Consider the following 72,089-nt stretch of genomic DNA (forward strand, 5'->3'; position numbering starts at 1 on the left):
GGACAGCAAATTGACACTGTTATACAAGCTGTACAGTCACTACTTTACATTGTAGCAAAGTGTCATTCATTTCTTCAGTGTTGTCACATGAAAAGATATAATAAAATATTTACAAAAAGTTGAGGGGTGTACTCACTTTTGTGAGATGCTGTATAAGGTGGAAGAGCTTACAATCTATTAAGCCTCGTACACACAACCGGGATTCCCGACTGTATAAAGTCCGTCGGGAAAACTACGGGGAGAGCTTTGGCCGGGAATCCCGGTCGTGTGTATGCTCCCCCACAGTGTTTCCCCATAGGAAAACTACCGGCTTTAAAACTGCCAGGAATCCCAGGTGTAAGATAGAGAGCAGGTTCTCTATTTTCCCGCGGGGATTCCCGGCAGTTTTCCTGTTGGGAATACTGCGAAGAAGCATACACATGGCCTGTTTTCCTGGCCAGAATCTCTCCTGGCAGTTTTCCTGGCAGGAAAACCAGACGTGTGTATATAGGGCGGGATTCAGAAAGGACTTACGACGACGTATCTCCAGCTACGCCGTCGTAAGTCCAAATGTGCGCCGTCGTATCTATACGCTTATTCAGGAAATCAGATACGCCTGAATTTTGGCAAGATACGACCGACGTAAGTCTCCTACGCCGTCGTATCTTGGGTGCATATTTACACTGGCCGCTAGGGGCGCTTTTGTTGATTTACGTGTCGAATATGTAAATGAGCTAGATACGCCGATTCACGAACGTACTTACGCCCGTCGCAGTAAGCTACACCGTTTACGTAAGCCGTACGTCCGGCGTAAGTTTTTCCCTCATAAACCAGGCGTAAGTCATGTTAAGGTATAGGCGCGGGAACAGCGTCGTATTTTACATTGTTTATGTAAGTCGTACGTGAATAGGGCTGGGCGTAGGTTTCGTTCACGTCATATGAATGGAGCCAGCGTATCTTAAGGAGTAAATTTGCGTGCCAATACGCGCCGTTCGTTCGGCCATGCATTTACATGGGGTCACGCTTCATTATAATACAACACGCCCACTGCCTTGCTACTTTGAATTAGGCGGGCTTACGCCGGCCCATTTACGTTACGCCGGCGTAAATATGGGAGCAAGTGCTTTGTGAATACTCAGCTTGCCTCTCAATGTTACGTCGGCGTATCGCATATGAGATGCGCTACGCCTATCTAAAGATGCGCCGATCTCTCTGAATCTGGCCCGTAGAGTATATAGAAATTATATGAAAGGTGGGATCATTTATATTTTATTGAGATATAAGGAAGGATAAACAAGAGAAAGAGATGACAGTATAAAGTAGTAATGTAGAAGATTACTTCGATGTTAAATCACTTGTGGGGTACGTTTCCTATATTATTGTAATATGCAAACAGGGTACTTATATGGAACATTGGCTTGAGCTGAGAGGCCCAAAGCTAATCTCTTTTGTCTTAATCCAGCTCCAACAATGACTATCGGTACACTGGTCTGCAGCAGGCATAGACATATGAATGCAATGGCCCAATACACTATTAGTAGTGCAAGTACCATTGTACATCTCCACTGTAAAGCTTGCTGGCAGAGTAGTTTTAAACTTTCCAGCACAACTTTCCAGCATAACTTTAGGACAATGTGTCAGTAATGTGTTGGATTTCTGTTCCTGGGAAGCTCTGCTCCTCTCCCTTCCTACATTGCTTGTGATGCAGACAGCTTTATCTCCATCTCACCCATTGGGAGGAAGCATATGAATTGTTCGACGGCGTGCAGTGACGTCACCGCGTTTACGCTAGGAGGAAGGGCTCCTCTTTATGCCGGCCGACATTTGTTTTAAACTGCCTGATTTGCACATCCTTGTGTAAGTAGTTTTAATTTTTTTTTTCTAAATTGTTTCATACGGTATTATACTATGGTGCGGTCTCCTGGGGTGCTGTCTGTCCTGAACATTTCATCGTATTCACTGGACTTTATTCATTGTTTATGTTTTTCACAAATGGACTTGATTGATTTCTCTTAGTTGGCGCAGTTTTTTATTTTTTATTTCTACTTGTGTTAGATCACGTGATTGCTGCCTCCTCTGATTTTAATTTATCACGTATTATTTTTGGGTTAACGCAAATTTTTCTTTTTTATTATATGAATTGTTCATGCCCAGAGCAAGGTAGAATGGCAGCATATATGTGACCCAGATAGTGTTTTTACCTAGTTTAGAAGTAATGATTATATATACTTTAAATGCCAATTCATAGTTCACTGGCTTCAAAGACGTGCCTTTTGTCTCCTGTAACCACTGTAATCTCATAACATTTTATAGCATTTTCACAGCTCTATGTGCTTCATTGTTAATACTTTTTTTGTATACGATATATTGATTTAAAATTCCTTTTTGTGACAAAGAATTCTTGATTCTTGATTTTAAAGAAGTAAAGTTTAAAGTTTAATGTGAATGAATAACTGTTCTCTATTATACAATGGGTACGGAAAGTATTCAGACCCCCTTAAATTTTTCACTCTTTGTTATATTGCAGTTATTTGCTAAAAGTTCTTTTTTTTCCTCATTAATGTACACACAGCACTCCATATTGACAGAAAAACACAGAATTGTTGAAATTTTTGCAGATTTATTAAAAAAGAAAAACTGAGATATCACATGGTCCTAAGGGTCCTTTCACACATGCGGACCGTTTTTTAGATCAGTTTTTTTATCATCAGTTGATCCGTTTTTTCATCCGTTTTCATCCGTTTTACATCCGTTTTTCATCAGTTGTCATCCGTTTTTCATCCGTTTTCATCCGTTTTTCATCCGTTTTTTTTTTTTTGTTAGAACTTTATTTTTATTACATATTTCCATGAAAAACGGATGTTAGCGGATCGGATGTTAAACGGATCGTCCGCTAACATCCGTTTTTCGTCCGTTCCGTTTTTTTGACGGAAGAAAAATGGGGTTTTCTTCCGTTCAAAAAAACGGAGCTTAACGGAGACGGATGTTAACGGACGTTAGCGGATGCTCATCCGCTAACGTACGCTATCCCTATGGAAAGCATTGCAGTCCGTAAACGGATGTATGAAAAACGGACGAACGGTCCGCACGTGTGAAAGGACCCTAAGTATTCAGAACCTTTGCTGTGACACTCATATATTTAACTCAGGTGCTGTCCATTTCTTCTGACCATCCTTGAGAGGGTTCTACACCTTCATTTGAGTCCAGTTGTGTTTGATTATACTGATTGGACTTGATTAGGAAAGCCACACACATGTCTATATAAGACTTTACAGCTCACCGTGCATGTCAGAGCAAATGAGAATCATGAGGTCAAAGGAACTGCCTGAAGAGCTCAGAGACAGAATTTTGGCTAGGCACACATCTGGCCAAGGTTACAAAAAAAATTCTGCTGCACTTAGGGTTCCTAAGAGCACAGTGGCCTCCATAATCCTTAAATTGAAGACGTTTGGGATGACCAGAACCCTTCCTAGAGCTGGCCATCCGGACAAACTGAGCTATCGGGGGGAGAAGAGCCTTGGTGAGCGAGGTAAAGAAGAACCCAAAGATCACTGTTCCAGAGATGCAGTTGGGAGATGGGAGAAAGTTGTAGAAAGTCAACCATCACTGCAGCCCTCCACCAGTTGGGGCTTTATGGCAGAGTGGCCCGACGAAACCCTTTTACTCAGTGCAAGACACAAATGAAAGCCTGCATGGAATTTGCTAAAAAACACCCGAAGGACTCCAAGATGGTGAGAAATAAGATTCTCTGATCTGATGAGACCAAGATAGAACTTTTTGGCGTTAATTCTAAGCGGTATGTGTGGAGAAAACCAGGCACTGCTCATCACCTGTCCAATACAGTCCTAACAGTGAAGCATGGTGGTGGCAGCATCATGCTGTGGGGGTGTTTTTCAGCTGCAGGGACAGGACAACTGGTTGCAATTGAGGGAATGATGAATGCGGCCAAGTACAGGGATATTCTGGACGAAAACCTTCTCCAGAGTGCTCAGAACCTCAGACTTGGCCGAAGGTTTACCTTCCAACAAGACAATGATCCTAAGCACACAGCTAAAATAATGAAAGAAGTGGCTTCACAACAACTCAGTGACTGTTCTTGAATGGCCCAGCCAGAGCCCTGACTTAAACCCAATTGAGCATCTCTGGAGAGACCTAAAAATGACTTTACCATCGCACCTGACAGAACTTGAGAGGATCTGCAAGGAGGAATGGCATAGGATCCCCAAATCCAGGTGTGAAAAACTTGTTGCATCTTTCCCAAAAAGACTCATGGCTGTATTAGATAAAAAGGGTGCTTCTACTAATTACTGAGCAAAGGGTCTGAATACTTAGAACCATGTGATATTTCAGTTTTTCTTTTTTAACCTCCCTGGCAGTATGATTATTTCAGAAAAAGGGTGCTGAAAGCGGTACCATTATTTGCAAGGAAATTTGGCGTTTTATATTGTAGGCCTGTAATTCTTAGGAATAACTCATTTAAATCTGACTAAACAAGAGTCTCGTAGGCATCCCGGGTATACATTTAAAAAAAAAAAAAATTATAAATTATAATATAATAAATAATTATAAATAATTATAACAAATAATAATATAATTATAATAAAAATTATTCAATAATGTAATCAACTCAAAATCACTGAAATTTGCTCAGTTGCAGAATTGTCGCTGTCATCACTTTTATTTTTTTATGACGAATTTCCCCACAAATCGATATCGCTCAATTCTGCAAGTGATTATAATTTATTATCGCTGTTTTCTAGCTGCTCAAAAACCATTTTTGACATAAAGGGACACTTTTGGTTGCTATGGACAATCTATAGTTTGCAGGCAGAAAGAACAGTTTTTATTATATAAAAGTGCATGTAGGGCACTGGGCAGACCACTAGGGACAAGGGGGGTGTGTATTTTTTACATACAGTACTGTAATCTATAAGATTACAGTATACTGTATGTATTGTGTTTGTTTACCTTTTTGAATTTGGCGCCATTCTCCGCTCCCATGCGTCGTAGCGTCGCAGGGAACGGAGATCGGTGGCACAGGAGGACACTGTGTGAATCGAGCGAGGTCCCGCTCGCTCACACAGCGCGGTGGCATCGCTGGATCCAGGGAAAAGGTAAGTAAACCAAGCCTGTGGATTCAGCGAGGCGAGCCCGAGTCTGACTCGGGGTTACCGATCGTAGCCAAAAAATCTCACCCCGAGTCAGACTCGGGAATACCGCCAGGGGGGTTAATAAATCTGCAAAAATGTCAACAATTCTGTGTTTTTCTGTCATTATGGGGTGTTGTGTGTACATTAATGAGGAAAAAAATGAACTTTAATGGTTTAATGATTTTAGCAAATGACTGCAATATAACAAAGAGTGAACAATTTAAGGGGGTCTGAATACTTTCCATACCTATTGTATACCCTGTAATATCCAGAGGTCTAGGTAAATACAGGGGGATAAGACATCCCAGCTTCTGGAATGTACCCGATCTAGATTTGTGAAAGGTGGCTATTTTTATTATTCTGTCACTGATCATTTACACCTTATGTAGATCATATCAGCTAGAAGTTAGGTTTTGTATTATTCCTTTATGATGTGTAGTATATAGGCCACTATGATTACACGTTTCAGTCCGAGGCACTTATGTCATTTATGATAACTATTCACTTAGTGATTATTTTATTATATTGTTGCTAAACCCACAACAGTAAAATCATTCTGTATATGCAGAAAAGCATGCTTGCTATACTCACTGTGAAACCTAAGAGGCTATTCCCGCACATTGTGTAAAAAGGCTGTTTGATCCTGGCTTCTCTGATCTTTCCCTCCTTCAACTGTCCCATGATCATTTCCTGATAATGTAGAGCCTATGGAGTCAGGCTGCACATGCTCAGTTTGGTGTGTATTGCTAGAGAGGTTTTTTTTTGTTCTTGGGAAGGTGCATGTGATCAGCACAGGGCCAATCAGCACTGTCCAGACAGAGGGTCGGGGATCTTGCAGTCTCATGGGACAGTGAGAAAACTCCTACAAGCTTTAACCAGTGCTTGGCTGAACACTGCTAGACGTCACAAGACTGCTCTAATTGCTGATGAGAAAAGGTATTTAGCAGTTTATATTTACTAAAATAATTGCATTTCCATGTTCTGTTTACAATGGGAGACCAGATATAGTGAATGCAGAGTCCTGGGTTTAGTAATACTTTAACCACTTGAGGAACAGCCGTTGCAGTTATACTGCGGCAGATTGACTCCCCTGGGCAAATCGCCTTAGCTGTACGTCGACCAATAGGGGGTGCGTGTGCCTGTGGCACGACAACAGAGCCGATACGTGTGCCCAGCCATCCGGGATGTCCCCTGGGGCACACACGATTGCTCCTGAGAGAGACAGAACAGAGATCTGTCAATTTTAATAGACAGATATACGTTCTATCAGGAGAGAGGGGACAGATCTGCTGTTCATACTAAGTATGAACAGCGATCGGTCTCCTCCTCCAGGCAGTCTTATCCCCCACAGTTAGAATCACTCCCTAGGACACACATTTAACCCCTTGATCACCCCCTAGTGTAAACGCATTCCTTGCCAATGACATTTATTCAGTTATCAGTGGCTATTTTTAGCTCTGACCGCAGTATAAGTTTCAATGGTCCCAAAAAGTGTCTGATCTGTCTTTTTTTACCAAAAATATGTAATACATATCGGCCTAAACTGAAGAAGAAATTCTTTTTTTTTATTTTATTGGGTAATATTTATTATAGCAAAAAGTAAAAAATATTGGGGTAGATTCAGGTAGCCTTGCGCATTTTTTGCGTAGGCGCAGGGCACCGTTTTTGCCCTGTGCCCACGCAAATTTACTGCGCTACCCGCGATTCACGGAGCAGTAGCTCTGTAAATTGCGTGTGCGCTCTTTAAAATTGCCCGGCATAAGCGCACGCAATTTAAATAATCCTGTAGGGGGCGGGAATCATTTAAATTAGGCGCGTTCCCGCGGCGATCGTAGAGCGCATGCTCCGTCGGGAAACTTTCCCGACGTGCATTGCGGCAAATGACGTCGCAAGGACGTCATTTGCTTGAAAATGAACGTGAATTGCGTCCAGCGCCATTCACGAATCACTTACGCAAACTACGTAAAATTCTAATTTCGCGACGCGGGAACGACGGGTATACGTAACATTGGCTGCCCCTGCTAATAGCAGGGGCAGCTTACGCAAAAAACGCCGTACGCAAACAACGTAAATTGCGTACGCAGGGCTCGCGTAACGTTGTGAATCGCCGTTAGTATGCAATTTGCATACTATACGCTGAGCACAACAGGAACGCCACCTAGCGGCCATCGCAAGAATGCAGCCTAAGATATGCGGGCATAAGAGCCTTATGCCGCGCATATTTTAGGCTGCAGTCAGCGTAACAAGGTTCCTGAATCAGGAGCATTTGTTACGCCGGGGCAAGTAAGCAATTGCGCTGTGTAACTATGGTTACACAGGCGCAATTGCTTCTTGAATCCAGGCCATTGTTTTTTTTTTTAAACGGCAGAAGTGATCAAATACCACCAAAAGAAAGCTCTATTTGTGGGAAAAAGGACATCGATTTTGTTTGGATACAGCGTCGCACAACCACGCAATTGTCAGTTAAACCGACACAGTGCTGTATCGCAAAAAATGGCCTGGTCATTAAGGGGGCAAATCCTTCCAGGGCTTAATTGTTAAAGATATTTCAGTTTTTAGTCTATCCTGTTATATTTCTGTTGGAGAGATTTAAACAACAGAGTTCCAAGGTTTGCACATTTATCATGGCCATTGCAAAAGAGTTACAACCTTACTGTTGTTTTTTTCATTTATTTTTAAGTTGAAAAGAAGGAAAATAAAATGAGTGGGGGCACTGGAATGTAGATGGAAACACCTGAGACCTCAACATGGACAGGAAATTAACCCATAACTTTGGCAGGCAGATCTCATCATTGGAATTCAACAAACATATAGCTTAAATAACAAATCGCCTTACAGTTTTTCCACATTGGTGGCCAAGGGGCAGTAAAAACAGGTGCCTGGCCCCCTATTGAATGTCTAACATTACAGCCTGACAGGGTGATACTTTGCTTCGTAGTCATGACAATTTTAACTTAAATAGTCATTTTTGTAGTGTTGCCAACCCATTCAAATGAATAGAATGACATCGCAATGCATATTAACATTTAAGCATAAAATGGATTAACTGGAATGCTTTAGCACACTGCACCAAGGCAAACCAGTGTGATTGGACCCTAAAGATCTCAGAGGCAAGTCTTCTGTTACACTAGTCGTTCTCAACCTTTCTAGTGACCTCTTAATAACATTTCCCAAGTTGTGGGGACCCCTAACAGTAAAATTATTTTCGTAGCGTGGGTTGTCAGCACCCAAGGCAAGACAAGTAGTTTGCGCCCCTAACCCACAGACATTTAGCACTCCCTGGGTCCCTTCCACTCGTACAATATTAAAACCCCTTATGGTACATTTTAGAATGTACAGCTCTTTCTCTTTGTTCTCCTTTCTTTCCCTTTTATCCCTCTCTATCCTTATTTCTTGTCCCCCCCCTCTCTAGCTGTCCTCCTTGTTCTTTCTCTTATTCTTTCTCTTGCTTTTTCTTTGTTCCTCCCCCTCTTTTCCTCTCCCTTCCATGTATTCTCAATTTTTTTTCCTTCGCTTACTCCTTGGTGGGGGGAATTGGATGAGTGCCAATTCTGGTTGGAGTTCTGTACCAGACAGCTTAAGTGCTCTTGATCAAAGTCATCTGCTGATCTGAAAACTGTAGTGGGGACTTTTAATGGCAACTATAATCATAGGTAGTGTTACTCACTGTATCTCCGACATTGTGGTGTCTCGTAGGAGTGACACATATGCTGAAATCAACAGATAGGGTCTCCTCCAGCCCCTCCCACTTCACATTCCTCACCAGTCAGCTGACCTCTAGCCTCTGTCCCCCAGCCATGACGTGAACTGAATGGACGGCTGCAAAAAGGCTGAGTGGGTGGCCGTGGGCCCTAGGAACAGCCCAGCTGGGTAGCCACAGGCTCCAGGGACAGCCCTGCTGGACGGCCGCAAAAAGGCTGGGAGAGCGGTGCGGGCTTCTGGAACAGCCCAGGATTTGGTGACCCCTGGAAAATCATCATTCGACCCCCGAGGGGGTCCCGACCCCCAAGTTGAGAACCAATGTGTTATACCAATGATAGGCAACAGTAAACCTTCAGCTTTCATGAAGATACAAGTTTGAGCATTACTTTTCAACAAAGAGGGCATATGGGAGTTGTCAAGATATGCTAGGACCTGGTATTTATATCGCAGGTTGCTTATCTTTGTAGTTTGGCCACTACATTCAATGAGTAATAAAGAGGAAACTAAAAATTCCATGCAGCTTCATGAGTGGCACACATTCTTGCTAAATTATAAATGACAGACATTAACTGACCAGTAAGTTATAAATGGCAAACATCAACTGACCGGTCTAACCAAGGATATGCCCACTAATCCTTTATTTTTATGTTTTCCATGTTCACTAGTAAAAAAATTAAATTCCCTTAATATCCTACACAAATTTTACATGTGTGACTTAAGGCACCTGTCTATCATGTCAAATAGGACATTCAATACAACAAGTACAAATTGATAAACAATTTGTAGAAATTTTAGTAGAAATCTTGGTATCTGTTTGCAATTAGGTTATATTTTACATTTAACATTCCTTAGCCAATCTGGCAGGCAAACTTCACATTATCAAACTAATTAAAAATATATGTGATTGTCTTCAATTTCACTAATGGCTTAAGGCTTGGACTGTAACCTAGACACAATATTCAGCAATTAATTATTTATTGTATAAGACATACATTTGTCCTTTCTATCTTTTTCAAGATGATAAACTGACTCAATCATTGTGACAAAAGATAAAGTAATCAACTTCAAAAATACATTTTGACATAGAGAATGCGCACAACTTGAGAGACACAGGATAAGAACCCCCACCCCAAAAAAATGGCATTCAAACAGGTCTGTGATGAGTGAAAACATTTTTACATTCCTAATGTGTGCAGTAAATGAACCCAAGCAAGATGAGTCTGCAGAAGGTGATTGTTTTCAATTAACACAAGTACACAGACAATTAAAACAAACTGTGCAAATGGTAAGCTACAAGAGTTTACCCTAATTAATACATGTCATAGGGTTTTTGTAGCAGAGCTTGGTACATTCTTATCAGTATTCTCCTTAAAATGTCAACTTGTTTCAATAAAAAGAAAATTGGAGTCAATTTTGTAAATAAATCCGGTATGATTAGCTGCCTGAGGATACAGGGACAAGGTGAAGTAATGGCTGTCCGCTTCCTGAAGGGGGGTCGGTGCCAAATTTCATCCTGATCCTGCCTTGTGGGTGATCCTCTGCTGGTCGAACTGAGACAATGAACCTACGCCTAAATGTTTCACATAAAATAATGTAGATAAAAGGGTTGATACAACTGTTTGCATAGCCCATGCTGATTGCCACGCAGTAAGCATAGTGGAAGGCTAATGTAGGTTGGTCCATCACCAACTGGATTATCTGAAGTACATAGAATGGAGCCCAACAAATGAAAAACACCAAGCAAATTGCTATAGCAGTTCTAGTCACTTTCTTTGTACGTATCCTGGAACTCCTTTGGGCTGTGAGGGCTTCGGATGATGCCATTTTCAGCAGAATTCTCCGATATGCTAAAGAGATGACTGCAAAAGGAATGGCAAAGGCAAGAAAGAACTGATACAAGGTATACCAATAAATATCACTTTCTGGATTGGGGAGTGTGATTCCACATCCCAACACTCCCCCAGGAAGTGAAATAAGTCTAGCATACATCCATACTGGTGTGATGCTTAAGAGAGACAATACCCAAAGGATACAGATGACCATGATGGCTATAGGAGGCTTACGGTACTTTGCTGATGTGAAAGGATAAACTGTTGCAAGGTAGCGATCAATAGACATGGCAGTGAGTATATAAGTGCTAGTAAACTGGCTGTTAGTATCCAGCGCTGTAATAAGAGTGCACATAGTTTCACCAAAGTGCCACACTCCATTACCAAGTAGCTGGTGGATTAGGAAGGGCATTCCAAGAAGAAAAAGTAGGTCTACCACAGACAGATTAATAATAAAGATATCAGGAACACTGCTGCTACACCGGAATTTGGACTTTTTGAAGACTGTGTAGATGACGACACTGTTGCCAATTATCCCCAACAAACAAATGATTCCAAATACAGTTGGCATTATCACATTAGCATAAGTGACATTGCTGCTGGGGTCTGGAAAGACAAAAATAGCATGTAAGTATAAAAGACAATTGCAACACAATAGAACTAAAACAGTTTAAACTCAGTATTCCTGTTTATTTACAGAGTTAAATATCTTGAATTATGTCCAGTTTGGCAATATAAGAAAGGCTACGTATTTCCATTTTGACTAGAAACTCAAGAACTTGACAGATGCTGTTTAATAGTAACCATTTGCACGTTTGGCTGATGACCACAATTTAATTATGTTTTGCTTCAGTCTTTAGAAAATCCGAAAATATACTATACTTCATCTCAAATTGAGGCTTTTTGCACCATTGAAAATTAGGTGTAAAATTAATGCATGCAAAAGCACCTATATATATATATTTTATGTGCCAATTTTAATTTCACATATTTTTATGAAAATATTTCCAAGGCATATCACTCTTTATCAAAAGAATCTAATGCCGCGTACACACAATCATTTTTCGGCATGAAAAAAACATTGTTTTTAAAAAATTTAAAATGATCGTGTGTGGGCTTCACATCATTTTTCGGCAACTGAAAAACAACAAAAAAAAAAATTCGAACATGCTGCATTTTTTAACATTTTTCGGGGTTGTAAAAAATGATCGTGTGTGGGCTAAAACGACGTTAAAAACCAGCGCATGCTGAGAAGCAAGTCATGAGACGGGAGCGCTCGTTCTGGTAAAACTACAATTCGTAATGGAGTAAGCACATTGATCACGCTGTAACAGACAGAAAATCGCGAATCGTCTTTTACTAACACGGAATCAGCTAAAGCAGCTGCATGGAACTTCCCCTTTAGAGTGCCGTCGTACGTGTTGTACGTCACCACGCTTTGATAGAGCATTTTTTTAAACCATTGGTGTGTGGGCAACGTAGTTTTGATGATGCCGTTTGACGTCAAACGGCATAAGTGACGTACACAAACTTTTTAAACTTCCTATAGTAAAGCTGGTGTATAATGTCACATTATTTATAGCGAAGGCATTTTCATTAGGAAATTTGTGGCACTCCTGTATAAATAACATACAATACAAGAGGCTGCGCTTTCCCCAAATTATTTACCTTAAAAAACATCCAGCATAACGCCACCCGCCTGACCCGATTTCTTTTCTATGATTGAGCACCTATTGCAGTGATATGCATTAGATTAGTAGGAGCAAGGTCTGGCAGGAGGCATTATGCTAGATCTACTATACATAGATAAATAAAGTTCATTAAAACAGAAAAAAGGATTTCACAAGTGCTGGTTTTGTGTTCTAAGATTGGAATTTAAGGGGAGGATAGACCCTTTGCTGCCATTGTGATATATTCTGGGTGTCTAGTGTGCCCCTGTGCCTTTAAGAAGGGGTGGGCTCCCTCCAGGCTCACCTGCCCTCTGCCTAACCATTATAATGCATGTGCTTCTACTATGGAGGCTTTTAAAATTTTGAGTTAGGACTTCAAATAATACTGGGGTGTCATAATGGGGCTCTGCAGCTTACACATGTATTTGCAAATGTGTACAAACGAAACCCCAGACTTTAACGCATACTGTTTGACAGAATAATTTGGTTAGTTACAGGCTGGTCAGAAAATTGAGCTGAGAATTGTCTTTGGTTTTGTTTGACATGCGTTGCCGTTCCATGTGCTCCTTGCTGCAGTGGCTAGTTATAGGTGGGGGCAGTTGCTATTGTTTGTACTGGAGGACAGACCCTGTTTAACAATAAGTAGTAAGTAGTAAGCCAAAAGGCCCCTTGAGCAGTACCATTTTCAGCCTCTCTTATTACCATGAATTTTTCTATTTATTGCCTGCGTTGATGCCAAAGTTAGTTACAGTAAATTACTTTGGACTGTAATATCAGCACAGTTCAAGGTACCTACATATATCTTCAACTATCTTCGAGAGAGCCTAGGATCTCTGACAAATAAGGCACTCAGGGCAGCCATCAGAAATTGTATGGCCCTTTAGACAGCTTTAGGCCTGGGCCCCTCCCGGGCCTGACCACCAACATTCCCTAGGGCCGTCCTACCGAATCCGCCCACTAGCTATCCCACCAAGTCCTTCAGTGCACACACTTTTATTTTAACACTCATACAACGTCATATATAAAAAAAATGCACAGTGTATTATAAGTCATCAGTGCTTTCAAGGTTTAACAGTAGGAAATTACACCTGTACGCTCCCAGTCCCCCTCACAGCCGTATGTTTTCAGCCCCCCTCAAACCTGTATGTTCTCAGCCCCCCTCACACCTGTATGCTCTCAGCCCCCCCCACACCTGGATGCTCTCAGCCCCCCTCACACCTGGATGCTCTAAGCCCTCCTCACACCTGGATGCTCTCAGCCCCCCCGCACACCTGGATGCTCTCAGCACCCCCTCATACCTGTATGTTCACAGCCCCCCTCAAACCTGTATGCTTGCAGGCCCCCTTACACCTGTACGCTCGCAGCCCCCCATCACACCTGGATGCTCTCAGCCCCCCCGCACACCTGGATGCTCTTAGCACCCCCTCATACCTGTATGTTCACAGCCCCCCTCAAACCTGTATGCTTGCAGCCCCCCTTACACCTGTACGCTTGCAGGCCCCCCTCACACCTGTATGGTCTCAGCCCCCTCACATGTGTAAATATGACACATACAGACATGTACACACATATACACACACAGACAGTGTACACAGACACAAAAAGATACTTGGTGGGCACACCCTAAAAATGCTATACATCTAAGCTGGTGCTGCTATAAGACCAAATACAGTACAAAACAGATTATAGCGCACACATGCAAAAATGACATTTATCCTGCAAGGCTAGTTAAAAACACCTGAACATATTCAAAAAAAGACCCTGACCAGGTCTCATGGCTGGAGCACCCCTCCCCCTCTTCATTACCTCACATTAGTGGCCACCAGTGTATAGGAAGAAACCCTTCAGTTCTCCCACATAGAGGAGTATATCTCCCATGGTTGAGACCCAGGTTCTTTCATTCTATTACTAGGGTAGGACCCACTAATTCGTGGTACTTTGTCGCAGTAAGTGGGCTTAGCACTATATGACTATATAGTGTGACCAAACCCCCGTATTTTTGAATATGTTCAGGTGTTTTTAACTAGCCTTGCAGGATAAATGTCATTTTTGCATGTGTGCGCTATAATCTGTTTTGTAGTGTACACAGACAGACACACACATTCATGTACACAGTCACACACAACACACTCACGTACAAAGACACAAGTTTTTTTGTTTATAGCGCAAAAACTAAAAACCGCAGAGGTGATCAAATACCACCAAAAGAAAGCTCTATTTGTGGAAAAAAAAGGACGCCAATTTTGTTTGGGAGCCACGTCGTACGACCGCGCAATTGTCAGTTAAAGCGACGCAGTGCCAAATCGCAAAAAGTGCTCTGGTTTTTGACCAGCAATATGGTCCGGGGCTTAAGTGGTTAAACAGTGTGTGTAGTATCACTTTAAACCATACAAAACTCCCTGTCTTTTGGACCTCTACAGACCACCTTCAAAGCCCACTCTAAATCTTCCTTAGGTCGCGTACACACGGTCGGTCCAAACCGGTTAAAACGGCCTTAAGTCCAGTTTCATCGGTCAAATCCGACCGTGTGTACGGCCCATCGGTCCGTTGTCCTTCTGTCCAGAGTTTTAAAACATGCTTTAAAATCGAACCGATGGACCGCTGCCCGATAGGTCCAAACCGATGGTTAGTACAGAAAGCATCGGTTCAAAACCCACGCATGCTCAGAATCAAGTCGACGCATGCTTGGAAGCATTGAACTATGTTTTATTCAGCACGCCGTGTGTTTGACGTCACCGCATTCTGACCCGATCGGTTTTTGGAACGATGGTGTGTACGCACATCAGACCATCAGGCCACTTCAGCGGTGAACCGATGGAAATGGCCCGTCGGACCATTCTCATCGGTTTGGAACGACCGTGTGTAAGCGGCCTTAGAGGAGCACATTCTACCCATTTATGACGAGCAACAGAACATAATTAAAATATGTCAACATATACAGTATGTGTAATAATATAATACCTTACCTCCCAATATACAGTATATATGTATATTTCACAGACCAAGAGGTAGTAATTGCTCCAAGACCCAAAGCAAACATTTACAAAATGACGGACGCACTACATTAACTAACTTTGTGATACACATTCCTTGTTGGTATAAGGTGGTGGGCTCATCCACAAGGGTCCTATATATAGACAAATGTCCCCCACATAGCCCTGCTTTTAAGGAGAGAAGAGAGCAAGAACTTGACCTTGGCACATTTTCGACAGAAAGTGAGTAAAGTGTGGGGAGAGACACAGAGGACCATGCAGTGGGGACTTCCATAAAGCAAAAAACAGAAAAAATATTGCGCATACCAAAGTAAATGTGTAACAGCTGCGTCTCAAATGTTATATAACATCAAACCAACATAAAACAAAAAAGGAGTCGCGCTAAGTGATTGAAAATTGCATATGAATAATACCAATGTGCACATGTGAGGACCCGGATATCCTGGGCACACGCTTTATACACAGACCGGCCGGCTGTGTTTTTATATGCCTATTGTTATTGGACTAATGTAAGTGCAATACTTTGTTTTTTAAAATAAATTTTAATGCAGTATTATGCTATGAGTCCCTTTTGATCCCTCTTCACATATGCTGGAGTATTAATTTGGGCTGCCAATTGAGAGAACCACCAGTGGATGGATGAGTGAGTCTGTTTCCCCAGTGGAGAGTGGATATCGTTGTTGCTGTTTTTTATTTGCTCTGTGGTAAGAGTCAGGCCCCATACACACGATAGAATTTATCCGCAGATACGGTTCAGCGGACCGTATCCGCGGATAAATCCTCTCTAAGATTTCAGAGGATTTCAATGCGATGGCGTGTACACACCATCGCATTGAAATCCGCGCTGAAATCCTCTGCCGATGACGTGTCGCGCCGTCGCCGCTATTATGACGCGGCGACGGGCGCGACGCTGTCATATAAGGAATTCCACGCATGCGTCTATTCATTACGGCGCGTGCGGGGAATCCCTTTGGACGGATGGATCCGGTAAGTCTGTACAGACGAGCGGATCCATCCGTTGGAATGGATTCCAGCAGATAGATATTCTGTGCATGTCGACAAATATTTATCTGCTGGAAATCCATTCCAGGGGAGATTTATCTGCGGATAGATATCCGACGGAGTGTACACACCATAGGATCTATCCGCAGAAACCCATTTGATGGGATTTATCTGCGGATAGATTCTATGGTGTGTATGGGGCCTCAGTGTTACCCGTTGGTGGAGGTCTCCTGTCTGTCAGTCATCACGACGCTGTGGATTTATTCAACACTTTGGGACTTTCTTTATCACTACATTTGGGACTGTGTCTATATACCTATTCAGTTTATCTGATTGGGTTTATTTCCCTCTTTTTCACTAACCATTTTGTGGACCACTTTTTGAGGCTTGATCTGTTATGATTATTTTGGTTCATGTTTTTTAGATTTGTACATAATTATTCACTTGGTATTATTCATATGCAATTTTCAATCACTTAGCGTGACTCCTTTTTTGTTTTATGTAACTTCCATAAAGCGACTGAGCCACTTAAAAGCCATTTATCTGCAGCTTCAACATGTAAGAGTTCATAAGACATATCAAGACTAGTCTAAACTGGTAAATACTTATAAATATAACATTTTGCACTATCACACTTATAAAAAAAAAATGCATCTTAGTAAAAATGTGCACAAACTTGTCACAGGGAAGAGTCTACAGTATTCATGCTGTCTGTAAGTCTATCTGAGTATATCGCTGTTTACCCCCACTGGGACTGTGAGTTGTAGTGACTCCTGTAGCAGCCTGTTAGCCATATTGGATGTGTGTACACACATGTCAGAGAGTGTAACGGGGAATGAGGATAAAGAAGACATCAGCTAAGAGCAATTTTGACGTGTGTGGATATTGATTCATGCTGCTTTTTATGATTAAAATGTGAGTGCAATTTGGTTGTGTCAACCTTTTAATAAATATTTTAAATGGCATCACACTGCTTGGAGTTTTCTTCTATCTTTTCTCGATCTGGAGAATATTGGCCGTTGAGGAGTAATATGTGAAGTGACATATTTGGAAGGTTATCTTGGAAAAGGACAAGTCATTCGAGACTTAATTATGCTTACAGTTATACATTCCTGGTGAGTTATTTTGGCATACACCGGGTGGAAAGTGATTGTTACACAGTGGTGTCTTGTTTGATCTTGGAGAGTAGAGGAGACTGGAAGTGTTTTCACAGCGGTGGATTATAAAGAAGAAAAGTTACATTTACTGCTTTTCCTTTTGTTAATTTTTCATTTTACCAAGGATTCTTTATATGGACACCTTTTTTAGCATTGGACTTCATTCACTAATCACTTTTATGTTACAGATTTACACCATTTGTGCTATAAGTGTAATTTATAGTATTGTTTTAAAGACTGTAGACTGCGGGCCAGATTCAGAAAGATCAGCGGATCTTTCTGTTGGCGTAACGTATCTCCGATACATTACGCCGCTGTAACTTTGGGCGCAAGTTCTGTATTCAGAAAGAACTTGCGCCCTTAGTTACGGCGGCGTAACGTATGTGTGGCGGCGTAAGCCCGCCTAATTCAAATGGGGATGTTGGGGGCGTGTTTTATTAAAATTTTACTTGACCCATCGTTTTTGACGTTTTTTTTTAACGGCGCATGCGCCGTCCTTAAAATATCCCAGTGTGCATTGCTCTAGAGTACGCCACTAGGACGTATTGGATTTGACGTGTACGTAAATGATGTACAGCCCTATTCGCGAACGACTTACGTAAACTACGTAAAATTTCAAAACTCGGCACGGGAACGACGGCCATACTTAACATTAGCTACGCCTCATATAGCAGGGGTAACTATACGCCGAAAAAAGCCAAACGTAAACGACGTAAAAAAATGCGCCGGCGGGACGTACGTTTCTGAATCACCGTATCTACCTAATTAGCATATTCCTTGCGTAAACATACGGAAGCGCCACCTAGCGGCCAGCCTGAAAATGCAGCCTAAGATACGACGGTGTAAGACACTTACACCTGTCGGATCTTAGGGAAATCTATGCGTAACTGATTCTCTGAATCAGGCGCATAGATACGACCTCCCGCACTCAGAGATAGGACGGCGTATCAGGAGATACGCCGTCGTATCTTGTATCTGAATCTGGCCCTGTGCCTTTACTCCAACGATCCACATATCAGTAAATGCATAAATCCCTTTTTACATATACAACTACAGCTTTTAGTCTGTGCAGTCTATTTAAAGTGTGGCAATATAGCAAATTTATCACAGAATATAGCGATAAACACCAATTGCACTGCAAACACATTTGCCATAAAATGTAGAAAACATACATTGATTTTGAATGCAGGGGTCAGGAGTATAATATACAACATAGGGTATACAGTGTACAACATAGTGAATGCAGTGCAGGGATTAGGAGTATAATGTACAACATAGTGTATGCAGTGCAGAGGTAAGAATTTATGGCCGGATTCACAAAGCTCTTGCGACGACGTATCTCAAGATACACCGACGTAAGTACAAATGTGCGCCGTCGTATCTATGCGCCAACCCACATACTAAGATACGCCTAAAAATAGGCTTCCTATGACCGACGTAACATGCCTACGCCGTCGTATCGTGGGCGCATATTTACGCTGGGCGCATTTGCCGCTCCCTTTGTTTTTCTATGCACATATGCAAATGAGGGAGATACGCCGATTCACGAACTTACTTGCGCCCGGCGCATAATTTACGCTGTTTGCGTAAGTCGTACGTCCGTGAAGTTATTCCCCATATATGAGGCGCAACCCATGCAAAGGTATGGACCAGGGAACACAAGCCATCATATCTTTTGTCATTTACGTTGTACGTGAATATGACTAGGCGTAGGTTACGTTCACGTCGTAGGCAGTGATCCATCGTATATTAGGGAGTAGTTCCGACATGATTCTGAGCATGTGCACTGGATGCGTCCACGGGACGGCGAATGCGCCGTTCATTATTCGTATCTTTATGGCGCTCGGCCCATCATTTGCATTGGGTCATGCCTCATTTGCATGGCTCACGCCCACTTCCACTTACGATGACTTGCGCCTAAGATTTGGTGGCAAGTGCTTTGTGAATTCGGTGCTTGCCTCTCTGTGCTGCGTCGGCGTAGCGTAAAGAAGATACGCTACGGCGGCATAAATATGCGCCGATGTATGTGAATCTGGGCCAAAATGTATAACATAGTGAGTACAGTGAATAATCATATGTATAAAGCACAACATAGCATATACCGTATTTGCCGGTGTATAAGGCGACCGGGTGCATAAGACGACCCCCTAATTTTACATTTTTTTATGATTTTTTGCCTGTACTCACCGTATAAGACAACCCTCCTTCCGACGCTTTATATTTCTTCCTTCTGGAGCCATATTCTTCTTCATTCTTGCCGGAGCTGGAGCCATATTCTTCTTCCTTCTTGCTGGAGTTGGAGCCAAACTCCGGGCGAGCGATGTATTCTATTAATGAATACAAAGCCTGCTTGGATTGGCAGAGGCTTTAACATCATCAGCCCACGCCTCCCTGACTCTCAAAGCCAATCCGAGCAGGCTATTGTATGTAGCCTGCTCGGATTGTCAGAGGTTTTTACTCCAATCCGAGCAGGCTCTGTATTGATTTGAATACATCGTTCACCGGGATTGGCTCAGCAGTATATACTATATGTAGCGGAAGCTACATACAGTATTACTGCACATCCAGCAGGCATCTGGGCAGCTGACCCAGCGTATAAGACGACATCTGCTTTTTGGCAATTTTTTTTAAGTGTAAAAGGTAGTCTTATACGCCAGCAAATACAATACATATACAAATATCCCCAAAGTTGTGTAGTAATAGACCTGCATCCTAAAATGACTGGTACCACTTTGTTTTCCCCACAGAGGACCCTCAATGGGTGTATGCATTAGTGCACAGGGTGGGGGGAGCAGCACCTTGAAGCTCTCTTCCTCTCACCAGCTTTTTCACTGCTTCCCCTACTCAGCACCAAACAAGGACCTAGCTTAAAGGTACTGTTTTGTCCCACCACACAAGCACAGGCAGAACAATTTGCTGAATTGCTTTGAAGTGGAAAAAAGATTTGCATAAGTATGAGCTGATATGGGATTTGCATATGATTGAGCTATGGGCACAATATAATAGGGGCAGGGCAGATAGGTAGAGGTAAAGACAGATTCGGCAAGCTTTGCGCTATGTGGAACTTTCCTACCAAATCCAGGATAGTTTGTAAATTTGCACATAGCTTGGTGGGAGCAGCACCTTAATGAGATAAATTGGCAGCAAAAGGCACATCCTCCTTGTTCCTCAAAGGTGTATAGCAACACTTTCTTTTAACATCCTATTTACATAAAACTGGGCAGGTTTATAATTACAAAATAAAAAGAACCAGCTGAATTTCATTCAGTGTATTACAAGCTTAAAGGGTCACTAAAGGAAAAAAAAATTGCCTAAAATTAATGTCTGCAAGGTAGACAGATAGAATAGTGTAATGATTCTGTTAAAAAACGAGTAAATACCTATTAAATTCCTTCATCTATAGCACCTCCGGCATTCTAGTTTCTGTTCTCTCATTCACTTCCTGGTTTGCATCGTTTGTTCATGTAAGAACTACATTTCCCAGTATGCATTGCGGCACGCCCAGTAATTCACACCTCCTTGAAGTCTCTAACACGTAGAGAGCGTCCTGCCACACAGATGTAGTTCCCAGGAGGGGGTGAGCACGTTACTGACCACCGCAGTAAAGCCTCCCATCACGGTGGTCAGTAAAATCAGACAAGCAGGAAGTGACCAGAACAGAGAAGAAATAGAGTAGCTTCTGAGCAAAAACAAACAATGAGAAAGTGAAAAGAGGAATGTCTGCAGGTAAAGGATGCTTATTATGGAAAAAAATGTTTTTCCTTTACAACCCCTTTAAGTGCATGGTCTAAAAACACGTTGGCTAAGCTACTTTGTCAATATGACCCACACCCATGAACTTTTATTGAAAAAAACTGAAAAAGCACTGAAAAAAAGCACCCAAAATATTCTAGAGTATGTACACAATCTTTGCTGTCAGAGCCATTTTTGCATTTATTACATACAATAAAATTAATATTTTAGGGCTGAGGATTGGTACTAAAATAAAATGTAAACAATATAGAAACAAAATGCTATGTAACACTAAATATAGAAGTGAAAATTATTTTTTTAATAAAATTATATATTTTTAATTCAGTAGTCAATAGTTAAGTCCCGCACATTTGTCCAACCAAAATCACATCGGAGTAAAATAGAACATCTACATCTAAACTCCGATGGAATTCATCAGAATTTCCCATGGAATTACTCCAATGGGGCATACATACGGTCGGAATTCCCGATGGAAAAAGTCAGATGGACTTTTTCCATTGGAAATTCCGATCGTGTGTAGGGGGCTTTAGACAAATGTTCACGATTTTGAATTTTAAAGATAGCTCAGGCCTGCAGACCTAAATAAGCATCTACATACCAACATGTTTCTGACAGGACTTGTTGGTTTGTTGTGTAGATAAAGTTGATCAAACTATCATCACACAAAAAAAAACTTTTGTGCAACTACAACTCAGCAGGGAAATAGAGGTCTGTTCAAACTGGGAACCAACACTAATTTTCTCAGTTGCAAAGGGAACATTTTAATTTCTAATATATTTTCCAAAATATTAGTCATAGAAAGATGAATATTATGACCTGACCTTATAGAACATCCTAGATGCTGACAAAATGGTTATATTAACCCCAAATCATGGCAGACATGTTGTGTTTGGACTTACTGCTATCGGGATGATGGTGTTGGAAATCCCATTTTGGATCCAACCATGAGAACCATCTGGTCCATATGACTAATGACCACTTCAAAAGGCAAGTCCCCGCCTCGCATTTTGAGCATCATGTGGATTCAAAACATATAGAACATCCTAGGGACTGACAAAATAGGTAAAGTGGAAGAAAAAAAGACCAATATGTTTTAAAATGTTTCCTCCACCTTCTTCTGCCTATGCTGCATACCATTTGTAAACTAGAGCAGTGTAAATAACAATAGTGCTGAACTCACAGAGTGTTGAGGTCACCCACTGGCTTCCATTGCCCTTCCATTGTTGGTGCTCCCACCCATCTGCAGCAGCAACCACTCACTAACACAGGGGAGCTGCTGCTTCTAGATCAAGTGATGGCACCTAAACTGACCATTAAAAATCAGGTAGCAACTGGGTAGTAATTTAAAGTGTGCTCCCACCAGCAAAAGAGACCGTTATGCCCAAAACAGAAGTTTATTTCTATTTTTCCCCTTTTTAGATTTTCTGCAGATTTTTGTCTCCAGATTTACCAAAACCATATAATATGAGGTAAAATCTTAAGAGTTTCAATTTGTATGGAATCAGGCAGGCCCTTGCACTACGTGCTTTTAAAAAAATCTGTACACAAAAATCTGAAGAGAATCTAATAGAGTGTATGGGGCTTAACGCTATAATAAATAGTCAAATTTCTTAATTTAATTTTCTTTTTCAACTTTGCAGTGGTAACCCTATAAGAAACTGCAAACTATTACTGGGATCTCCTAGCCTGTCTAGGGGTAACAGTAACTTCCACATATGCCCCACAGCACTCACCCTCCATCCAGCAGAAATTGAATAAATAAACTCCACACCATCAATCTTTACTTGATACAACGTTTATTAAGAGATCTCTGACGAAGAGAGGGTTAGGGTGTACTAGAGGAGTTGCATCAGCCAATCACCTCCAGGATCGAATCAGACCCAGCCAAGATAACTGCCTCTTGCACTGGAGACACTCTACAGATGAGCATTGCAAAGTGGTCTCCCGAAAGATGGCTGCTCCACTTCGGCATTAATGGATATTCAGTTTAACCCTGTCCACACTGCAGAAGGATAATACAGCAGCAGCAAAGCAAGAAGTTCCAAAGCAGTTATCAGCTACAGTTCAGGTTACAACAGTTTTTTTTGAGCAGTACATGGTGTTAGTAAACAACATAATTCACAGACAGCCACGTGACACTGTACTTGGCAGCATATTTTTGGCTGTGGATTTTTTTTCATCAGCACTTCTGTACTTGGTTTGGCTGGATTTATGTGAATAAATCTGTGAACACAGAGGGTCACACAAGACAATGTGGCCCACCACTGCAAGCCATAACATAGAATACATTTTACTACAGCCGTCCTTATACAGATTGTCAGCTCTGCCTATGCTCTCCCTAAACATGTCAACATACATTGACAATGTGGCTATAGTGTGCAGTCATATTGGTGAGGAAGTTGGCTTATTGGTCCCTCTTACCCTGCTTTAAAGGGCTCAAAGGCCATGCAGTGCATCATATATTTAAAAAAGTTCAAACTGGCAAATCACACATACATTTGCAGTCACATGCACAGCCAAGAGTAGTTAAGAGTGGCAGAGTCTAGTAGCAAATGGAGAGATGGAGAGGTGCACCCTACCTTAGCTGGGTCTTGCTGTGGGCTATTATGCTCTGGACTGGCTGCCTGCATACTGAGCCTATCACCTGGCTGCAGAACACTTGGATGGCTACTTCTACTTTATCCAGTGTCACCTATCTGTGCTTCCGAACTAAGAAAACAAAGTAATGTTTCTTCCCTGGGTGTGTCTGGGAACCCAGGGAGTTGTGGGGAAAAGTTTGCAGTGCCTGCATCTACGTATGGCAAGTGGGCACTCAGCTCTATTTCTACCAAATATAAATCAGACTGTTATCCCATACATAAGAGGGCAGAAGTCTTGAATTTTTTTTAGAAACTAAGTGAAAGAATTTATTCCTTTCCTTCCTCTCCTTCCTTTCCCTTCTTTCCTCCCCTCTTTTCACCTCCCTCCCCTCCCCCTTTCCCCCCCTTGCCCCTCCTCCCTTCCCCCCATTATCCGCCCCTACCCATTCCCCCTCCCCTTCCCTATCCTTTTCCCCCCTTACCTCCTCTCCCTCCCACTCCCTACTTTTCTCTCTTTCTTCCTCTCTCCCCTTCCCCCCCTTCTCCCCCTTACACTTTCACGTGGTGGCCCCAATTACGTTATCCAATTGTCTAGTTTTATTAAATCAATTTCTTTATTTTATCAGATTATATCACAAAATTCCCCCTTGTTCGCCGCTGGGGGTATTTATTTGAGCCGATGCTTGGTCCATGAGCCTTTTCTGGTGAGCAGATAGACATTTATTTTTTTGACAATTGACTGTATTCATGATGTTAAAATGCTGTATTTTTATATTTATTATACTGTTGCTGGTTTATGTAAATTATGTTGTATATCATACAGATCCTCCTGAAGAAGCGGTACTAACCGCAAAACCGGTTGAGGTTTTCGGCCTTCTCCACTTTAATAGACACAATGCTGTTTTCTATTGTGGGGTTTGGCTCAAATGTTTTTAATATTGTATATTTTTATGTTAATAAAACATTTTTTATGTTATTTCTTTGTTGTGTTATCAGTGCCTAGAAAAGTCCAAGTCAATACTCCCATGCCTGGTGACAATTTATGGGTTAGACGGCACTAGCAGCCCTCACCCTGTGTTCATCAGGTTCAATTCTACAGCTGAGAGAATAAGGAGAGATCCTAAAAGTCATTTGGACCATATGATGAAACAAGATAACGAGTTTGCTGGTTTGAACTCTGAATATTACTATAAAGAGGCCCTGAGACAACCCACTGGTCAAAAATTAACTATATTCATTTGAATAGTTACCCTGTCTCCCATTTGAAGAAGAATTAAATACCATTATTGCTTTTGCAGTGTCTATGGGTATACTGGATGAGAAATGGTTTGAAAAATTAGGTACACAAGGGGATCTTTCTTTCTGTTTATAAACCCATTGTCACTAGCTTTGGGTTCATTTGTGAACCTGTGGGGGACTTGTTCTTTAGGTTGCTTAAAGTGATTATCATTTTTTTTCTATTAAAATGACAAACATGTTATACTTACCTGCTCTGTGCAGGGGTTTGCACAGAGCAGCCCATATCCTCACAAGTTCTCTGGTGCCTGGCTGGAGCTTCTGGCCCCTTCCTCCTGTCGAGCAGCTTGCTATGGGGGTACCTGAGCCAAGCTGCAGCTCTGCGTGTCTATTCATACATGGAGCTGTGGTTTGGCCCCCTTCTCTCCTGATTGAAGATGGGGCTCAGGTAAGTATTAGGGGGGCTGGGAGTTGCTGAACACAGAAGGCTTTTTATCTTAATGCATAGAATGCATTAAGATAAAAAAAAATCTGACTTTACAACCACTTTAAGATTACCCTCTCATAAGAGACACAGCGCACATTATACAAAAAAAAAGTGGCAAAAAAACATGGGATGCAAAGTCAAAGTGGTTGGCGAGTGATGTCACAGGTTAGGCTTGAAAGCTTTGAAACAGCACATAGAATATTGTTAATTATATTTTTGCAGATTTGAACCACGTAATACTAAAAGTACTTTTTGAGAACTCACAATTTATTTTTGTTTGAGATCTCCAAAGATGTGTCGCTTCAAAAGGAGTGAAAGTTGTTCCCACTTATGACAACTTATAAATGGGTTGATGAGAGGAGCACCACATCTTTGGAGATGGTAACCCTTATCTCTAATCCTCTTTCTTATCATTAATCCCTTATCTTTATTAATTGAGACATGCCCCTAGTAGATTTTTTAGGTTAATTAAAAAAACAGTGTTAATTAACTTTTGCTTCACCTTTTGAGAAACAAGACAAATCACTTAGTTTTTTTAAAGGCCTTTTTTTCTTGCTTTTGTAGCAAATGTAACTACCAAACACTTGTTCAAGTGTGCTAATGAAGAACACAAACACACACATGTGGTGGATTATTATAAAATCCCTATTTTCAAATTAAGTCTAATTTTAGTTTTTAGAACCACAGCAATGTTTTCCCTTTTTATATATTATAATTTCTTTATATATCTTTTTATGTAGTTATATTGTTTTTTATATTCATTGTATGCATGTGTGAACTATATGTATATAAGTGTTATTTTCCTTGAGGATTTTATATCAGATATTGTTTTAAAGTAACAGGCTAATATGAAGGACATTATGCTCCAAGCCTCCTCCTTGTCTTCCTCCCCCACCAAAAGGAATTTATGTCTCGGGACTGCTTTGTACTTTTGAAAGGAAATCCTTGCCTTTGGATGACATGAGGAACTTTGAATCTTGTAACAAGAGCTGTTTATGCTAAATACGAACTTCTCCTCCTCCTTCTGTCTGCTTCTTGTATTCATCTGTTTGGACTAAACAGCCCTTGCAAAGTTGATCAAGAAACCCCTGTGCTTTAGTATCAAACAAAGGACTTGGACATGTGTTCACAGGAGGGGTGGGTGAGGGGAGGGTGAATGGGTGGGTCCGTGGGTGATTGGGAGGGATCGATGGGTGTGTATATAATGTGAACCAATCAGCATGCATATGTTCTGTGATGTCATTGGGCAATAAAGGCAGTATCGCAACTGCAATTCTCTCTCTCCACTTCTGGGAAACAGCAAGCAGACTGTGTGTCCATTCTTGAGTTTGATTTGAATCAGTAAGCAGTACAGAATTTCCCTGTCTTGAGTCAGGGCCTCATCCTCGTCACACACTCACCCTCTCATTTTGAACAAGAGTAAAAGGAAACCATGATAATGCACATATGAACCCTCGGTAGGTCACATAATAAGGGATAAATCATTCCTATCATCAGTCTACCAAGTTTGATCACTAAGCATATCTTTGACATTGATTCTTTAGATGTAAATTTAATTGGTTCCCATGTTGATCATTAATATTTTTGTTAAATTTTATCGCAAACCAATTGGAAAAATTATTTACTCCACATTGGCAGCTGTCACCCACCTCATCTCATTAGAGCGATTCCTAAGGGGCAGTTCATTAGAGCCTGAGAAAATTGTTCTTCATTACAAGGCGTTGAAAAAGAGGCAGTGGGTATGAAAAACAGATATGACATACTACAAAAGAAGGGTACTAGAACTGCCATACTCGTTTGCAAAAAATAAAAATAGAGAAAACTTATTGAAAGACAAGCCTAAAGCCCATGCTAGAAAAAAATCTTTAGAATCACGGGGCATCATGTTTATCGCACAATACAGTGTGGAATTTGACGAGATAAAACAGATAATATCATCTTTCCAACATCAACTAATATTAGAATATGGTGAGACAGGGAGATAAATTCTCCGTACTTAATTTTTTTTTTTAAACGTCAGCAGCTACAAATTTTGCAGCTGCTGGCTTTTAAAATATGGACACTTACCTATCCAGGGCGCCCACGATGTCGGCATCCGAAGCTGATCTGTCCCTCGGTTCTCGCGTGGAGGCGCCACCATCTTTGGTAAGGGAATCAGGAAGTTCCCCACTGTGAATGCGCGAGTCGCGCTGCACTTCCTTTCTGGTCCCTGCTGTCTTCTGGGACATGTGTGTCTCCCAGAAGACAGTGGGGGGGACAGAGGAGGGGCCGAACATGGCATAGATATTCGTGGCTACCTATGCCCGGAAGTGGGAGCAAATACCTGTCTTAGACAGGTATTTGCTCCCCTATCCCCCCTGAAAGGTGCCAAATGTGACACCAGAGGGGGGGGGATTCTGAAAAGCGGAAGTTCCATTTTTTTCTTCTATTTTTACTATTTTAACTCACCCTTTCTCATTTCTATTTATATTGCTATCTCTTTGCCTTTAACATTTCTTTTTACACTTGCAGCTATAAAGTCAGTATTTTTTTTTCAGCCAACGACTGGCTTCCTCAGCCGAGTGGCCAATTAAGAGCAGCAGGAGGATACAACCTCCCTCCCGCCGATCATCAGTGTTTCTCGGGCTAAAAAAATATAATGTTTGGGGGTTCTAAGTAATTTTTTAGCAAAAGGTACTGACTTAAAATTGTAAACAAAAGTGCCAGAAAAGGCTTGGTCAGCAAGTGGTTGTTAAACTGTATGTATTTCGATAGTTTTGTCTTTTAATAAAAGTTATTTTAGCAGATTACTTGTGCTGCCGCTGGTTTTTACCTGGAGATGGTAAAACAAATATCAGTGAGAGTGATCTTTGATAGATACTATTTTTGACCGTGATAAAAAGAGCATCATGAGACATGTTATCCCCCAGAGACAGGCTGCCCATTGCAAATAATTGAGGATGAACTACAGCCCCCCACTAATCTTTACAGCAGTAAGGAGGGAGACAGATTTTGCATAAAAATGTTGATCCTCAAGTTGGCTACCTGGACAGAGTGTGTGAGGTAATAGTGCTGGGGATGCCATCTGAGAGAGAGAGCCTGTGCCAGCAAAAGCTCACTGTCGGGAAAACTGTCATGACAGCTTTTAGCTGGGAAAACTGGCCGTGTGTATGCTCCATGGCAGTTTTCCCGACAGGAAAACCGCCGACGGCAAAAATTAGAACATGTTCTCTTTTTTCCTGCTGCGATTCACGGCGGTCTTTTTCCTGGCAGTTTTCCTATGGGAAACACTACTGTGGAGTATACACACGGCCGGGCTCTCATGGCAGTTTTCCTGCCAGGAAAACTGGCTGTGTGTAGGGGGATAAAGCTGCCGAGCAGGTTCTCGGCGGTAAAAAGTCCGCTAGGAAACCCGAACGTGTGTATGAGGCATATGACCTGAGTGCAGAGGGACAAAGCTAGGATGTATAAAGTAAGTGAAAAAAACTATTGCGCTACTGCGAGTGTTGGAACGTGAAAAAGAACTAGTGTATAAACTATATATGCAGCTGCTGGATCTATGGGTGCACCAATCCGTGAAATGAAGTGAATAAAAATGTGTGATCAGCGCTTACATAAACCAAAATAAAACCAAATTATATATAATAATCACATATAACAGTGCAAACCTGTCATGGGATGAATGCTGTGCTTAAATATTTGGCTGCAGCAGCTGGTCACCCTAGGGTGATAGACCAATTAGCTGTCAGACCAAATACACCAGGTGGTGATCTCTAATCAAAAGAAAACACAGTGAATAACTAAAAGGAAAAGAAAGGTAATAGTCAGTATAAATAGGTGGCTACAAAGTCACTGAGCTAGTGTGGTAACTCTCATGAGTGAAGATGGGAGATGAGTCCTCTACATCTGGTGTGTGCATCCAACAGCAATCTCACAATGCCCTTACCTTCAATAAGTAATAAAATAGCATGAAGGGCAGATGCTGTCTTCTCCTATGGATTAGCTGTCACCAGTCACCTGTTCATCCAGAGCTCCACTGTATCCTAGCCTGACGGAAGGTCCTCGAATGCGGTGTCCTCCGGTCCGTCCGTGTGTGTGACAGAGGTAGAGCCCGGTGTGGAGGGAGATGTATAAAAGATGGTGAAGCACGTCCAGGTGAAGGGTAAAGCTTTTTATTCTCAATGGTACCGCTACAGTGCAGTTTTAAATACGCCGCCCAGCACAGAGCTCGGCTTCAGATTAGCCTGCTACAGTCTGCTGGCCTCCGGTTGGTTGCCTGTGTCACGTGGTTCCTTATCCTACGTCGTTGCGTCACCGTCTCGTGACTTCATCAGGGACACCGCATTCGAGGACCTTCCGTCAGGCTAGGATACAGTGGAGCTCTGGATGAACAGGTGACTGGTGACAGCTAATCCATAGGAGAAGACAGCATCTGCCCTTCATGCTATTTTACTACTTATTGAAGGTAAGGGCATTGTGAGATTTCTGTTGGATGCACACACCAGATGTAGAGGACTCATCTCCCATCTTCACTCATGAGAGTTACCACACTAGCTCAGTGACTTTGTAGCCACCTATTTATACTGACTATTACCTTTCTTTTCCTTTTAGTTATTCACTGTGTTTTCTTTTGATTAGAGATCACCACCTGGTGTATTTGGTCTGACAGCTAATTGGTCTATCACCCTAGGGTGACCAGCTGCTGCAGCCAAATATTTAAGCACAGCATTCATCCCATGACAGGTTTGCACTGTTATATGTGATTATTATATATAATTTGGTTTTATTTTGGTTTATGTAAGCGCTGATCACACATTTTTATTCACAAAGCTAGGATAACAACCTTCTGTGCTGGCTACCAGAGCTGCCATGTGCAAGCCAGAGTGAACGGACACCTGATCGGAGGGATCACTGCTGCTGGGTGTGGCCACTACTTGTTACCACACTGTAGACTGAGCCATTATGAACTACCTACCATGGGGCGGGAGGGGTGTTTGCAAGTGCAGTGGGAATTGAAAGGATCTTAAGAATTTCATCATTAAAGGTGTTTACTATGCTCTTACCCATAATTACTTTTATAGGAAGTACTAACTCCAAATATTTGTTTGTTCAATAGAAACAAAATTTGCTCCCACCTACCATGGTGGGAGCACCACATCTTCAGAGATGAGAACCTTCAGAGGCCCTCTATTCACTTATTTTATTGATATATTTATGACTTGATATTCTTTGAGGATTGTGACTTGGAAGCTGTTGCATAGGTTAAAAATCTGCACCAGAGCTAATTTGAAATTTGTTTGCAAGGAGAATGAAGAGGCCAATAATTTATGGGTTTAACATTATAAGGTGGAATGAGAAACATATAGCAGCAGTGGAGGAATACAGAAAATCTATCATGCCATTCGATGTGTGTTTGTTTCTCTTTAATAATTTTGTCCCTACCTCACAAATTCAAGAGACCAGGAGGATTATGCTAAAGGATGGATTTTGAATGGAAAAGGAACATTAACACTATACCTTCAACCATTCAAAGCCAGCCCTCGTGGAATATATTCCTTTCTAGTTACATCAATCCTAAAGGAAAGAATCCTGTGCATCTTGACAGGTTTCCTGTGTCAGAAACCTATTGGATTTACAAATTAAACACTCTCGCACCTAATGGCCTTAATGAAGAGCTAGCATTACATACGATGTTATAGGGACCACTTAGCTATTCCCCCCTTTTTTTTCTTCTTCCTCCTTTTGTCTCTAGACAACATCAGGATTTATCAGGACTGTACATCAGGACTGTACAGCAATAAAGGTATTTTCTTTATGTATGATAACTTATTGTTAGTGTTATCTAAGTTTTTTATCCAAGTTTACTTTTTTGTCCCATTAATTGTGGACCTCGGTGGATCTTATTTTAATGATTCTATTGATTTAATCTATTATAATATAATATAGTTCAATGGGTCATGCATGTATTGTGTGTGGCTTCATGGTATCTTTGATATTTTTTATATTGACTTCACTAATGGTTTCACCAGCGGGCCCATTAATATTTCTATTAACCATGAGTTCGTGTAGTTATTGCTTAGGCCGCGTACACACGGTCGTTCGAAACCGATAAGAATGGACCGAAGTTCAGTTTCATTGGTCCAAACCGACCATGTGTATGGCCCATTGGTCTGTTGTCCTTCGGTCAAAAATTGTAAAACATGCTTTAAAATCGAACCGATGGACTGCTGACCGATCGGTCCAAACCGATGGTTAGTACAGAAAAGCATTGGTTCAAAACCCGCGCATGCTCACAATCAAGTCGACGCATGCTTGGAAGCATTGAACTTCATTTTTTTCAGCACGTCGTGTGTTTTACGTCACCGCGTTCTGACCCGATCGGTTTTTGAAACGATGGTGTGTACGCACATCAGACCGTCAGGCCACTTCAGCGGTGAACCGATGGAAAAGGCCCGTTGGACCATTCTCATCGGTTTGGAACGACCGCGTGTACGCGGCCTTATTGATTTTTTTTAACAATTAAAAAAAAAATCAAATCTATTTCTACTATTAATATGTATGATAAATATGTCTAGTAATTATGTAATACAAAAAAAAACATTAATGTTTGTAATGTTTCTGCAATTCATGAACCATATAACTTTTGATATATATCTTTATGTATGGAGTTGATGTGATCCCTTATAGATGGTGGCAATCCAGTCCTCTTTTTAGATTCTTCCATGTGGTCCCATTCCTTGCAGCCTTTTTATAGCCACTCAGCTTTCATACTCATGTGACTTGAAAAGGGGTGGTGCTCTGAAATGCATTGTTGCAATGGAGATTATGCCCTGTTTTTCCATGTGTGTAGTTAGCAGTGGCCAGTTCCTATAAGCAGCATAGCCTGGCAGCATTCTGTGTCTCTGGTGGAGACAGGCAATCCTCCCTTCTGTCAGTGGGCTTCCGGGCTTCTCCCGCTTTCAGTCTCCTGTGCTCAGTGGTGGTTGTGCATTCCAACAGCAACCCAGCAATTGCAGATGGTTTTTCAAGAGGGCACATGATCCTGCCTGTCATGGCGGCTTCCGGGTTATCAGCAGTGGCTACAGGCACCTTTCCTTTTGCTGCTCCTCTGGCTTTTTTTCTGGTTGTTATACCTGCTCCTCTTCTCCCTAGCCAGGAGCCTGGTTGATGAGCCATCCATCCGGTATCCTCTCCTTAAATGATTCAGCATTTACATGTGAGTGGACCATTTTTTTTCATTGGCCCAGCATCTCCCATGTCTGTGTGACATACATTAGCTTGGCATGATGTTCACAGTGGCACATTGGGCTTTCTTTGTGCAGTAACTTTTTAGGAAGTTTGCACCCAAGCTATGTAACAATGATCTTCATTGTAACAGCAAAAAAAGTGTAAAAAATTTATCCCTGTGATCACCCCTTTAAAGTAGTACATTGTTACTACAGTGTTTAACATATGGTCACCAATCAGTGTCCCTGATTACCGGCACATCAGTCATATGATGACTATTTACTGCACAAGTGACAAGTGAAAGAAAAATGAATTTTACTCATCTTCATTTTCAAAAAAGTTGCGATAAAAAAATACATGTTTAAAATTGCCTCAGACTGTCTACTTTCCAAAAAAGGGTCATTTGGGGGGGAATTTGTACTGTCCTAGTATTTTAGGGTCTCAAGTCAGTACATCAGAATTTATACATTTTCAAATATATGTATACCAATCAAATTTTCCACTTGCATTTTGCAAGTGGAAAATTATGTCTGGCGAGAATGGGCTGCCTCAGATGAGGAAGGGGGGGGGGGGGGGACGGACGAGCACTGCCGGCAGGTTCTCCCAACCAGGGGAAGAGAGGAACAGTCGAGCTGGCCGATCATCAGAGAGTGGGAATTGCCCACTGTAACAGCTTTCACTTGAATTGCTGGGTTCCCAGCATCGCTCACGTCACACAGTCCTGCCTCCTTGCCTGGCTCCACTCACGTCACAGGTGAGACTGTACTGACGGGCAGTCTCACTTATGCCCATCGGTACAGTCTCACCTGTGTCCATCAGTACAGTCTCACCTGTGCCTGTCAGTACAGTATCACCTGTGGGCACCGGTGAGACTGTATTGATGGGCGCAGGTGAGAATGTACTAACAAGCACAGGTGAGACTGTATTTATGGGCACAGGTGAGACTGTCTTGATGGGCACAGGTTAAACTGTATTGACGGCACTGATCAAGCTGTATTGACGGCACTGGTCACGCTGTTTTGATGGGCACTGTTGAGGCTGTGATGAGGGGCACTGATAAAGTTGTTGTTAATTTTTTTTGTAACTTAATTCTGCATAAAACATTTAAGTGTCGTTTCATGAGATAATTTATGTGGGCGTCAAATACCACCAAAAGAAATCTCTATTTGTTAAAAAAATATATAAAAATGTAATTTAAGTAAAATATTGCATGACCACGCAATTGCCATTTAAAGTAGCACAGTGCTGAATAGCAAATAAATGCCTCTGAAGGGGCATTAAAAGGGGTTCCTTCCAGAGCTGATGTGGTTAATAAATTAGACCTAGAATCATATACAGAGAGCACTATGGGGTCTTGTTTTTTTTTCATCCTTTATGAGCTGGAGCTGGTTTATGGGAAAAGAAAACTTACAACAGGCACGTATTGTCTTAAGCTGGTCCCAGCTGATTAAAGATGAACACATGCATTAAAGAGGAAGCAAACCCGGATGGATTTTACTTCCTCTTTTTTCCCCTGCAAAGTAAAAGCATAATGGGCTAGTATGCCTTGCATATTAACCCATTATGTTGCACTTACCTGCAAACGATACCCGCAATGTCCCCGCTGGTGGCCACATCCATCTTCATCCCTCTTCCTTTCAGGGCCACGGACTCCAGCTCTGTGACTGGCCGGAGTCACGTGACATCACTCCTGTACATGCATGGGGGAGCCGCCGGTCATGGCACACGACCTTTAGAAACGGTAGGATCGTGCCCTTTCTTCAGTACGCATGTGCCAATTACAGTCTTAGTCCGTAGGATTTAATATTGAGTTGGCCCACCCTTTGCAGCTATAACAGCTTCAACTCTTCTGGGAAGTCTGTCTACAGGGTTCAGAAGTGTGTCTATGGGGATGTTTGACCATTATTCCAGAAGCGCATTTGTGAGGTCAAGCACTGAAGTTAGACAAGAAGGTCTGGCTTGCAGTCGCCGCTTTAATTCATCCAAAGGTATTCTATTGGGTTGATGTCAGAACTCTGTGCAGGCTAGTCAGTTTTCTCCATCCCAAACTTGCTCATTCATGTCTTTATGGACCTTGCTCTGTGCACTGGTGCGCAGTCATGTTGGAACAGGAAGAGGCCATCCCAAACTGTTCACACAAAGTTGGGAGCATGAAATTGTCCAAAATGTCCTGTTATGCTGATGTCTTAACTGTGTTCCCTTCACTGGAACTTTGGGACCAAGCCCAACCCCTGAAAAACAACCCCACACCATAAACCCCCCCCCCCTCCACCAAATACATTTTTAAGTCTTTTTCTGAGTAAATACAACTGGATAAAACCAAAACCGTGTCTGTCTTAACTTAAATTCAAGCTGCAAAACCACAAGATTTGATTATTTTAAAGGGAGGTGATTCTTTTCTAAACCCACTATATATATACACTGTATATATATATATATCTATATATATATATCTATATCTATATATATATATATCTATATCTATATATATATACAATATCTCACAAAACTGAGTACACCCCTGACATTTTTGTAAATATTTTATCATATCTTTTCATGTGACAACACTGAAGAAATTAAATTTTGCTACAATATAAAGTAATGAGTGTACAGTGTGTGTAACAGTGTAAATTTTCTGTCCCCTCAAAATAACTCAACATACAGCCATTAATGTCTAAACCGCTGGCAACAAAAGTAAGCACACCCCTAAGTGAAAAAGTCTAAATTGGGCCCAATTAGAAAGTCATGTGACTCATTAGTGGTACAAGGTCTCAGGTGTGAATAGGGAGCAGGTGTGTTAAATTTGGTGTTATCGCTCTCACTCTCTCATACTGGTCCCTGGAAGTTCAACATGCCACCTGATGGCAAAGAACTCTCTCAGGATCTGAAAAAAATAATTGTTGCTCTACATAAAGATGGCCTAGGCTATAAAAAGATTGCCAAGACCGTGAAACTGAGCTGCAGCACGGTGGCCAAGACCATACAGCGGTTTAACAGGACATGTTCCACTCATAACAGGCCTCGCCATGGTCGACCAAAGAAGTTGAGTGCACATGCTCAGCATCATATCCAGAGGTTGTCTTTGGGAAATAGATGTATGAGTGCTGCCAGCATTGCTGCAGAGGTTGAAGGGATGGGGGTCAGCCTGTCAGTGCTCAGATCATATGCCGCACACTGCATCAAATTGGTCTGCATGGGTGTCGTCCCAGAAGGAAGCCTCTTCTAAAGTTGATGCACAAGAAAGCCTGCAAATAGTTTGCTAAAGACAAGCAGACTAAGGATATGGATTACTGAACCATGTCCTGTGGTCTGATGAGTTAGAAAAAGTCTATGATATGGGTAACAGTCAATTACTGATGCCAAGCAATAAAGAACAAAGGGAAAACAATATGTATGAGTGGGCTTTCATTACCACCTTTTCCTCACAATATTGGTGGATTAACAAAATAATTAAAAAACATTGACAAATATAAAAAAATTATAAAATGTTTGGTCCCAAACTCCAAGAAAAACCCAATATTATTTTTAGGAAAAATAATATGCTCAAAGATACCCTGGCACCAAGTGCTGTTATGCCCCCCCCCCCCCTCCGCCCCTAAGGAGGGTATGTTTGGAAACTTGAAAGGTTTCTTTCCATGTAAGAGATATAACATCTAGAACCCTCAGAACTTCAACTCCACGCATAGGCATGCGCACATGATGTGCCAGGGTCCCCCAGCACACCCTAATCACCCTTTACAGCACAGATCCCCCCTACTTCCCTGGCTCCCTCCTTCCCCCTGCAGTGCTAACAGCTTCTCTCCTCTCCCGCCAGCTGTTGCTGCAAGGATGTTTTAGGATGAGTGGAGGAAGGGGCCAGTAAATATGTAATTGACCATCCCCTTCCCTTTTTGAATAAACATCGTGAGTGATCAGTAGTGTGGTGTGTTTAAGCTTTGGGGTGCACACCCTAATGCAATAGAATGTGCACACCTATGACTCCACATCCAAGGTGTACAGAATTGAGGATTTTATGACTTGTGGGACAGTAGGAGTTATTTATTTATTAATCTGCTCATGTGGGATTCAATGCGTGGGTTGAACCACACAGGCTTTAAAAGTCAGATTTTGCAAACATTTTGCCAATATCCGTAAAGAATTTATTGGCCACAGTGTATCCAGACACTTTCGTGAGTGCCATAGAAGGGATCCCTCTGGCTTGAAAGTTAAAGCCATAGAAAAATATTCCCCCGAATTGGAGGGGTAGCAACCTGAAGAGACAGATCTCATGTAGGGAAACTCGATGGATATTTGACCTCCGTTCTTATAATCCCATGGGTCTCAATTTTGAATGGGATATTAATTGTTATATCAATAACAGTTAATTGTGCCCCCTGGCTTATATATATATATATATATATATATATATATATATATATATATATATATATATATATATATATATATATATATATATATATATTGTTTTATATATATATAACTTTGAATTTGTATATTTTTATCCATCAAATACAGTTTTGTGTGGCTTTTATATGGATTATCAATGTATATGACTCTGTTGTATAGGGGGTGTCAGTCGTGGGAAGTCATATTAATGCCCCACATTAATTTAACTAACGGTAATTGTTTTTAATTGTTTTTCTTGTTTTTACTGTATTCCTCCAATATCAATTTAATTTTTGATTGCAGGAATTCTTGAGGGTAGTGCATGTTAAGTGGCTAGAATGTTTAGTGCATTTTGAAGCATTAATTTTATAACATCTATTGTTGGTTCTTAGAAAGTAACTTCTATTAAGTGACATTGTGGTAATTTTTGTGATTTAATGATTTAAATCATGCTAATGCACTAAATGTAGAGACTAAATGATAATTGACATTTAATAGCCATATTTATGTTAATTTTGTGTATATAGATTTATTGAAAATGTATTAACTAAGTTAGAAACCTCTTACTGGAGGAGATTGTATTGTGATATGCCTTAGTGCATCTGTGTATGTAAACCTTTTTTAAATATTTTATTTAAATTAACTGATGCTGTAGTGATTGTGTGACAACTGGAAGGGATAAGTAATTCCGAACTTCCGGTGTCTCCCCTGCTTAGCAGGGCTGTGGAGTCGGAGTCGAGGAGTCGGAGTCGGGGGAAATTTTGGGTACCTGGAGTCGGAGTCGGAAAACAATGCACCGACTCCGACTCCGACTCCTACTAAATTTAGATTGGAATAAAAAAAAAAAAAAAGCAAGTTTAAATGTCCCAATTCACAAAAAGTTATAATTAATGACTTCTCTACTGTAAGAATAAAGACCAATGCATGCAGTGCCTCACGTAACCGCAAAACAAACACGTTAAGTGACCGTGAAGAAGCATGCTTTTCATGTGCTTCACTATATGGCACGCAACACACAATTAGGAGCTGCAATACTTATACTTTCCATAGTGTTGTGTTCTGCTTTTACAGGGAACGCAGCGTCCATGTGTAACCTAGCCTCTCACTGATAAGGGATTAAATAAATATGTTTTTTGCAGGACTAGAGAGTGAAACACTTGTATAAGTGAAGGAAATGGAGGGCCAATAGTTCAAGACTGAAGCTGTAAACCATTGGAAAAACTGCTGTCATTTAGCTAAGGCTATAAAAACTTGTAAACTCCGATTGTTAGCTTAAACTTTAAACATGACTATGGGATTCTCCTAGGAAAATCATGTTTTGGAATAAAAAACGTTGTTTTGATTGTGTTTGTCTTTTGCTTAAACTGTGCAATACAGTAGACTGTTGGCTTCCCAGCCAGTAGTCCTGTGGTAGGTTGCGTTTCTTTCCCTCAAGGAATGTATAAAATACATTTGCATATTAATACAGAGGAGTCGGAGTCGGAGTCGTAAGTACATAAAACTGAGGAGTCGGAGTCGGAACATTTATCTACCGACTCCACAGCCCTGCTGCTTAGTATAAAGAATGTGGTGAGTGATGTCCCAAAGTTATCTCTGTTCCAAGTCGATGCTTGTTACAGGGAAACGCGTCGGTTGGGGAGACTTTTAGCTTGCACCTGTGTCTATATCGATTTCTTTGCTGTTTTTGTGCAAAACGTGGAATAAAGCATCTATTTCTACTGCACTATGAAGTTTCCTGTTTTTAAAATCTTCCACCTACATTGGAGAAATACAAGACAAATCGATTGGAAGCTTTGAATCACCCTTTCTGTCTGCGGTGGAGGAGAGTGTCTAATGTTTGGCGCAGACCAAGTGGAATACTATAGGTGAACACTGTGTATATAAGGAGTGCCCAACCCTTATAATTTGGGGTCCATCTTGTCTGGAAGGAGGCCATCTGGCTTTAAATTTCTCTGCTGGGATAATAAAAACATCCACCAGCTGATAATGCAGATATCAAGGCGCTGCATCAAAAGTTTATATGAACATATATCATATTTGATTTACAGCTTTGTTTTTCAGACTTTTAAACAACACAGCATAATCACATGTTTATTTTATTTATTTTAGTAATTGATTTTTTACTGAGTGTTGGACTAATACTATAAGGTTCATATTAATTACACTGTATGATGATTAGGTTTGCGCTATCCCCTATATACAGGGCTTTTTTCAGGGGAAACTTGGTGAAACTCAGTTCCACCACCCCTGGCTCAGACCCTTGGGTGGGGGGCTGCTCAACACAATCACTTGTAAACACAGAAGTCTGTTTTCTGTGTTTACAAGCGACAGCTCTGCATTCTGTGTGTAACCCCCCTGAACTCTGCACTCTGTATGTAATGCAATTCTGGAATTTAATGCCCCTTTAAGATCCTCCTACTGTTTGTGAAATTTGACTGACCACACCCACTATTTAAATGTCATTTGGAGGGTGTGTGTGGGGGAGGGGTTTTGGGGGGTCGTGGTTGAATTCCAGCACCTATTGTTTGAGAAAAAAAAGCCCTGTATATATATATATATATATATATATATATATATATATATATATATATATATATATAATTGGATGTTTTCAAACCCTAGATTACACTTAAAAATATTTTGATTGAGGAGAGGACAGATGAGGACAGGAGAGCTGCAGATAACGGAGGCACGTAAACTGTGTCAGGACTCAGCAGCCATGATGAACTGTGGTCAGTTTACAGGGGGAGGGTAGAACCAGGCAGGATCAGCCAGGCATTTCAGGTGAAAGAAAGAGACAAATTACAGGCATACCCCACTTTTAAGTACACAATGGGGTTTATTTACTAAAGCTGCAAAGTGCAAAATCAGGCTCACTTCTGCATAGAAACCAATGAGCTTCTAACCCAAGCTTGTTTAATTAAGGAAGCTCATTGGTTTCTATGCAGACGTGAGCCTGATTTTGTGCTTTCCAGCTTTAGTAAATAAACCCTATTGTGTACTTAAAAGTGGGGTATGCCTGTACACAGCACGAGCACTGTGCTGTATAACATGCTTTTCAGGGTAACAAGCACTTTACCTCTACCTCTGCTAACCAGACTTTCCTGGGCTTTTTCTGAGAAGCATCGCCCTCTGCTGGACAAAGCATATAAAAAGGGGAAGGTAAAATATCTGTGGACAGTGGACACCTTACAGGGGTCTAACCTGCAGCAGAAGGAGAGGAGGCTATGTTTCTGTTGTTAGGGTCAACCAGAGGCAGCGGGGTCTTAGTGTAAGGTGACCAGATTTTTAAAATGAAATCCAGGGACATATTTTTTCTTTACTAGTAATGGCAACAATCAGCGATACTCTGCCCGTCACCCCCCGCCTCACAGCCTCTCAAGACTTACTCTTCGGGCCCCGGCTACTACTGGATGGGGAGCGGAGGAAGATCACTCCGACAGGGAAGGCAAGGAGATAGGCAGGTGGCTGGCCAGGATTTGAGCCAAAGCAGATAAACATGCAAGCGAAGCTGAATCGGCATGCGCCCGAAACTGAAGAAATATTCCCTCCACTCCGACCAGCACATGATCATCAGAAAGGGGCACAGATAATGGGAAAAATACAACACCCTATGCTAGTAGGCACGGCAGAGCGGGGGGTGTATTTCTAATTTTTTTATTTTAATTCTGCACTGATTGTCTTTGAAATTGCCCCTGCCCCCTATTAAATCCAATCTGGGGACAAAACCAGGGACAGACTTGGTCCGGGGACAGTGTCCTCAATCAGGGGACTGTCCCCTGAAACTGGGGATGTCTGGTCACCCTATCTTAGTGACAAGAAATGGGTGATGGAGGGCTTTGTTAGAGAGGGGGTTTGAAAACTTAGCCCCCTCCCTAGTGATCAGTGTCACACATACAGGGACCAATAATATGGTATAGGGTATCCCATGTACCTAGCTGGAGGTGTCACGGAAGAGAAGTATTGAGTAAGAGGCCTTGGGAATGTTAAAGCTTGGAAACATGTGAAGAGATGATCTCTTGTGTCAGGGAAGTATCATAGTGTTGGTAGAAGGGAGGAACACGTTGGGTTGTGCTGATGGAAGTGAAACACACACAAAGGGTCAACTGCACAAGACGAACCTGCTTGCTTCTTTGTTAGAGTGCTGCCTTAACTCTGATTTCACCTTGTCGCAGCCTCAGCCCATAAATACAGGTATTAGTGAGTGTTGTACTGTGACTGTACCGGGGTCTGGAGAGTTAAACATGCAGAGTGGATTATACTTGCTTCTAAGTCAGAGGGCTGTTTTTAACCATAATTATTATGTGTTTTGTGAGCTGCTGTGGATTATCTTAATTAATATCTGCCAGCACACTACTGCATTCATATAAATGTGTTACAGTACTTAACCAAAAAACAGTGCAGTGCTAATTCAAATGCGATAAACCCTAAATGTGAAAAAAGTCCTCAAGTTTTCATATACTTCAACAATAAATGTCTCTTATGCCCTGTACACACGGTCGCAATGTCCGATGGAAAAAGTCAGATGGGAGCTTTTCATATGATATAGTATGCCTCCTCTGACTTTTTCAGTCGGAATTTCCGACGGACTTAGAGAGCAGGTTCTCAATTTTTCAGACGAAAAAAAATTCCTATCGGAAAACCACGCATGCTAGGAAACAATTCGATGCATGCTCGGAAGCATTGAACTTTTTTTTCTTGCCTCATCGTAGTGTTGTACGTCAGCGCGTTCTTAATGCTCGAAAGTCCAGAGAACTTTTGTTTGACTGTGTGTATGCAAGCCAAGCTTGAGCGGAATTCCGTTGGGAAAACCATCCAAATTCTTTCAGACAGAAATTCCACTTGTGTGTACAGGACATTAGAAAGTTCTGTTTGCTTGTGTGACTTCCTCTTATAGGTTTCCTCAAAAGTCAGGATGTGCTCTCACCCGGATCGATTGACCTTACAATTATGTGTAGCGATATCCCCGAAGGAGCCGCTGGTTGATTTTGGGATCGACCTACTAAGTTACCCTGGCAGTGTCTAGGGGTGTAGTTGTGAGAACAGCGATAGAGAGCGAAGGTCCAGACAGCCAATAAAAGGGTTTTCAATGCTTTATTGTCCAGGCCAAACACGGCCAACATCAACATGAATCGGGAAGGTCAAGGTTGATGAAGGAAAGAGAAGAGAACATTGCGGTATCAGGCCTGGATATTAAATGGAGCAGTCAATACTGCTCTGTATAGTACCAATTTTGTAACTCGTCGCCACTCTACTTGGAGTGGGTAAAGTGCCCCCGGACAGACCCCTATAATAGGCCCGGCAGCCGAAGTGTCACTCTGAACTAGCTGGGAGGAACAGGTCTCTCTCACAGACCCGGCTCTAGGGCCTCTGCCACAGGCCAACTTCAATAAAGGACTTAGGTGAATAAAGAGAGCGAATCCTCCCAGTTGACTTTTCCTATATAGGCCCCCTGGATGACAGCAAGCATACCTGTCAGTGGTCCGGACGCCGGATCCCAGACTGGGATTCTCTCAACAGGTCATGGAACCCAGCGAAACACTGGGGTCCCTTTTCTCCTCAGGATGAGGTTCGATGCAGTTTTTAGCTTTGGCCAGGTGGGCCGCGCTGGCGGGGTCCATGGATGCGCGTACCCTGAAGGTGGGTACCGCACCTGGAACGGGGACCCCGCAAAGATTTCTCAACACATGACCCCTGTCACAGATATACTCTCCCCCAGCATGCCCCGCGAGGGAAAACTCCTCTAATTGGCTGCTGGGGAAAACTTGCTCTGCCAGAACCCCTCTGGCGCCAACTGCCGCCAAGGGGTGGTATTGCACCCCTTGACCACAGACTGACCCAGTGGACATTCCTGGAATGACAGAAGTCCCAAATTTAGACAAACTACCAATGGGAGCAAAGTAACTCTCCCATTCCCACTAACTTTAGCGTAGTGCCCATGCTGAAAGCAAGGGGGCGCTACATATGTATGGACCAATAGCGCTTTTTATTGATAATTTTTACATATCCTCCATTTTAAAACTGCAAAAAACAATCAAACAATAATCCATGCTGCAGTGTGTGCTTCAAGCAATTCTTCAATACCTTCCTTTCCACTTAAAGGCATGTAAGATAAAAAGACACATAGGCCCAGATTCTTAAAGGACTTACGACGGCGCAGCGCCATGTACGCCGTCCTAAGTCCTAATCTGACCCGTCATATCTATGCGACTGATTCTTAGAATCAGTTAAGCATAGATATCCATAAACTGCAAAAAAAAATTGCCCGCTAGGTGGTGCTTCCGTCGAATTCCGCATTGAGTATGCAAATTAGCTAGATACGCGAATTCCCGAACGTACGCGCGGCCGACGCAGTAAAGTTACGACGTTTACGTTAGGCTTTTCCCGGCGTAAAGTTGTCCCTGCTATATGAGGCGCAGCCAATGTTAGGTTACGTCGCCGCAGAGATACGCCCAGTGTACAAGAATCTGGGCCATAGTGTATTATTCTTAAAGCAGCCACATTTTCTTTGCTAATTCTACTACTCACATAAAACATTATCGATCATGTCTTTATTTGTGTTTAACAAAAATTAACATGCAGTGTGTGTCACCTTCACAAGGTGTGCCCTTACTGTTTTTTGCTGCTTTTAACAGTGATTTATCAGGTCGGCAGTCTCCACCTGTAGATGCAGGCATTGGCGAGCGCAACTAGCAAGTCCCATATTGGTGCATTATGCCCTGCCCACACACATAATGCACCATATGCCCAACACCTGGACTTAAGCTGAGACATCATAGGCAATGTCTGTCTGGGTAATGTCAGGGGGTCTTCTTTCAAGAATTGTTCTGCCAAATGGTAGCATTACCCGTTTTGAACAGTGCCCACATCACTACCATGACAAACAAAAACTTTGCAGTAAAGGTAAGCAACAGTTCATCACACAATGTGATAACAAGACCCTTAATTTCTGGGATGATAATATCAGCACCACAGTGTACAATGTGACAACTACAGACAATGAACTGGTAGCTGCAATGGGAGACAAGAAGTTCCTAAGAACTATAAGGAGTTTCATCAGGACAGTTCCAACAACTGGGTAGCACCACTACACTTTTGTGCCTCTAAAAGTAAACACAGTGGCTGCGTTTGATGGCATGGCACAGTGGTGCAAATTGATGGCACAGTGGCTGCATTTGATGGCATGGCACAGTGACTGCATTTGATGGCATGGCACAGTGGGGACAATTGATGGCACAGTGGCTGCATTTGATGGGCACAGTGAGGCTACAATTTTTTTTCTTTTTTTCGTTTGCGCCCCCCCGAAAACTTTGAGCACCAGCCGCCACTGATCAAATTAGTTTCAGACCATTCCTGGAGGGTTTTGCCTCGGGAGGGTGTGAAAAGGAATGACTGGGCCATGTCTGTGATTTATTCTCTATCATGTGATTTATTCTCTGTCCTGATGTCTGTTATGACTTTCCTTTTTCTATCTTTCTTCAATTGTAATTATACCTGTTATAACTTGTGTGATGCATTTGCCTATATGTCTCAGTCTAATTCTCCCTGCTTGCCCTGTGTGATTCTGTCCTGGCTAACAGGTTATTGACGTGCTAATGTCCCCTCACTATTTCTAAAGCTTAATTGATCTATTGTGTTGTGTGAAGGAGATCTGTGTTTAAGTGGCTTGTGTTAATTATTCTGATTGCTTCATTGTGGTAATTATCTCTCTATATGCGGGGTCGAGCGGTCTAGTTAATGTATTCAGTACAACTAGTAATCAGCGTCCTTGATGTCATTGTCTAAAGAAAATGTGTTTTCAGCATCGGCTCCGTCGTGTCTGTCTAATCATCTGTATGGAAGCCCCAGTGTGAGGGGGGGGCGGAGATTTGTCATTGTAACAGTTTTGGAAATGACATATAAGCTGTGTGATATAACATTAAAGTCTGTCTTGTTCTAGCAGTAAGCCTGGACTAATGTGTGGCTTAATGGGCGATCTCAGGAATATTCCTCCTCGTGGAATATTGGGGTGATGTTCGTATGGAAGAAGGGAATCTTTGACGGGGATATCATACCGATACCGTCACAACTTGTATCATATGTAATCTGTCATTCTGATATACTATGTGCCTATGTGCCCTGAGCTGACTATGACTGGCTGGCTTGTCATTAGGGCAGTGACATCATGATTGTGGGGTTCGGCTCCTCTCTTTCCTCCTGCCTGGCGCACGTGGGCCGACCCCCCACATGGGGGCGGCCTACTGATGGCCTGGAGGGTCGCCACCAACCCAGGGGGCGACCTACCACACGGCCATATATGCGCTGGCAGGTGGGTATGGAGGGGGGATGGGATATCACCTTGCCCGGGTTCGGACATTTTTCCTTCCTGGGGGTTTATGCCCGTCATCCCCTCCATGCCATACCTGGGCCCACTATGGTGTAATTTTGATGCAATCACTGGGCATAAAAAAAACTCTGCCCATACACACAGCGTTGGTATTACCCTTTATCTCCTATGCGTCTATCTGTGGGATTTCCTTTTTGCAGGCAGTGCATTAATATATATATATATATATGTATACTCTGCATTTAGTGTAGATTAGATATTCAGTGTAGAATCTATATTCAGGCAGTGTAGATGTGGCTGTGGCCCCCCCGCTGTTGATACTGAAGCAGGTAACAGTAATTGGGCTAGAGAGAGAAGACCAACAAACGAGGTTGAAAATTCACCTTATCAGAGAGTGAACACTCCATCTCCACCTAGGAGAATAGGAAACTGGAAGTGCCAGACCAATTCTGAATTTAGCTGAAGGAGATTTGATTAGCTTTGCTGATGGTGATTCACCTGTGGTGGAGTCAAAAAGTTACATGGAGAAGGAAACACCATTGAGGAAGAAGAAGGTGAAAGTAATGTACTAAACTTCAATGCTGTTGATGAGTCTGGTCTTACCATTCTTAAATCGGGTCCATCTACTCCCTACTCCCTGCCCAGATTTATTGTCAGCAACTCATGACTTTACTTCTATGAAAAGTCCTGAGAGAACTTTACTTCCATAAAATGCCCTGAAAGGAACTCTACTCTTGTGGAAAGTCCTGAAAGGAACTCTAATCCCAAGAGAAGTCCTGAAAGGACTCTCACACAACGATTGGAAGCTCATTCTCCTGTTAGACCTAGGAGAAATATACGCCCTCCAAGGAGACTCACCTAAGACACGCTGGGAGAGAACTCTGATAAGTTAATTCCTACTATTCAAAGACCAGTCCCCACATTTGACTCTGCTACCATCATTTGGGTAGAAGGCCTTTATGTGACCTCTGACACCACTAAGAGGGACACGACTATTACCCTGGCCTGTCAGAAAACTGATTATGAGTTAACTGAAAATGTGTTTCAGCAGAATTGAATAATGGTTAGAGTTGATTAACCCTTTTCTTCTAGCAATAGTTTAAATATTCCTGCCCTCTGGGGACCAAATATTTTTATGTGGGGGGAGGATGTAGCCAAGAGCTTGATATCTACAGTCCCTATTCCTGCAATCAGGAGACACTGTGTTGTTGCAGGGGGAGCTATTTCCCTCTACTGATGACTTGATGCTGACCTGTTAACTTCTTAATCAGAGACACGCCAGAGTAAATCATCTTGGGACATGTAATCAGTATGGATAGGATTCACCGTGGCTGAATGATGTGGAACTACAACTACCAGCTGGTTAATGGGGAAGAGCAGACTGCTGGGAAACTATTATAAGAGGGAGGGATTGAGGCCTGGCACGCTCTCTTGGGACCCGGCGTGGATCTGTATGCAGGGAATCTGTTACAGTGCGGGCTTTAGCTGAGTCGCGACCTTTTTTGCAGAATTACCCAGCGGATATCTGGAGGGACATCTGCAGACAGCTCCCTAGCTGTTTGTTGGCAGCCTGGAGGCCTCTCCAGTCCCATCTATCCTGCAGTTATACAGATTCAGGTGAGCCATAGTGCAGTGCGGTGGAGGCCGAAATTCATCCCTTGAGCCACATTCATGAGAGATCATCATCATCTTCATAACTGTCATCATCATCGCTATCTCTTGTTCCAGTGTAGTGAGCGGGCAACAGCCTAATCTTATAGACAGTGGCCCAGATTCAAGAAGCACTTGCGCCCGTGCAACCATAGGTTGCGCGGCGCAAGTGCTTACTTGCTCCGGTGTAACGAGTGCTCCTGATTCAGGAACCTCGTTACACCGACTGCAGCCTAGGATATGACAGACATAAGCCTCCTTATGCCTTCATATCTCAGGCTGCATTCTTGCGTTGGCCGCTAGGGGGCGCGGCCATTGTGATCGGCGTATAGTATGCAAATTGCATACTACCACCGATTCACAAAAGTTGCGCGGGCCCTGCGCACGCAAGGTACGGAGTTTCCGTACGGCGACTTTAGCGCAAGGTTGCTCCTGCCATAGCAGGGGCAACCAATGCTAAAGTATAGCCGCCCTTCCCGCTCGTGAAATTTAAATTTCACGTCGTTTACGTAAGTGATTCGTGAATGGCGCTGGACGCCATTCACGTTCACTTAGAAGCAAATGACGTCCTTGCGACGTCATTTGAAGCAATGCACGTCGGGAAAGTTTCCCGACGGAGCATGCGCTGTTCGCTCGGCGCGGGAGCGCGCCTAATTTAAATGATTCCCGCCCCCGGCGGGATCATTTACATTAGGCAGCCTTACGCCCGGCTATTTAGCATATCGCCCGCGCAATTTACGGAGCTACTGCTCCGTGAATCGCGGGCATTTCAAAATATTTGCGTGGGCGCAGAGCAAAACTCGTTGCCCTTTGCCCACGCAAATATTGCACGGATCTACCTGAATCTGGCCCACTGAATATAGACATCATTGTCTCCTGCACTCCTTGTCAGCTTTAGTATCAAGGATCTAGATTACACATCATAGACACTATATACTGTACAGACATCTTTGCTTTCAATGGTTCTGCTGTTGCTTGTAGCTCTACAAAATGTAACATCTTTAAAGCAGTGATCACTGTGAATCCAGATACAGTTTAATTTACCTAGGAAGATTGTTTGCTTTCTATTATCAACTTATTTACCATCCCAAGTTCTTTGCATGCCATCAAACATTAAAGAGCTAGCTGAAGATTACCAGGATTGCCACACAGCAACACGGAACAACTTTCACCTCCCTCCCCACTTTAGGGATTTATTTAATTAAAGTTAATAGAGTTATAATTTGCCAAGAACTCTCTGAAACAGCAGGTTGAATTGCAACATAGTTCTCTTTGCTAAAAATTGTATTTGTTATTTACTGTTCTGCATTTATTGTTTAAGGAGCAGTAGAGAGGGGTCTGACACTCATAAGAGCCATTCCACTGCTCTACTCTAGCCTGTTCACATAGACATTATATATGCTTAGTTGAGCACAGGGACTAAGGTGTCCATTGCTGAATGTTTAAATCTCATTAGTGATTGTTATTTAGTTATTAACGACATTCCTGTGTGAGACAACATTTTAAGGTGTCAACTTGAGTTGACACCTTGATTTCTTTTTTCCTTCCATCTCAATAAGTAACTTTTGCCAATTTAATAAATTATTGTTGTCATTTGAAGGGGAAAGGGAAAAAATGTATGAACTCAGGGTGTCAGAGGTGGCAGAGGACTCAACCTCAAGAGAGCAGTGCTACACTAGCAACATGGCCTCTAAAATGAATAAGGTTTATTATATTTTTTATTGTTTATTTCCCCCTCTTGACTGTATATATATTGCACATTACACACTGTATACATGTATATTTATGCATTGTTATGTGGATGTGGATGCATGTGGATACATATGTAGATACAAGTTGCTTAGACATTCTGATATATATATATATATATATATATATATATATATATATATATATATATATTTGTTTTGATGCATTTTTATATGTTCTACAGATGAAATATAGCTTGTATAGTTTGCTTTAGGGGTAACCTATAAAATAGTGATCATGGATCAACTTTTTAATAGGCAACGATGTTGTTATAAGGTACGATAGAAAGAAGGATGTACAATAAACCATCTCAATTTTAAAAAGTTAAGGTGCACTCATTAATTTCCACCCTACCACCAACATCTCACCTCTATTATAAAGAGAGAGATTAGGGTTTGTTGATGAGGCATTATACTGAATGTAACATACAGCCCTAAAAAGTTTATTCAAGAAAAAAGGATCCTGGGGATGTGTCACTTTCTTTAATTGTCGAACGATATTTCCTGGGGAAAAAGACAAACCCTGTTAGCCTGCGCCTGTGGCCAACATGGATAGCCAGGAAAGTACTTAGAAGAAGTGGATGTAAGATTTTTAAATCTTTCAATACACATAATAAAGTGGTAGTAAGCCTCTGAAATGAAAGTGAAAAAGAGCATATTAATTTAGAGTGTGTACTAACCACAATTCAAAGCACCAAGTGCGATTTCTATCTCCTCTCTCTTCCCTCTATTATCTGCATTAGTCGCTTCTGACAAGTTATGCTGACACCACAGAATCCTAGGAGACAGCCCCTTCCCCCTACAGCACTCAGAAGGTGACTGACAGCCTCTATGAGACTGTGTAGGGAGGGGAATGCCCTTTGAAACAAGTATTGCACTGCTACAGGTTCCTGTAATATTTGATTTAAAGATACCACGGTCACTGCACCAGCTACACGCTTTTTTTTAGCACCTGCCTCCTGGGCCGGGCCTTTTGGCTAGGACCGGAGGAATTTTTTATTCCTGGCCGGAGGGACTGGTCATTGTATACCACAATGACCACTTCTTTCACTCTACTCTCCACTATCCCTTTCCCCCACTTTATTTTATTTATGCCTATGTTTGTCACTTTTTGTCTTTTTTTGTTTGTGCACGTTTTGTCTCACTGTGTGACTGTAAGGGTGCCGGTCCTCGGGCCAGCCCTGAATGTCTTGGGAGTGGGTGGACATGGCCTTCTGTCTTAGTTCACCTGCTCTCATGGGGTCTCCCTTCGGGGGAGCCCCACTTAGTACTGGGAGGGTTCTGTTTCGGCAGTCCCTCCAAGGAAGTTGGGTCTGTGTTGGCTTCGGTTGCTCGGACCACAGTACCTTAGTCCCTGTTTGGAGCCTAACGCCCCGGGGGATCAGGGTTTTGGGTCCCTTCTTCACAAGAGGACCACTTGATGTTGCACCCGTCTGCACGTTTTTGTGAACACTCTTTATGTGTGTGCACATTTTTTCTGCACCGGGTGGAGTTTTTTGGGTGTGTTTACACGCCATAGGCTTTTAAAAAAAAAAAATTAGTATGACTCTAGAACAGTTTTGGAAGCCTCACAAATACATAGTCCACTGGAAAGGCTGGCAGAATGGTATAAATCAGCAAGGTGTAGGTTTGTTAATTATATGCAGGAAAATACAGCCATTTGGCATGACATGATTAATCGTGTCTTAAATAAGGCCTTAATGGCAGAAACATTGACTTTTACTGGCTCAATTTCCCTACATACAATGAATAAAAATAGACCTTGCTGATTTATACTGTTTTACCAGATCATACTGTTTCGCCTGCCTTTCCAGTGGACTATGTATTGATGGAGAATGTTCTTTCCCTTTACTGAGGTCTCAGATTATACTCGGTTCTCTTCTCTGTGCCGTGCAGTGTGTGATGTCAGATCCCTGCCTCTTGCCTCCTGAAGCCAAGAAAAAGCATTTGAGGTTGGTGTTTTAGTAGGCTGTAGAAAAGAGAGGGCTTCAGATAAACAGATACAACTTAGATATGAGGATTTGTTTTATCTCTGTGTATCACCTGAGGCTAGTTACTGCAGTAGGGATATGTAAGGATTTACAACCACTTTAAGGATTTTATCTTACAGACTTAAAGATGTTTAATTTTTTCTGGCATAGGAGTAGTTATTTGACTTGATTTTATACATTCCCTCTGATTGCTTGCTCTGGTTACATGGATGTTTTGGTGATTCATTTAAGGAATTGAATGTACATATTGAAACATTGCTTGATAAATACTACAGGATATAGCCACAAATTTTCTTCATGCTGTATACCAGGGATATGCAATTAGCAGGCCTCCAGCTGTTGCAGAACTACATGTCCCATGAGGCATAGCAAGACTGACAGCCACAAGCATTAAACCCAGAGGCAGAGGCATACTGGGACTTGTAGTTTTGAAACAGCTGGAGGTTCGCTAAAATCCCTGCTGTTTACTGTATTTTGCTACAATGGAACAGAACGAGCAAATGAAAGTGAGTGTTGTGGTTTTCCTTACTTATATGTCTTGTGCCAACCAGTACTGTGTCAAGTGTCCTGTGCCATAAAACACAAATATACTTATAATTTATAAAAAAAGGTACAATTATAAATCTTATAATATCCTATCAACCTTGTGAATTTGTTTTGTGTATTAAAAGATAAAAGTGTTTTCTCATTGACAGCAATCTTCAGTTTAGTCATTATTAATTGTTAAAATAATCACTTGTATGGGAGTTCCTTATATGATTTTACAACTGACTTTCTACTGGTAAACTTGCTGAAGTCCCCATGTTGGAAATTATTGTTAACATTGGAACCATAGTTTGCACTCAAATATAAAGAAGCCACAAATGATTTGTTAAGAATCTGTAGTTTTGACAAAGTATGAAAGCTTTTAAACTTGCATACAACACTTACAGGAATGATTAAACACGTTTTTAGAATGTGGTACACCTGACAGTTCACAGCTATAAGTTAAATCTTAAACTCCTTGATTTTTTGGTAGCACAACATTCACATGACTATGCAATCATATTGTACACATTAACCTTTAAAGCCCAGTTGTGGTTTTCCCACTTTTTTCTCCTCGTCTTTTTTCGGCATGAAAAAAACAACGTTTTTAAAAACGTCATTTAAAATCATCGTGTGTGGGCTTCACATCATTTTTCGGCTTCTGAAAAATTTTGTTTATCGGGTTGTAAAAAATGATCGTGTGTGGGCTAAAACGACGTTTTAAACCCGCGCATGCCCAGAAGCGAGTTATGAGACGGGAGCGCTCATTCTGGTAAAACTACCATTCAAAATGGAGTAAGCACATTCATCACGCTGTAACAGACAAAAAAGCGTGAATCGTCTTTTACTAACACAAAATCTGCTAAAAGCAGCCCAAAGGCGAATAGAACTTCCCCTTTAGAGTGCCGTCTTACGTGTTGTACGTCACCGCGCTTTGTTCATCATTTTTCAAAAACGATGGTGTGTGGGCAACATCATTTTTAATGATGAAGTCGGAAAAACTTTGTTTTTTGGACATGCTGAAAAACGTCGGTTTTTTTTCATGCCGAAAAACGACCATGTGTACGCGGCATTATAGTTCCCTACATGTTATGATTTGTAACATTTTCCTTGGAAATACCTTAAAAAATTTGCTCTCTGAGTAAAATACCCATTTCTGCCCTCCCACTCCAGTGTTCTACAATAACAGAGCAAAGTAATGCCACGTACACACGATCGGTTCATCCGATGAAACCGGACCGATGGATTTTTTCATCAGATATCCGATAAAGCTCACTTTCATCAGTCTTGCCTACACACCATCAGTTAAAAATCCATTTGTGTCAGAACGCGGTGACGTAAAACACAACGACGTGCAGAGAGAAATTAAGTTCAATGCTTCCGAGCATGCGTCGACTTGATTCTGAGCATGCGTGGATTTTTGACCGATGGATTTCCCCACAGACGATCATTTTTTCCTATCCATCAGAAAATTTTAAAACAGGTTCTACGTTTTTTTCACGGATGGGGAAAAAAACGATGGGGCCCACATCGGACCGTTTTCATCAGACGAACCGATCGTGTGTACAGGGCATAAGGCTACATTTGAATGGTTGACTAGCCCTGGTGTGAATGACAGCAGCACTTTGTGTGTATCTGGCAGCAATCCCCGCAGGAATAGCTATAGATAGCTGTGGCCACCAGTGACCTGTCATTGAAGTGTATAGGGCTTGGCGGCTGCAGCTAGCTGCTCACAGGTGGCAAAAGTTGCTGCAGGAATCACCAGATCCCTGCCAGTGTCATTTGCACCAGGTCTGGTCGTCCATGGGAATTTCGCCGTTACCTCCAGGACAAGTGACTTATGAGGCAGAACAAGATAGAGGGTGCACCTGACCAGTTATTTCACTGAGTATTGAGTACTTTAAGTCTAACTCTGGTGCCAATGAACTGCACAATCATGTTTTGACACTCTGCACAACAACTGTAACAGGAATGTGAAACTAATAATATGAAAATGGAGGTTGATAGTACAATGTCCATCAAACTGCACAAATCTTTTTTCTGTGATTTTAAAGAAGCTTTAAAGAGCTTGGGCTATGTGTATACCATAATATCTACCACTCAATATCTATACAGCCTATTTTTCATTTAATAATAATTAATAACTATTATAAACAAAATGGTTATGCGGTTTTAAAATAGAGTACTTTCCTTTCTGTAACATATAACAATACCACCATATACTTTAATCAGAACAGAGCTGTTCATGAATATGAGGCAGTCTTGAAAAAATCTCTAGGGTACTAGCTACTAATAATGCAGGTATAGCACTATGTTCAGAGACACAAACTTGCTATCAATGGCTGTAGAGAGGGGAGTTTAACACATCAGTTATGCTCAGTAGGGAGACATGTCTAAATTATTGCCTCCCTTTCCAAAACAGGCTGTATAATGAATGAATGAATGAATGAATGAATGAATGAATGACTTGTATAGCGCAACGCATGCGAATTGAATCGCCTCTGGGCACTTTTTCCAGCCAGTATCTGCTTGGTTGGTGCGGTCATTTTTACCCCGTAGGATCATGTGGTAGCCTGGTAATAGCAGTGACGGAAGCACAAGCTGATTTAATATTGACATACATAATTATGGAACAGGACTTTAAGTCCTTTTCAATGAGCTTGTGCATAACAGATTTGGGGATTGCTAAAATCAAAAGTCAAAATTTTGCAAATGTAAAATGTTGTTGATGTTAAAAATATATACATTTACAATATATACAATATATACACTTTCTTTAATTGTCGAACGATATTTCCTGGGGAAAAAGACAAACCCTGTTAGCCTGCGCCTGTGGCCAGCATGGATAGCCAGGAAAGTACTTAGAAGACGTGGATGTAAGATTTTTAAATCTTTCAATACACATAATAAAGTGGTAGTAAGCCTCTGAAATGAAAGTGAAAAAGAGCATATTAATTTAGAGTGTGTACTAACCACAATTCAAAGCACCAAGTGCGATTTCTATCTCCTCTCTCTTCCCTCTATTATCTGCATTAGTCGCTTCTGACAAGTTATGCTGACACCACAGAATCCTAGGAGACAGCCCCTTCCCCCTACAGCACTCAGAAGGTGACTGACAGCCTATATGAGACTGTGTAGGGAGGGGAATGCCCTTTGAAACAAGTATTGCACTGCTACAGGTTCCTGTAATATTTGATTTAAAGATACCACGGTCACTGCACCAGCTACAAGCTTTTTTTTAGCACCTGCCTCCTGGGCCGGGCCTTTTGGCTAGGACCGGAGGAATTTTTTATTCCTGGCCTGAGGGACTGGTCATTGTATACCACAATGACCACTTCTTTCACTCTACTCTCCACTATCCCTTTCCCCCACTTTATTTTATTTATGCCTATGTTTGTCACTTTTTGTCTTTTTTTGTTTGTGCACGTTTTGTCTCACTGTGTGACTGTAAGGGTGCCGGTCCTCGGGCCAGCCCTGAATGTCTTGGGAGTGGGTGGACATGACCTTCTGGCTTAGTTCACCTGCTCTCATGGGGTCTCCCTTCGGGGGAGCCCCACCTAGTACTGGGAGGGTTCTGTTTCGGCAGTCCCTCCAAGGAAGTTGGGTCCGTGTCGGCTTCGGTTGCTCGGACCACAGTACCTTAGTCCCTGTTTGGAGCCTAACGCCCCGGGGGATCAGGGTTTTGGGTCCCTTCTTCACAAGAGGACCACTTGATGTTGCACCCGTCTGCACATTTTTGTGAACACTCTTTATGTGTGTGCACATTTTTTCTGCACCGGGTGGAGTTTTTTGGATGTGTTTACACGCCATAGGCTTTTTAAAAAAAAAAATTTGTATGACTCTAGAACAGTTTTGGAAGCCTCACAAATACATAGTCCACTGGAAAGGCTGGCAGAATGGTATAAATCAGCAATGTGTAGGTTTCTTAATTATATGCAGGAAAATACAGCCATTTGGCATGACATGATTAATCGTGTCTTAAATAAGGCCTTAATGGCAGAAACATTGACTTTTACTGGCTCAATTTCCCTGCATACAATGAATAAAAATCTACCTTGCTGATTTATACTGTTTTACCAGATCTTACTGTTTCGCCTGCCTTTCCAGTGGACTATGTATTGGTGGAGAATGTTCTTTCCCTTTACTGAGGTCTCAAATTATACTCGGTTTTCTTCTCTGTGCCGTGCAGTGTGTGATGTCAGATCCCTGCCTCTTGCCTCCTGAAGCCAAGAAAAAGCATTTGAGGTTGGTGTTTTAGTAGGCTGTAGAGAAGAGAGGCCTTCAGATAAACAGATACAACTTAGATATGAGGATTTGTTTTATCTCTGTGTATCACCTGAGGCTAGTTACTCCAGTAGGGATATGTAAGGATTTACAACCACTTTAAGGATTTTATCTTACAGACTTAAAGATGTTTATTTTTTTCTAGCATAGGATTAGTTATTTGACTTGATTTTAAACATTCCCTCTGATTGCTTGCTTTGGTTACATGGGTGTTTTGGTGATTCATTTAAGGAATTGAATGTACATATTGAAACATTGCTTGATAAATACTACAGGATATAGCCACAAATTTTCTTCATGCTGTATACCAGGGATATGCAATTAGCAGGCCTCCAGCTGTTGCAGAACTACATGTCCCATGAGGCATAGCAAGACTGACAGCCACAAGCATTAAACCCAGAGGCAGAGGCATACTGGGACTTGTAGTTTTGAAACAGCTAGAGGTTCGCTAAAATCCCTGCTGTATACTGTATTTTGCTACAATGGAACAGAACGAGCAAATGAAAAAGTGAGTGTTGTGGTTTTCCTTACTTATATGTCTTGTGCCAACCAGTACTGTGTCAAGTGTCCTGTGCCATAAAACACAAATATACTTATAATTTATAAAAAAGGTACAATTATAAATCTTATAATATCCTATCAACCTTGTGAATTTGTTTTGTGTATTAAAAGATAAAAGTGTTTTCTCATTGACAGCAATCTTCAGTTTAGTTATTATTAATTGTTAAAATAATCACTTGTATGGGAGTTCCTTATATGATTTTACAACTGACTTTCTACTGGTAAACTTGCTGAAGTCCCCATGTTGGAAATTATTGTTAACATTGGAACCATAGTTTGCACTCAAATATAAATAAGCCACAAATGATTTGTTAAGAATCTGTAGTTTTGACAAAGTATGAAAGCTTTTAAACTTGCATACAACACTTACAGGAATGATTACACACGTTTTTAGAATGTGGTACACCTGACAGTTCACAGCTATAAGTTAGATCTTAAACTCCTTGGGCTAGATTCAGGTAGATTTAGAAAGGCGCAGCGTATCAGAGATACGCTACGCCGCCGTATCTTACCTGGCTCTAAGTCAAATCCAGGAAGATTTTGCGCCGTAAGTTGCCGTGGCGTAATGTATCTCTCGGCGCGTAATTCAAATCGGCAGGTAGGGGCGTGATTCATTTAAATGAAGCGCGTCCCCGCGCTGATTGAACTGCACATGCTCCGTTTGGAAATTTCCCGCTGTGCTTTGCGCGAAATGACGTCGCAACGACGTAAATTTTTGAACTTAGACGTGACTTACATCCATCCCTATTCACGGACGACTTACGCAAAAAAAATAAAAATTTGACGCGGGAACGACGGCCATACTTTAACATGGCAAGTCTATCTATACGCCCCAAAATAGCAGCTTTAACTATACGCCGGAAAAAGCCGGCTAGAGACGACGTAAGAGAATGCGACGACCGCGCGTACGTTCATGGATGGTTGGAAAAAGCTCATTTGCATACCCGACGCTGAAAACTACGCGAACTCCACCCAGCGGGCGCCGAAGTATTGCATCTAAGATCCGAAGGCGTACAAAGCCGTACGCCTGTCGGATCTTACCCAAATGCCGTCGTATCTTGGTTTGAGGATTCAAACTAAAGATACGACGCGGGAAATTTGAAAGTACGCCGTTGTATCAGTAGATACGCCGGCGTACTTGCTCTGTGAATCTGGCCCCTTGATTTTTTGGTAGCACAACATTCACATAACTATGCAATCATATTGTACACGTTAACCATAAAGAAGCCACAAATGATTTGTTAAGAATCCGTAGTTTTGACAAAGCCCAGTTGTGGTTTTCCCACCTTTTTTTCTCCTTATAGTTCCCTACATGTTATGATTTGTAACAACATTTTCCTTGGACATACTTTAAAACATTTGCTCTCTGAGTAAAATACCCATTTCTGCCATCCCACTCCAGTGTTCTACACTAACAGAGCAAAGTAATGCCACGTACACACGATCGGTTCATCTGATGAAAACGGACCGATGGATTTTTTCATCAGATATCCGATAAAGCTGACTTTCATCAGTTGTGCCTACACACCATCAGTTAAAAATCTGTTCGTGCCAGAATGTGGTGGCGTAAAACACAACGACGTGCAGAGAAAAATGCAGTTCAATGCTTCCGAGCATGCGTCAACTTGATTCTGAGCATGCGTGGATTTTTGACCGATGGATTTCCCCACAGACGATCGTTTTTTCTAATCGGTTTTTTAACTATCAGAAATTTTTAAAACAGGTTCTAAGTTTTTTCACCAATGGGAAAAAAAACGATGGGGCCCATACACGATCGGTTCGTCCGATGAAAACGGTCCATCGGACCATTTTCATCAGACGAACCGATCGTGTGTACAGGGCATAAGGCTACATTTGAATGGTTGACTAGCCCTGGTGTGAAAGACAGCAGCACTCTGTGTGTATCTGGCAGCAATCCCCGCAGGAATAGCTATAGATAGCTGTGGCCACCAGTGACCTGTCATTGAAGTGTATAGGGCTTGGTGGCTGCAGCTAGCTGCTCACAGGTGGCAAAAGTTGCTGCAGGAATCACCAGATCCCTGCCAGTGTCATTTGCACCAGGTCTGGTCGTCCATGGGAATTTCGCCGTTACCTCCAGGACAAGTGACTTATGAGGCAGAACAAGATAGAGGGTGCGCCTCACCAGTTATTTTACTGAGTATTGAGTACTTTAAGTCTAACTCTGGTGCCAATGAACTGCACAATCATGTTTTGACAATCTGCACAACAACTGTAACAGGAATGTGAAACTAATAATATGAAAATGGAGGTTGATAGTACAATGTCCATCAAACTGCACAAATATTTTTTCTGTGATTTTAAAGAAGCTTTAAAGAGCTTGGGCTATGTTTATACCATCATATCTACCACTAAATATCTATACAGCCTATTTTTCATTTAATAATAATTAATAACTATTATAAACAAAATGGTTATGCGGTTTTAAAATAGAGTACTTTCCTTTCTGGAACATATAACAATACCAGTATATACTTTAATCAGAACAGAGCTGTTCATGAATATGAGGCAGTCTTGAAAAAATCTCTAGGGTACTAGCTACTAATAATGCAGGTATAGCACTATGTTCAGAGACACAAACTTGCTATCAATGGCTGTAGAGAGGGGAGTTTAACACATCAGTTATGCTCAGTAGGGAGACATTTCTAAATTATTGCCTCCCTTTCCAAAACAGGCTGTATAATGATTTGGAAACCCTGTGGTAGCCTGGTAATAGCAGTGACGGAAGCACAAGCTGATTTAATATTGACATACATAATTATGGAACAGGACTTTAAGTCCTTTCAATGAGCTTGTGCATAACAGATTTTGGGATGCTAAAATCAAAAGTCAAAAATGTTGCAAATGTAACATTTTGTTGATGTTAAAAATATATACATTTACAATATATACAATATATACATTTACATACATATATTTATAAATCCACAGTGTGCATAAATCTTAATACAAGCCTTACAAATACATTTATAACATAATCTAAAATATAAATTTACTGAACAATTAGGCAGTTCGTAATTTACGAATGGAAGTACCCTACAGTAACCAATCAAATTTCCCTTTAAACAGTTTAGTGGAGTCAGAACAATAAAAGCTGGTTGCTATAGGTGACATAACTTTGCACAGGTCTATTTGCCTTAATAAATATTAACCCTACTGCTATATTTTTAGTTCAGATTTTGAAATAACCTGTACATACATCTTCAAATAGTATTTTAGAAATCAATCCTTCTAAACAAACTGTCTCCTTTATCACTTTTAGTGCCAAAATGCTATGACAAAAATGTATACAATTAAACAATCCATGAGATGAGGATGTGATGATAGGATACATGGAGACAACTACCCACCAAAAGAAGAAAAGTTGTGATATAGATGGGAATTGTTGTCTTGAAGATTTATGTCTTCTTCCAGATCTGCAAGGAAATCCATCTTTTATGGCTTGGCAGGTCGCCTATATAGTTGATTAGCCTGGTCAACTGACATTTAGCATTGTCCCTGCTAGCTGCAGACTCTTGTAGGCGCAGGCAACGAACATATGGATTCCAGCATCTCTGAATACAGTCTGCTTTTGCCAGCAGAAGCTGCTGTGTAGAATGTAGCACAGAATGAACAGAGAATCTGCCAGCTCCTTGCACCACCCTCTGACTATAGTGACAACACATTCATTTAATAAAGGAAGCTGTCAGCGGAATACTAGAAGCTTGTCCTCAATGTATCAGAAAGGATTGTGATCAATGCAGACAACCATTTGTTGCACCAACCAAATATTTTTATTTTTTTTTTAATTGGAAAAAAAGAAGCATGAATAGAGAGAAAAGCAAATCTTTTCTAAAGGAACCCACTGGAACACAATCAATTTTAAGATTTGAAATCCTCTAGAGCCTGGGTGGAAGAATGCTTTTAAGTATATGCCTTTAGCTGTCAGCGTGAATTATAAGGAGCTGAAGGTTTTTGGGTGAGATTTAATATCGAACAAGCAACATTACCTTTGATTCAATTTTTTTCCCCCTTAAAACTAGGAACTGATTTTTGTTTTTCTTTTGTTGGCTTTTGAAGAAGCCTTTCTAATTAAACGTGGCAGTACCTACAGGCAGAGTGCCTTAGTTCAAAGAAGGATGCGCTGTCGCTTTCAGGTAATTAGAAGCATATTGGAAATAGGGAAGTGTGTTTTTTGCAGGATATATTAATCACACTAGTATTAGCATTAGAAGTAAGAACACAACCTAGGGAGAAAATCTCATTTTTTTTGTGATGGATTGGTTCTAAGTGGACCCTTACTAAAACCAGGGGGGGCATGCCCTGTTCTAATTAGCATGGCATTTAATTTACTGTAATCAATTACTGCCTTGGGACTTAAGCAGAATGATAACTTATTTGGTCACTGTAGGAAAGGTGTTGCATTAACCTCTTTGAGACTGTGTTCTCTAATAGCATACTAATAGTATGCACATTGGAGCAGGAGCCATTTGTTACTGAGCTGATGAAACTTGCAACTTAAAGCGGAGGTTCACCCTCAAAATAAACTTTTTAGTTAACCTATCTCCAGCCTTAATAAAGGCTTGTAGCGTTGTCATTTTTTTTAAATGTGGACACTTACCTGTCTTCAGCCTCACTTCCGGGTCTTCTTCCTTGCGGGGAGTGGGCGTGTCGCTACCTTTCCCCAACGGGGAGCTCTGCGCAATGTCTCCTGGGAGTGAGTGTTGATCCTCCCAGGAGATGATTGACGTGCAGGTAAAGAGCGTCATCGCCTTCCAAAAATATCCGACGGAGACTCTGATCTTTACGGCGCTATACGTCACCTGCGCCTGCCGTGTAGAGCTGACTGCGCAGGCGCCGTAAAGTGCCGAGTCCCCCTCGGATATTTTCGGAAAGCGATGACGCGCTTTACCCGCACGTAAATCATCTATGTGTCGTCTTAGGAACGCCTACTCCCCGGGGGAGCGAGAACCCGGAGGCCGGGTGAATAGAACCAAAAAAAAACGTAAGTACAGCTGAAAAAAAAGATGTAACTGTATATAGATTTTTTAGGGTGAACCCCCGCTTTAAACCAATATTTCTCAATTTTGTTACAGCAGAATGCAATATTAAACTTTTTTTTAACTTTTGGATAGAGTGGGGATAGAACCTCTGCCAGGGACAAATTGCTTTCTCTGTGCCAGCTGGGAAACGTTACCCTTGCTTGCCAATAGGGTGACCACAGAGGACTGTTTTTTTTTACAGGGTACATTTTATTCATGCTTCAAAGAAGTTTTACAGATACAATATCCATCACTTGCTTATACGAAGGATAACATTAACAGCATCCAGTCATAGCCTTGTTACATATGAGCAGAATACCGTGTTTCTCCGAAAATAAGCCCGGGTCTTATATTAATTTTTGCTACAAAAAACACACTAGGGCTTATTTTCAGGGGATGCCTTATTTATTTATGGTATGTACAAAAAAGTTTTCCCCCCTGTCAGCTCTGGAGTCAGTATTGTGAAATTCTGTAATCCCAAAAATAAACCTTTGTTTAAAGACCTTATAAAATGATGTAATCCGTTCTGTAAAAAGACAGCTGACATCAGCCGGGAGGAGAGGAGAAGAGCTCCGGTGGGTCACGTGAGCGCCCAGCAGTGCTGTAAATAAGGTATTTTCCACAATAAAGTTACAAAAGGGAGACACACTGCACATTATATAATCTTTTTACAGAACGGATTACATGTTTTTACAAGGACTTTAACTAGGGCTTATTTTTGGGGTAGGGCTTATATTGCAGCCATCCCAGAAACTCACGCTAGGTCTTATTTTCGGGGAAGGGCTTATTTTCAGAGAAACAGGGTATGTACATCATGTTATACACCTTCAGCATTTTATCAGTAAAACTAAACAACTGAAATAAACATAACATAACCCGTGTGATCAGTTTGTTTTCTACCACACTTTGATTACTCAGTAAAACTCTTTGCTATGTCTTTGTGTTCTTAGCCTTATGACCTGTAAACCTTGGATGGTTTTTCCGACGGAATTCCGCTCAAGCATTGACTTGCATACACACGGTCACACAAAAGTTCTCTGACCTTTCATCTGTCAAGAATGCGGTGACGTACAACACTAAGACGAGCCGAGAAAATGATGCGTCGAATTGTTTCCGAGCATGCATCGAAATTTTGCAAGTCTGAATTGCTACAGACGACCCGATTTTCCAATAGGAATTTTTTCCGTCGGAAAATTTGAGAACCAGCTCTCAATCTTTTGCTGGCGGAAATTCCGATAGCAAAAGTCAGATGGAGCATACACATGGTCGGAATTTCCGTTCAAAAGCTCACATCGGGCTTTTGCTGGCAACATTTTCGATCGTGTGTATGGGACATAAGTCGGTTCAGTACCAGACTGGCATTTCTCCAGATACAGATTTTATCCATCCACCCCCTATTTTCTCAAACTTTTTGGGGTATGCCCTAGCTATGTATGTTGTTTAGTAAATTGGCAATGCTTTATTAATGAGTTACACCCAGCTTTGGAGAGATGGAGGGATCAGGTCCCTCCATCTTAGAGCCCATGCTTTTTAGGCATAGAAAAAGACCAGCCGTAGTAGGGTTTTATGAGAGTTAGTTATCTCCTCCTACTCCATATCCCACAAAAGACATCTGGCTGGAGAGTAGATGTTTGGGAGGGCCCATCAGTCCTCCAAAAATGTCAGGATTGCTGTCCAGAATCACCCACAGGGGGCACTGCCAGAGCACATGGAAATAGTCTCCAACTGCACCACTGCAGCGTGGACAATCCGGTGAGTCCGCCCTTCCCATTTTATGAAGATGTGTAGGGGTAAAATATATTTGATGTAAATAGTTTGACTGTATCAGTTTGTCTCTGGCTGAGATCACCGAAAGCAACAGCGATTCCATGACCTCCGACCATGACCTCCAACTATGACTCCTCCGTTAGGGATGGTATATCTGCCTTCCACCGTGCAGCCACTCTGTCCATCCTAGGAAGAGGTCAACAAGGTGAAATAATATCTGGAAATTTATTTTAAGTAATCCTCTTCGAACAGCAGTTTTTCCATACTAGATGGGGAGAGCCCGACCTCCTTTAAGACAAACTGCGCTGTCATTGCATGCCGCAGTTGGAGGTAGCGGAAAAAGAATGTATTAGGAATCTTATATTCTATTTGTAAGTTGACCACACAGGATCTTAGGGGGAATATCTCCACAATGGAAATAGATAGCTATACAAATCTGGCAGAGGCTCTAACCCTCACTACCTCACTTAATGTAAACCTGCCATGAGAGAAATATGGAAGCTGCCGCCATTTTTGTCTATTACTTAATTTTGAAATGGCACAGAGACAGAGACTGTCTGTTCCAGCACCGTTTTAAAAACTGCCACCTCAGTGGCACCTGTGGGCTTCTAAATCGTGTTTACACTGGAAGGGGGTGTGGAATCAAGTGTGATGTCAGAGCATTTCCTTCTAATACAGAAGCTGTCACTGCTATATTCAGTAGTAAACAGCTGGATCAAGTGGCACCTTTCAATTGATAACTTTATGCTAATCTGTGTGTATTCATTTTTTCAAATTCCAGATTGTTATACATAATTTATTTTAAAATGCAGAAACCACCATTGAGCCTGTCAGAAGTAGCCCGTGGGGTACCCATATTTCCTGTTAGGAACCTGTCATTCTAGAACATTTTGGAATGTTGTCAAAATGAATGTGGAAGCATACGAGAAACAAGTTTATAGGATGGGGCACATGTTTGGAGAGCACGGATACAATTTTTACTATATAAATGTCAGGGGTAGAGTTGAGACTAAGTAAAGAAAGAATGTATGTTTTAGAAAGGTGAGTTTTCATCACTGGAGTAAAGCAACCAAATATCATGAAGAATGCTGATAGAATCAAGAATTAGTTGCACAAAGAAAAGATTTCATGTTTTGAGTGGAGCCTTCAATAAAATTTTCACAAGTGAAACAAATATTATGATGACACAATTGTCCAATTAGTCTGCGTATATAGTAGAAGGTATAATTTTTAAAGAAATACATCAAAACAATACATTTTGTGAGACATATAATCTTGTTTGTATGAATTATTCAGGTAACCATCTATGTATATTTTTGAATCAATCATTTTAGCTTATGTAGTAAAAAAACAAGCCACTGTAAGGAAAGGAAAATTTCCCAGGAGCTTTAAAAAGGTACAATTCAGTCGAGCTTAAAAATATATGAAGCACTGGGTTGCATACAGAAGCAGTTTTTTTTTAATCTTTGCATAGCTGTAGTGTACCAATCAAAAACCTCTGTTTTTAATGCATACCGCTAGACAGATTAATTTGGTTTAGTGCTTTTTTGGTAGTGGTAACTTTGAGCCTGGCTATTATGGAAACATTTTTTATATTCCATATATATATTTAATCGCAAAAAAAAACGCATCTCATTTAAAGTCCCAAACCCTCCCCCCCCTTATATCCATCTACAGGGATCGAGGCCTGTGGTAGTTCCTATCATATGCCTCATCTAAAGTCCCAACCCTATCCCCCCCCCTTTTTTAACACTATCCAGGGATGGAGATGCGTTTCAGGAGTGGAATAGAGTGCCTCCACAGATCTACCACCGACAGTCAATTATGCATTGTCATTTTTTGACTAGCTGACCCAGTTTGATGTGGTCTGCCTTTAGTTTGGTGGTATTTTGGTTTGGTAGGCATGTTTGGTTCCACTCCTGCAATTCTTTTGTTTTTCCAGTGCTCTTTTTTGCCAGACCAACTATAGGTAGGGGCGGGTTTAGGTGATCACCTGCCCCCTATCTATTGATTAGCACGCCTGTGCTCCTTTTTAGGAGACTTTAAAATTCACAGTTAGGACTGCAGTACACAGAGTGTGACAGGTGGGGGGCAGTGTGATAGGTCAGGGGCAGTGTGATAGTTTGGGGGCGGTGTGACAGGTGGGGGACAGTGTGACAGATGGGGGGGCAGTGTAACAGGTGGGGGAGCAGTGTGACAGGTAGGGAGCTGTGTGATAGATCGGAGAGCAGTGTGACAGGTGGGGGCAGTGTGATAGGTTGGGGCAGTGTGACAGGTGGGGCAGGCAGTGTGACAGGTGGGGCGGGCAGTGTGACAGGTCGGGGGGCAGTGTGACAGGTCGGGGGGCAGTGTGACAGGTGGGCAGTGTGATAAGAGGGGGCATTGTTACAGTAGTACACACTGGCTAGCTAGGACTTTACTCACAACGAATGTATGAATGTATGAAATACAACAAATACAGCCCTTGTGCATACTGCTTCCCTGTAGTCCCTGTCCCTCTGGCTAGCAGTTCTCTTCCCGAGTGTATACAGTGAAGAGGGGAGGGGCCTCTGACCCGAGCAGGTATTGGAGTGTACATGCAAAGCGACTCACTTATGCACTAAAACTGGTGCCTGCTCAGGTCAGAGGCCCCTCCCCTCTCCACTGTAACTATACACTCTGGAAGCGAACTGATAGCTGGAGGGACATCCCACAGACATTACAGAGCTGCTGATCACCCCTCCACTATATAGTTAGCTGCCAGCCGGATGTGCAGGGGGAGATGCTGGGTCTTGGGGCCCCCCACAGTGGCAGAACTCCAGGGTCCCATCGCAAGTGGGACTGCTGCGACCCTGGTAGTTCTGCCACTGTCCAAATGATCATCAGGGGATCCCAGAGGGCTGAGGATCAAAACATATCTGCCATTAATGACACTCTAAAGAAAGGAAAGTTGGACACGTAAACCACTTGTTCATTGGAATTATTATTGCAGCAAAAACCGAGCTTGAAAATTTGTAACAAGAAATAACAGATATACAAAATGAAATATTACTGTTACAACATGTACCTGCTTTTGGAGATTTGGACACCAATATGAGCAATAGATTGGACAAAAAAGAGAAGGATATTATAGCCACAAAAAATGATTAATTAATGTGGGATGAGGAGGATTATAAAACCCATAAGGTCTATCTGTGAAGATGTGAAGAAAGCCACAGCGGTATAGATACAGGTGGAGGGGTTACAGCTGACCTGGCGGCATAGGCAAGCAGGTTAGCATCTCTGATCCTGAGACCAACATCTTAGACCATATATGGGCTACTTCTGTCAATGAGCCTACCGCAAGTTCTCCAGAAGTTGCTTCCACAGGCACAACAGTCAAAAAAGTGTAGGACACATAAAAATGAAAAAACACAACCGCACAAGAAAACTAGATTGAGAAATCAAAGGAAAGGGTGGAAAGGGTGCTCTGGGAGGGGCCAGTCAGATTTGAGCCATTCTGTATTAAATCTGTCCAAGAAAACATTTTTATCCAAATGTCTTAATTTCTATTTTCTATTTTTATCCAAATGTCATATTAGATGTGAATAAATTTGTTAGAACATTGACTTTGCGTAAACATAATCACACTGATGATTTTATTTCAGGTATAGCATTTAAGATGGACAGAGATGATACACCTTAGGGGGGAACTCCAGACTTCATGGATCAGTGCAGAATTATAGACCTGGAAGAGTTAATGTGTGAGACTGAGACTATTAGGAAAGAGGGCTCTTACACCCATGAACTGCAGGATTAGATCTGCTCAAGGGGAAAAGCAACGGATGCGTATAAAAAAATGGTGGAATGTGATTTAACCAGGCTAGCCACTCGCATGCATGCACATGGAGGTGGTGTGAATGACATTCTTACCTCCGGTGAGCTTGAATTATTACTCAGAATCAGAAAAGCTCCTAAAATTAAAATTTAGAAACTAACAAATGGGACTGATTGTGGTACAGGATACATCAGCTTATAGAGATGATGTTTTAAAACAATTATCGGACGGTGATACTTATGCGGTATTAAAATGATCCTACAAAACTGTATAAAGAATGGTTAAGCTCACTAGTTGAGAGGGGTGTTAGACTGGAAATGGTTACAATAGAAGAGAGGGAGGTATTGATTCCACAATATTCTGTCATGGCAATATTTCATCATATTCCCAAAACCCACAAGGGGTTTCAGGAATAGGCTTTCTCACGGAACAGCTGGGACAGTGACTTGATGCTCAATTACAGCTTCTTGTTAGAGAATTGCCCAGCTTTCTTAGAGATACCATTTTATTTGGACAGATAAAGTGGACTTTCATGTATCCAGAGTGAATTTGTTCTGGACTCTTTAGGTTATCTTCATGCACACAATTTCTCTTGATGGAGTTTACTATCCACCAATGGTGTGGAGTGTCTATTGGCGCCAGATTTTCACCCTCTCTCGCTTATATATTGGTTGGTGGGAGAGGGTGAACATCTATGGTGAGAGGAACCCATTTGGTTTCAACATCAAATTGTTCCATTGCTATTTAGATGATCTGATCTTGATGTATCTGGTTTTGTATTGGAAAAAAAAAATATAGAATATCTTAATAGCAGTGAACTGAACTTAAGACTCACAGGACAACAACGTTGTCAGAGTTTTCAGAGTTGGGTGAACAGTTCGAGCCAAGCAAACACCCAAATTTATGGGGGAAAAACACAGCGTGATGTCACCCGCCGAGTGCTCCACAATGCACTGCACGCTGCATATTGCATAGCTGGTTGTTAAGGAGAGGGCCGGAAGCCAGCTGCTGCGTCCTTAACAATGGATGAGTCTTCAGCTGTCAACGAGCTTCCTCGCTGACATTGCTGGCAATAGAAAAGAGTAAAAAAAACAGTGGGGGTCCCCTTCCCAATCCATACCAGGCCATTTGGGTCTGGTATGGATTTTAAGGGGAACCCCATGCCAAATTGTAAATAAAAAATGGCAGTCCCCACCCAAAATCCATACAAGACCCTTAGCTGAGCATGCAGCCCAGTAGGTCAGGAAAGGGAGGGTGAGTGAACCATACCAGGCCACATGCCCTCAACATGGGGCTGATTTGGGGCAGGGAGAGCTTTGCCCCTCACCCCAAAGCACCTTGTTCGAATGTTGTTCCCATGTTGATGGGGACAAGGGCCTCTTCCGGACAACCCTGGGTGGTGGTTGTGGGGGTCTGCGGGCAGGGGGCTTATCGGAATCTGTAAGCCCCCTTTAACAAGAGGGACACAAAATACCAGCCCCCCATGTGAATGAGTAGGGGTACCCTTACTCAATCTCAAAAAAAGTGTCAAAACGAATTAAAGACAGGAGCCAGTTTTTGACAATTCCTTTATTGAAAAAAACAAAAAACAAACAATAATCCCGATGTAGATCGATCATCAATCACGACTCCAGAAGCACCACTGGACCCAAAACAAGAAAAAATGTTCCACCCGTAACGAAGGCTATTTGCTGAATTGCTGCTATGCTAACTAAGCATGCACCGGTCAGTGATGCCATAAGGGGACAGTGCCACCAGGTGACATCACCAGGTGGCCCCACCCCTTACCTATTTAGGAACTGTCAGGAGCAGGAAATCAGTCAGTTAGGCTTTATTGCGGGTGGAGCAGCATTTTTTTTTTGATCCAGCGGTGCAGCAGGCATCATGATTGACAGTGGATCTACATTGGGCGGGCATTGATTTTTTTTAATAAAATAATTTTTCAAAAACTGCCTCCTATCTTATTTTTTTACACTTTTTTGGATGAATAAGTAGGGGTATAATGTACCTCATACTCATTCACATGGAAGGGTGTGGGATCTGAGGGCCCCCTTTTTAAAGGGGGCTCTCAGATTCTGATAAGTCTCCTGCCTGCACACCCCATCCAGAGTTGTCAGGAAGAAGCCCTTATCCCCATCAACAGAGCTCCTCCTGCCCCAAATCACCCATGCTTGCCCCCCTTTCCTGGTTGGATAAGGAGCTCCACCCTAAAGTGGAACTTCCGCTCATCGGAAACCCTCCCCCCTCCGTTGCCACATTTGACACCTTTCAGGGGGAGGGGGGGTACAGATACCTGTCTAAAGAGCGATCACTCGTCCTCTGCTGCTTACGGCGCTGGACTCCAGGACAGGTAAGTGTCCTAATATTAAAAGTCAGCAGCTGCAGTATTTGTAGCTGTTGCCTTTTAAATTTTTTTTTTCGGCGGAGATCCGCTTTAAAGTGATTATAAAACCAAAACATTTTTTACCTTAATGTATTCCCTGCATTAAAGCAGTAGTAAACCACGGCTGTTAAAAAAAAAAAAACTTGTAAGGCATTTGCAATATATGCTAGTATGCTTTGCATACTAGCGCATTATGAAATACTTGAGGGTTGACATCTTCCGGGTTCGTGTGATTCGGCTACGTGACTGGCCAGAGCCGCGATGACGTCACTCTTGCCCTTGGTCCCGGCATAAAGCTCTAAAATGTCCAGCAAGGTATGCCAGACTTTCAGAGCACATGCACCGGCGACATAAAAATCACCAAGCAGGCTTTACTACCGCTTTAAGGTAAAAAGAGACCCACTAGTTGTATCACCACCTCACCTCTCTAAATGCTTGCCTGAGTCCTATCTCGATCCAGTGCTGTACCGTCTGCAACGGCACTGGTCTGTGTTCCACTCTTCACCGGACACAGAGCCATTGGCTCCTGCTGCTGTCAATCATATCCTGTGAGGAGGGAGCATGGTTGAGCTGCTCTGTGTGTGTCTATGGATACACACATACCAGCTCGGGGGTGATCCCACATGTCTGCCCTCATAGCAAACATGCTATAGCATGCTATATGGGCAGACACAGGAGAGTAGTAATGGACAGCGTCAGCGGGGGACCCAGAAGAGGAGGTTCTGATCCACCCTGTGCAATGGTATTTCACAGAGCAGGTAAGCATACAATGTTTATTATTTTAATAAAACAATTTCACCTTTACAACCACTTAAAATGGCAGGGACCTAGTGCTCATAATTTAAAGTGATGGGCAGTATAATCAAAGTGGCAGATTTTTAGGACTGCAAGATTTAAGTGAAAATGTAGGGCAATATGGCAAAATCTAAAACTGTTGAAAAGTATAGTACAAGTACTCCATCAGTGATATCAGTGGGGAGAAAAGTTCCCCATCAGTAGTATCAGAGGGAGGTATAGTGCCCCATTGTTTGTACCAGTGGGAGGTATAGTGCCACATCACTTGTGTCAGTAGACGGAATAGTTCCCCGTCATTTGTGTTAGTGTGAGGCATAGTTCTCCATCATTTGGTGGAAGGAGTAGAAATAGTGCCCCATGGACCAGTTAAAGGCTAGTTAAGAGCCACTGCTTTACTCCTAAGAGTCCCCTTCTCCTAAGCACTGTCATATTGAAAGAGAAGTACAGCCAAAGTTCATTGTGGATCACAGGAATGCAGTTCATTTTGCACTCCTCTTACCCATTTTCAGCAGAGAGCGGGCCGAAGTCCGGGCATCATCACGACCATAGAGTCAGGACCTGCCCCGATCACTGGACCACCACGCGGCTCAGAATCTCAGCGAGCCACTGAGAGCCTGAGCCAGGCACTCCCGCTCCCTCCACAGCCGAGCGCTCCAGTGAGTGAGGAGGGGACAGAGCAGAGAGCTGCTGACTGACAGTCAGCAGCTCTCTGCTCAAGGAGCTGTGAGAACTGAGCGATCGGCGTTGTTCGATCTCTTGGTTCTCAGTGTTAGCAGAGACAGATTCGGACCAATGCTGCATCCACCTAGGTAAGAAAACATCTTAAAAAAATAAAATAAATACCCATACTCTTCTCTTTTAACACTACTGTGAACCTGATTTCAATGTGAAACAAAATTGCATCTCTAGATGCTAGGCCCCATTCACACCTCAGCATTTTGTAGCTTGAAGCTCAAAGCTTCAAAATGTTGCAGAAGGAAAAAATCTACTATTCTCTATGGAGATGGTTCACATCTGCACTACAAGTTGCCTGAAGCCAAATGGCCGAAACTCAAAAAAGTTCTGGAGCATTTCTTGTTCTATAGAAATGTGTGGAAACACTTGATTCACATGTTTTTGAGTGTTTTAGCTAGTTTCTGAGTATTTTTCTGCTCAAATGCAATAGTAGAATATAAATAAATACAGTAATAATAAAGAATACATAAAAAAAATACATAAATAAGTAATAATCATCATACATAAATAAAAAATTAAAAACCTAACCCTAATATTAACCCCTAACCAGAACACTAATTCCTAATCCTAACTGCTAACCCTTATGTTAATCCCTAATTCTAACCCATAACCTAACAAAATAAATAAATAAAAAACACAACCTTCAACCCCTAACAAAAAAAGTAAAAAAAAATAAAAAAATAATAATAAATACAAGCGGAAAAAAAGCTTAAAAACATAGCAACAAATGATGCAAAAGATAATATTTTTCTCTACTGGCTAATAAAAAACACCAAACCTCAAAAACACTTTAAAAATGCTGTACAAAAACTCTCAAAAATATGCGTCGCACAGGTGTGAATGCAGCTTGAATGCTGCAATAGCTACACTTGTAACAGTTTTACACAGCTGACTTTTTAAAACACCCAGGTCCACTTTGATCTTGAAGAAACCATGTACCAAAATGCAGACATCCCAAGTTTCCCGCGAGTCGCAGGAGTCTCCCACATTTGGCTGGGGGGTCACGGACACCCACGAGCACCCTGCGATCTCCCGGCTGGGCCTGTCACTCAGCCACAGACAGAGGACAGAGCAGCCAGAGCAGCCAAATGGAGTACGGCCGTGGTGGCCGCTCGGGCTGCTCTGTCTTCTGTCTGTGGCTGAGTCACACGTGGATGTTATGACGTCCCTGTCTGTGCGAGGTAGAGGACTGTAACAAAGTCCCGCCTCCTAGATAGAGGGAAAACACAGATCCAATGATACATTGAATCAGTGTGACGTGTATCATAGGAGGTGGGAATTTTTTACAGTTGCCGCCGGGATATTCAAATGTGTTTCAGAGCTGGGCACTGGTATAGCTGCATTTAATTGGCATTGATCA

General features: G+C 41.9%; 1 protein-coding gene across 1 annotated transcript; it reads right to left on the minus strand.

Moving 5' to 3' along the window:
* Positions 1-9,105: 9,105 nt before the first annotated feature.
* LOC120943505 (melanin-concentrating hormone receptor 1-like) lies at positions 9,106-59,931 on the minus strand. The gene is made up of 2 exons (XM_040356845.1): positions 59,583-59,931; positions 9,106-11,266 (listed from the first exon to the last, which is right to left on the minus strand). Exons 1-2 carry the CDS (start codon positions 59,662-59,664, stop codon positions 10,266-10,268), a joined length of 1,083 nt encoding a protein of 360 aa, XP_040212779.1. The 5' UTR covers positions 59,665-59,931; the 3' UTR covers positions 9,106-10,265.
* Positions 59,932-72,089: the final 12,158 nt, after the last annotated feature.

This window comes from Rana temporaria, chromosome 6, assembly GCF_905171775.1.
Source record: "Rana temporaria chromosome 6, aRanTem1.1, whole genome shotgun sequence".
NCBI lineage: Eukaryota > Metazoa > Chordata > Amphibia > Anura > Ranidae > Rana > Rana temporaria.

What these genes read in the sequence shown, in the direction of transcription:
- LOC120943505 (XM_040356845.1), bottom strand. Translation starts at nt 59,664, where the DNA reads ATGGATTTCCTTGCAGATCTGGAAGAAGACATAAATCTTCAAGACAAC. An exon ending in TCACAACTTTTCTTCTTTTG is followed by an intron (nt 11,267 to 59,582) that starts GTGGGTAGTTGT and finishes TTGTCTTTCCAG; the next exon opens with ACCCCAGCAGCAATGTCACT.